Raw genomic sequence first — 72,089 nt, 5'->3', positions numbered from 1 at the left:
TTGTAGAGAAGAATTAGAAGCTATGAGAGAAACCATGAGAAAGAAATAACAAAAAAAAAAGAGAGAGAGAGAAAATAATATGATTCGATCTGCATTCAGACTCCATAATTCTTTCTCTGGGTGTGGATAACACTTTCCATCATGAGTCTTTTGGAGTTGTCTTATGTCCTTGCATTGCTAAGAAGAGCTAAGTCTATCAAAGCTAGTCATAGCACTTTTGGGCTGTTACTGTGTACAGTGTTCTCCTGGTTCTGCTCACTTCAGTTAGCATCAGTTTATATGTGAAAGAAAACTCTTAACAGGACATAATCAAGCTAGATCCCAAAGACATTCTACCAGACACCTTCTTTCTAGTTAGCACTGAGCTGTTAATGACCTTTGGGCCTTACCATTCAACCAGTTCTCAATATACACACTTATACAAATGGCTAGCCCACATCTCTGCATTGTTTTCACATGAGCACCATAAGAGATTTGTGTCAAAATTTTGATAAATATAACTGCAGAATTTCCCTTGTTTATTATTTTAGTAACCGTATCAGAAAAGGAAATGAGGCTATTCTAGCTAGTCTATTCTTGAAGAAGTCATGCTGTTTTTTTGTGATCACAATTTCACCATTCATTTATTATAATGCATTTTAGCTTTTTGTTAGGAATCAAAGTCAAGCTCACTGGCTTCTAATTCTCTTCCCTACCCCTCTTTCTCTAATTCTTCAGTAACTTTCTGTTATACACAGTCTTTTTAGGATTATTGACTGTCACCTAGTGGTCTCAACAGCCCATTCTTTCAGAATGTATTTATCTGGGTCAGATGACTTGAACACATCAAGGACCATGAAGTCCTCTCTTTTACAACTTCCTTATTTATCTTTAATATGAGCTATTACCTGTTTTTGTCCTGTTCTTTTCCAGTCTAAAGATCATTCTGGGCAAAGGAAGAGTCAGATTTCTGGGCTCATTGAGGCCTCCATCTCACCCACCATGGCATTAATTGTATACCAAGCCTATTCATTTACTAGTGGAGGAAAAAGTTATATGATACGGTCAATAGAACCTGATGGCCCTTCCAGGAAGATGGCTATGTTGTGTCACTTCTTCTCTGGCAGAAGTGAAATGGTTAATTTGGTAGAGTTATTGTCATGGAAAAAATAAAGGAAGGCCAAAAAGTGGAAGAAATTGGTGGAGCTCTTTATTATCTTATGGTGGTAATGGTATTATATCAACACAAAGAGGAAACATGTAAGGAGGAAAAGACAATCGTTGCAGCCCTCTTTTCCATTCTGTAAGATTCTTGTAACTTCAAGCCAAATAAGAGATAGAAAATTGATTGACAGTGGGCACTTTAATATTCTAAGGGACTACCTATGGGCCCAAGTCAAACAAACAACTGTTTATTTCATTTTTTTTTAGTCACAAGTACTCAATGAACAGAAATGGAATAACAAACTGAAATATGCCCGGGGCAAAAAAAAAAAACAGTTTTCGATTTCCTTTTTTTTTTCCTCATTCTAATTCTCTTGTGTCTGCCCATGATGGATGATGTGTCAAAAGAAATATTATTTTCCACTAGTTAATAGTTAAGAAATTAAGCATAGGAGAAACATCACAGACTCACAGCGCTGCAGTTCTGAAAGGGACCTCTCCAAAGCAAAATGTAAGGTAGAGAAAGAAGGAAATTAGGATAGTTTTCTTTCCCATTTTACAAATCCTCTCTTCCTCTCTCCCCTCAGTACTCTCCATTCCAGGAATGGAAATTAGAAAACAGGACATGGAAATTAAAAAAAAAAAAGAAAAGATAAGAAAATGGGAAAGTGGCACAAAAAAGGAAAAAAGATAATTAAAGGGGATAAAGTAGAAAGAACACTGATGTCAAAGAAAGTAAGAAAAGGCCTATATATGCCAAATTATTTGGTGTGTCATTTTCTGTGGTAGTGAAGAGTCAAGCACTCAATGCCAGGCACTATACTAAGTGTTAGAGATAAAAAAAGAAAAAGCATAAACAATCCTTGACTTCTGGCAACTTGCATTCTAATGGGAGATACAACAAGATATCAAGATATCCATATCTATTTATAGATATAGAAGATAGATCGATAGATAGATACACACACAAGATACAAGAAGACAAAATGGAAGGCAAAAAAAGTCTTGTGAAAAGAATTCTTATGAGGTCAGTCTTAAAGGAAACTAGAGAATCTCATTGGCAGAAATCAGGAGGGAAAGCATTCCAAGCATATTAGTGCAAAGGCATCAGGATGGAGGGAGAAGTAGCTAAGTGTTACCATGGATAGAGTGCTGAGCCTGGAGTCAAGAAGTCTCATCTTTATGAGTTCAAATCTGGTCTTATGCTTCATAGCTGTTTGACCCTGGGCAAGTCACTTAACCCTGTTTGCCTCAGTTTCCTCATCTGTAAAATGAACTGGAAAAGGAAATGGCAAACCATTCCAGTAATATTGCCAAGAAAACCTCAAATGGGGTCACAAAGAGTCAGACATGACTGAAATGACTGAACTACATCAGGATAGAAGAATGGAAATGTCTTGTGTAAGGAATGTGTAGACCAGTATGGCTGGAATATTGAATGTGTGGAGGATAGTAATGTTTAGTAAGACTGGAAAAGATCAGAAGGGACCAAGTTGTGAACAGCATCAGATGCTACACTAAGATTTTATGCATAATCCTACAGGTAATAAGGAACCCATGGAAAATATTGATTATGAGGGTGACATGCACCTACCTTTGCTTTAGGAAAATCACATTTACAACTGATGAAGAGGGAGGGAGAGATTTTGAGACAATGAGTCCAATTAGAAGGCCATGGAAATAATCTGGGTGAGAGAACTTAAGGCCTGAACTAGGATGGTAGCTATAGGAGTAGAGAGAAAGGGGCCTATACAAGCGATGTTGTAAGTATAGAAATGATAAGATATAGCAACTAATTGGATATATGCGGTGAGTGAGAGTGAGTAATCAAAGACAACACTTCCAGGACTGGCAATTTGTAGTCTTGGGAGGATGATGGTTCCATCAACAGTAATAGAGAAATTCGGTATAGGAATGGGCAGGATGGGTAGAAATGCAGCATTCTGTTTTGGCTATTTTTATTTCAGATGCCTTTGGGATATCCATTTTAAAATGCCCTAACTGGTGATGCCAAATTGAAGCTTTGGAAGAGACTGAGGATAGATATATTTGTATGGGAATGATCAATATAGATATTATGATTGAACTCATGGGAGCTGATGAAACCACCAAATGAGTCAGTATAGAGGTAAAAGAGCCTTGTGGGACATCCTGGATGGGACATAGATAAGGATCCAGTAAAGGAGATTGAGAAGATGTCAGAATGATAAGAGAAACAAGAAATAGCAGTGTCATGAAAGCTCATTGGAAAGAGTGAACAACAATGGCAATGGTGAACAACAATGTCAAATGCTACAGAGAACTCAAGAAAGACAAAGATTGAGAATAGGTCATTAGATCTGGCAGTTAAAAGATCATGGGTAACTTTGGAGGAAGCTGTTTCAGTTGAAGATAAAGTCAGAAACCAGGTGGCACAGGGTTTAGAAGACAGTGAGAGGAGAGGAAATGGATGTACCTATTGTAATTGAAAAGGAAAGGAGAGATATAGGATGATAGCTGCCAGAAGTGGTAGGATCCAGTGAAGATTTTTTTTAATTTTTGTTTAATTTTTAGTTTTTAATAATGAGAGAAGAAAGTTTTTTGTAGGCAGCAGGAAAGCAACAAGAAGGGATAACATGAATTTTATGGTGTGGGGTCATAAATCCTATCTAGGTAATGCAGAATTTTAATTCTGGGCTAGCAGTTATGACATTAATTGATATATTCTCACCACTGTATCCAGGCTATGCTGAATACATCCCTTTGGTACATTGGTACCTTTTATGATAGCAAATAACACAACCTCATCTTCTGCTATCACAGATGGCAAATATCACATTCTGGTTTGACCAAGAAGCAATAGCACATGAAGAATGAGGAAACAGTGATGGGGAAGAAGTCATGGTGCACAATTTCACAAGGACTACCAAAACCCTCATTGAATCTGCTACTTTATGTGTATCTCCTTCTAGAGAAGATGCTTTCCCAGGAACCCATTACAAAAATACTGCCTACCTGCTTCATCCTGGCATGGGTTAGAATTTTCTGACTCCAATTTGGTACTCTAGATTTGTTAAGTGGCAGATGACATCCAAAAAAGCCCAAAGGATAGTCAGAAAGCCCTGATCAAAACTGGTCCTACTAGCACCATGTGCCTCTGCCTGCCAAAGCAAACCACTGTTCCATACTTTGAGGTGAGCAGACTGACCAAACATGGATTCCAAAGAGCCACCTTCATTTCAAAAGTGACCATCTTCTTCATCAAGTATTCAGGTCAGGTGGTCTCTCTGGCCTACAAGGGCTAGCCCTTCATATGACTGCAACAAAGGTAAAATTGCTAATTCTCCCTAATTCCCCTTTTCCGTGTTTTCTTTTTATAGTATAAAAGGACTCCATTTAGTGGTATCCTTGCTTCAGATCCCCTACTCCACAAACCTGACTTCTCCAGGAATATTCAGTGCTACATAAATCTATTTTCCTCCCCTTAAATTTTCAATTTACCATTGCCAATTCCAGCAGCGTCTGTCTTGTTCTCTGCTCTGCAAAAAAAAAAAAATGAACTTATCCATCTAAATATTATTTAATGTGCTAATGAATGCTAGGGACTTAATACATCTCCCATTCCTGCTAACATATTTATATTTTAAGCTGTGTCTTCTGATGACACTCTGCCATCAATAAAACTAAGTTTCTTGAGATCAGACACTGCTGATTTTGGTCTTTGTACCCCTCCTCACTGGTACATGCATTGTCTCTCACATGATAGGCATATTTTGAACATTGATTAAATGGAACAGAATTGAGTTGACTTGAGCTAAATTGAATGACAGAAATGAATATTGTGATGAGAATTTGACAGGCCAATAGAGGAAAATACTCTTGAGCAGGCAGGCTTCTCACAGCAAAGATGGCCCCCTACTGTGCCTAGATAGAATCTGATATTAAATTGATTGGCAAAAGGTCCTAAGTGCTGTTTTCCTGTCCTGGAATTGACTGATAACATAGCTGTAGGGGTGTTACTTTTGTTTAGTAGTTGCCTAGCACTCAGCACTTGTAAATTACGACTAATTGTGTGTATATTTGGAAGCATCCCAGGTGTTTGACATGTTTTAGACAGTACGTCTAGATCACTGCCTAGATTTTTCACCCAGATGTTTTGGTGTCAAATGGACACAGTCTGAACCAGTCTGTGCTTTGTTATCCTCTAAAAGCCAATACTGACTCACTCACTCTCAGCTGGTGTTTTATATCCTTGTTTTAAATGGTCATAACAACTCACAGTTTTCTTCCTTTACTTCTGGCCTCTTTTCCCAGAACAAATATGAACAGCATTGTCTCAGTACAAATTACTTGAGTTAAAGTCTCTTGCCTTGATTACCCTTATGAATATATGGCACTGAGTTAAAATATATCAGTAGTTCTAGAGGTATGTTCAAATTTTATATATATCATGAAATGATTGTAGCAGGGTCACGTTTATTTTTTCCCATATTGACCAATATACTTAGGACATGTGAGGGAATGTGGCATAATGTAAAAAGTTATTTTTGGAATCAGGATTACTTGGATTTGAAATTTGCCTCTAACACATCTGACTGTGTTGGATTAGGCCAATCACTTAACATCTTACTGAGCTGTGCAACTTTAAGGCTACATGTTACAGAGTGGTGGCAAATCTGTATTGATACAGGGTTGTACCTACATCAATGAAATGACAGGCTTGGACAAAAAAAAAAATAAAACCACAAAACCATAAAAAAAAAACAAAAAGCCAAAGCATACCTAAAGAAGTTTCATTGCCCTTTCTATAATATGACATATGTGGTATATTATCCCTAGACCAGTTAGGTGGCACAATGGATGGAATGCTAGACCTGGAGTCAAGTAGAATCATTTTTCTAAGTTCAAATTGCCTTTGATGCTTCATAGCTGTGTGACCCAGGACAAGTCACTTAATCTTGTTTGCCTCAGTTTCCTCATCTGTAAAATGAGCTAGAGAAGGAAATGGTAAACTGCTTGAGTAATTTTGCCAAGAAAATCCCAGATGAGGTCACGAAGAGTTGGATACTACTGAAATGATTGAACCACAAAAGTATTATAGATCACTCTCAAGGCAAATCAACCACTCACAAGTACTTTCTAGACCTGAAGATCCAGAAAATATTGTATCCTAATAACTAAATGGGTGATTCTTTGAACTATCAAAAACTTCTACAACTTTATGTACTATTTTGTTCCCTTCAACATTTTTCAAATATGTGAGTGACTGTCATTATAATAGTCTAATAGCCTGATGAAGTGGAGCTCACTAGAAAACCTTAATGACATACAGCTGTGTTGCATCAAATCAAAAGATAATTGGAATTATAATATTCACATTCACCTCTTCAATCAATCACAGTCTTTGTGCAGTTTCCTGAATTTGACATTGTCATTGAGAAGATCACTGAGACGTGATATGAATGAAAATGCTGTGATAAGCCAGAAGTTTGTGGAGGCTAGAGGCTAAAAAAAGCTCAGAACCAGTAATCAGTCACCAAATCCTGAGCCCAGGCATCATATTGTGGGCACCAGCAATCTAACCACAGTAGCTAGCAGCTAAGAGAGCATTAATTATGGCACCACAGGTCTGCCAAGGGAAGACAGGCTCTAACATAGTTAGGAGCCAAGACAACATCAATGATTCAATCACTGGATTCAAAAATAATGTCTCCACAATACTCGCTAACAGAGACAACATGTCTCTGCTGTATATTCAACTCCAAAGCACAGATGTATAAAGGCTATAAAATGGACCTAAGAATTCTCTGTCATTATTTCACAGCCATTTGGAGCCCTAGAAACAAAAATCTGGAGTTCCTGAAAATTCACTCCTTGTTTTTACTTATGTTGGTGCCTTTCTGAGCATGTGCATGAGGGATAAGCTTGATTTTCTCTATTTGCATTTGTGATGTAAATAGAATAATGCTTCAGAGATATAAAGCACCCACTATTTCAGAGTTTTCTTAATTGACTCTGAACAAACATTGATGAAACACATGGTCCTGGGGTCAGTGGAGTTGAAAACCAAGGAAAATGTTCCTATTAATGATACTTCATGACAAGACTTGATCAAACTAAGCAATAAAGCAAGATTCAACACTGCGATATTTATCTTTGGAATCTCCCAGGGCCCACAAGATGGGCTTGCAAAGTGTGAGGCTTTAGAATCTGGTGACAAATTCAATCATCAGGAAATCCTGGCATTCACTGAACTCTGTCAACATAAAGATTCCAAATATACAGAATAGATAAATTTATGCAGGACAAGATGGTACAAGTCAAGTGTGTGGAATTGGGAAGCCATGAATTTTGACATGATTGCTTAGCACAACTAAGCTTTACTTTGTTCAAACAAGTCAATGTATGTCTTAGTGTTTGTGAAAGCAAGAGACTGAGGAAAGCTAAACAGAATGAATTCATCTCAAATTCTTACCATTTGGAAACTTTTTTAGATGAGTTATTAATTAATCAAATGACCAATATGGCTATTCCAATGAAAGATTTATTCTTTTATCTGACAAGTTGGTTAAGTCTGAGTCTAATTCTAACAAAACAAAGAAAAAAAAAAACAAGATGTTTGTGTTCCAAAGAGAAGAGGCATTAGCCATCTATGGATTATAAGTCTTTTCCTTTTATTGTGGTGGATAATATTAGGTTGGCAGGCATAGTGGAGAGAGGGCTAGATTTCTCCTTCAAATCCTGATACTGATACATGCACCCATCTTATCCATATAATTAAGGGAAAACTACTTAACATTTCAGTATTCCAGGCAAGTATGTTAGAATGCATATTTCAAGGAAATTGCTTATCTATAAAATGGACAATGTTTCTGAATCTGGAATTCCCTATGCCAATGAAATTACATCTCCAGACTCTATCCTAACATGCACATGCACACACACCCACACCCACACACACACACGCACATGTTCACATCTTAAGTAAAACACTGTCCCTTTATTACATTTGTCCATATTAGAAATTGTTTCTGTGATTTTTTTTTACTAAATCCAAATTTCTTTTGCAAAAACCAAAATATGAAAAAATGGAAAATATAGAGATACAGGAATATTTTAATTAATTGACAATTATTAATTAAAATATCATATGTCTAGGTAGCATTAATAGGAACTCAATAGAAACATTTGGCAAATGATATCTTCTCAGGATATAAGCATAAAGTTTTTTTTTTTTTTGCTTTTAATACAACATCTGTCAAAACAGTCATTTCCTAATTATGTTCATACAGATTATACTTCTGAGCTTGTGTTTTACATTGTGGATTGATTATATATCCACTAGAATATAAGCTCCTTGAGGATAGGAAATATTTTTTTTCTATTTGTATCGCTATCTCCTAGCACATAGCCTTGCACTTTCACATAGCAAACACATAATAAATATTGATTGAATTGAAGTGAAAGGAATACATAGATGCTCTATGGTGCTCGGAAATCAGAACCTTTGCAGCCCATAGAGGCATGGAAGCAAAAATTAACTTTTAAAGGTTTCTCTCTCTCTCTTTTTTTTTAATGCCAAATGGCCTTTTCCGAAAAACTGAAGGCATATGATTTGAATTGAGGAAATGATCTGCTAGGATTTTTATTTGAGAATAACCAGCAAGACCTCATCAAGATAAAAGTCACTTCTGTCTGAGAAGATGGGACACATTAGAACAAAGCCCTTTGATTTTATTTTATCACTACCATCATGTGTCTTAATTTGATTGTTCTGAATATTTATACACACAATATTTTCTAATATTTAGGACAGGAAATACTTGTGTTTTTGACAATTACAGGTTTATTGACCTGCCATCAATAATTGTTGAGAGAGAATGGGGAAAACCATATACCTAGAAAAGGACCAAGAAGTTTTGAGGCTAGGTAGTCAACATAAACACATATAGTCATTCATTCATTCATTCATTCATTCATTCATTCATTCATTCATATATTCATTCATCCATAAATATCAGAGCTGGAGGAAAAAAAGGTGCTTGCTTAACTTTGTGTTTTTCTTCAGTCATGTCCTACTCTTCATGACCTTGTATGTAAAAATAGTCAAAGAATTTGTTCTGTAAAATTTGGACTCAGTCAAAAGGCTGCACCCAAGGACCTAGAAGGCCACATGTGGCCTCGAGGCCGCAGGTTCTCCATCCCTGCCTTAGTTGCTTAGGTGTCTCCAATACCCTGAATTTAGGAATTGCACAATTCTGTCTTCCAGATCTTTGTCATATCTTTCTCTCTGCCCCTTTGGTGATATCATGTAACATAACTTCAATTATTCTGGCCTGTCTATGTAGAAAACTGCCAAATGTATATCTCTAAATTCTACCTGTTTTCTTACATCCAGTCCTCCACCATCAGTTATGTAGTGGCCATTTTCATTCTCTTATTTTATCAGTACCTCAAAGATAACCTGACCATAACTGAATTCAGTACCTCCTTCCACTGCTATTTTTTCCCTATTTTCCCCCATTTTTGTCAGTAACAAAACCATTTTTCCATTCATACTGGTTCAAGACCTGAGAATATTCTTTTACTTTAATCTCTCCTTTACCTCCTAATTAGCTTTAGTGTCCTATTGATTCTCCTTTCACAATATCTAACACATTCATCCTTTCTGTTATATTCCTGCTACTACCACCTTAGTTCAGGCCATGGGTAGGGAACATGTGACCTCAAGGCCACACAAATCATTTTCTTAAGGGGATTTGTTCTGTGAAGTTTAGACACAGTCAAAGGGCCACACTTGAGGACCTAGAGAGGCCACATGTGACCTTGAGGCCTCAGGTTCTCCTTCGCTGTTTAGGCTTTCATTAACTCTCAACTCAACTCCAGCAATAAACTTTTAATAAATAATAAACTGGTTTCCTTACCTCAAACTTCTTCTCTAGCTCCAATATAATTTAAAAGTCAAAGCCAGAATAATCTTCCCAACAAACATGTTCAGAACATTTCAGTACTCAACAGTTCTCTTTTTTAAGGTAGTTTAAGGTTTAATTTAACTTAAATAAAAGATGTGCATTTTACTAATTTTATTTCCTCCTCTGTCGAGCATTTGGATGGGTGATCTTGATGGGTAGCTAAGCTGTTCTCCTAACAATGACTTTCTAATTCATAGAAGAAACATGAAAAATGTTTGCTAAGTAAGATTTTTTTTTTGTTTGCTTGTTTGTTTTTTGTTTGTTTTTCTGCACATAAAGAGCATTTCTAGCGCTTCTTTGACACTGTGCACCCAAAACTTCTTGAATTTACTCAGTAATGTTTTGACTTATTATTTCCATAACCACTATTGGGCTTCAAGATCTGGACCTTGAATTGTCTTTATGTTCTGTTGTCAATACCTCTTGCTTCACTCCACTTCCACTTGATATTGGTTTGACTGATATCTGATAAACTTTTTTGGTTCTCTTCTTGATTGTTTTAGGTATCATGATGGGTCTGAGGGCCAGCATATTGCCAACAAAGAGATAATCACCTCTCCTGTGTGTAGCACTGAAGGAGAGAGAGAGAGAGAGAGAGAGAGAGAGAGAGAGAGAGAGAGAGAGAGAGAGAAGGAAAGGCCGAAAAAACAATTTTATGAGATAGTTAGTGTAGATACTACTATTATCATTTTGTAGATAGAGGAACTGAGGGATAGAAGCTTAAAGTAGTCTACCAAACCCAAGTCGTATGACCACAAATCCAGTATCATGACTCCAGTTCAGTATCGGATCATTCTGGTGTTTAATGGGCCCCACAATTTGAATTCAACACACCTTTGAAACATTATTTTATACCACGTGTTTTGTGCATTTCTCTCAAAAAATATAGTCCCATTGAACTTTTCATGAAAACATCTTGTATTTTCTCGCCAAGTCTTGCCAAAGATTTACTACTCTATTGTACTTCTTTCCTTCATATTCCTTCACACTTAAAGTATATTTTCTTCCTTTAAACTGTAAGTACCATCCATGCTTCTGGGTGCAGTAAGCAGTAAATTACCATAACTTTCCCATATTCACCTCCAAACAACTATAAAATAGCACCCCAAACTAAATACTCGCATAGAACCAGCACAAAGACAGGGTAAAACAATCTTTTAGCCCAAGAAACTTGGAAATCAGCAGGAAAGTTCTGTACCCCATGTGTAAAAGGGGAATATAATTCAGGACAAGAAGCATCCCAGTAAGCCAGTAGCAAGCTGCACCTCAGCAAACCAGCTGGAAATCTTGAACCCCAATGCAATGGAGCAGGCAAATGCCAACGCCAGGACTCCCCAGAAGTCCCCAAGACTCAGCAAAGCCAGGGGAACAGGCAAACTTCAGCTCTGAGAACCACCTCATGCTTCAGCATAGCCCTGGGCAAGCAGATAGCCTCCAGTGGTCAGACCACCATGTGCTTCAGTGTAGCCCCAGGAAACACAGGAACACCCTATTGGGCCTCAGCACAGAAAAGAGACCAGTACTAGGACCCCAGCTCAACACCAGGTAATCTGCCAGACCCCTATGGCCTCCAGCAGCACCAGCCATGCCCCCAAATAACACACTCAAGACAGCACCAGACACAGGGCCCCTGTGGGCCTCAGGGAAATGTCAGTGCAGCACCAAGTAAACAGCCAGTGCCTGTAGCCACTGGCACAAGAAGCCTCAGACATGCTCCTTGCACGCCAGGGAAGCAGAACTCAAAATTAAAAGAAAGGAAAAGGGCCAAAAAAGATGAGCAAAAAAACAACAAAAAAGGAATCTGACCATAGAAAATTCTTGTAGTGACAGGTAAAAATCAAGACACCAAGTCAGAAGAGAACAACAACGTCAAAATACTTACGGGAAAACTCCAAAGAAAAATGGGAAGTGATCTCAAGCCCAGAAAAAACTCATGGAAGAGCTCAAAAAGGAGCTTAAAAATCACATAAGAGATGTAGAAGAAAAATTGGAAAAATAAATTAGAATGAGGCAAGAGAATTATGAAAAAAAAAGAGTCATTACCTTGAAAAAAAAAAGAAAACTTTTTAAAAGTAGAAATGGCCAAATGGAAAAGGGCATACAAAAATGCACTGAAGAAAATAACTCCTTAAAAAGTACAACTGGCCAAATAGAAGAGGAGGTACAAAAACTAATTGAGGAAAAAAATTCCTTAAAAAATAGAATTCGGCAAATAGAAGCTAAGGATTTTATGAGATATCAAGAATCCATCAAATAAATTCAAAAGAATGAGTAAATAGAAGAAAATGTAAAATAACTAATTGGAAAAACAACTGACCTGGAATGTAGATCTAAGAGATACAATGCCAAAATCATTGGATTACCTGGAAGGCAATAATCAAAAGAAAAACCTGGAGGGGGGCAGAGTGAAGATGGCAGGGCAAAAGCAGTGACTTGCTTGAGCTCTCCCCCAAACCCCTCCAAATACCTGTAAAAAATGACTCTAAACAAATTCTAAAGCAACAGAACCCACAAAAAGACAGAGTGAAACAAATTTCCAGCCGAAGACAACCTGGCCGGTTGATCAGAAAGGTATATCATGCCAGGCAGGGAGAGGAGCATAGTTTGGCATGGGCGCGCAGGGCATAGCGAACCTGGGGCAGGCCAGAGAGGACTGAATTATGGGCAGCTGTGGCAATTTCCAGGCTTCTCAACCCATGAACGCCAAAGACAACTTAGAAGGTCAGTAGGGAAAGTCTGTGTCTGTGGTGAAAGAGAAGCATGGGGTCCTAGCCCCATTCCCAAGCTTGGCCTGAGGCAGCATGTGCCTCCCAAGCTTCAGGCCCACAGACTGAGGGAAAATCAAGTGGCTGATCAGAGGTGGATTGCAGGGATCTCTTAGCTGGTGCAGGATTCTTTTGCTTTGCCCTGCTTGGATCTGGGTCACAGTTCTGGGTGGCGGTCCTGGAGTGAGAAGGAGGGCTGGCGTGGTGGAGCTTGTAGTGGCAGTGAAGAGGGAATCCTTCTCACAGTTCCAAGGTAGAAAAGAGTGCTTGTGGTCACTCACAGACCTGAGCACAGGCCAGGAAAGGAGTAAACACCTCGCCTTGATCATAGCACCTTAGAAGAACTGAAAATTTTCAGGTCCCTGGAAGTATTTCTGAAAACAGCTACACAAAACCCTCGAAGCTTGGGACAGTACATTCTCCACACTGGAAGCATACGCCTACCTTAACAAAGAGTTTGTAACTCAAGTAATTGACTGGGATCATGAGCAAGCAGCACAAAAAGAGTCAGACCATATAATCTTTCTTTGGTGACAAACAAGATCAAAACATATAACCAGAAGAAGACAACACAGTCAAAGCTCCTACATCCAAAGGCTCCAAGAAAAATATGAATTGGTCCCAGGCCATGGAAGAGCTCAAAAAAGCATTTTGAGAAGTAAGAGAAGTACAGGAAAAACTGACAGTGATGAAAGAAAATCATGAAAAACAAGTCAACAGCTTGCTAAGGGAGACCCAAAAAATACTGAAAAAAATAGCACCTTAAAAAATAGCCTAAAGAATGGCAAAAGAAGTCCAAAAAGCCAATGAAGAGAAGAATGCCTTCAAAAGCAAAATTGGCCAAATGAAAAAGGAAGTCCAAAAGCTTACTGAAGAAAATACTTCCTTAAAAATTAGAATAGAGCAATTGAAAGCTAGTGACTTTATGAGAAATCAAGACACTATAAAACAAAACCAAAAGAATGAAAAAATAGAAAACAATGTGAAATATCTCATTGGAAAAAATAACTGAACTGGAAAATAAATCCAGGAGAGAGAATTTAAAAATTATTGGACTATCTGCTCAAAAAAAGAGCCTAGACATCATCTTTCGATAAATTATCGAGGAAAACTGCCCTGATATTTTAGAACCAGAGAGCAAAATAGAAATTGAAAGAATCCACTGATCTCCTCCTCAAAGAGATCCCCAAAGGTAGAGTTCCCAGGTCAAGGAGAAAATATTGCAAGCAGCCAGAAAGAAACAATTCAAGTATTGTGGAAACACAATCAGGATAACACAAGATTTAGCAGCTTCTACATTACAGGACCGCAGGGCTTGAAATGTAATATTCCAGAGGGCAAAGGAGATATGATTACAACCAAGAATCACCTACCCAGCAAAACTGAGTATAATCCTTCAGGGGAAAAAATGGTCATTCAGTGAAATAGAGGACTTTCAAGCATTCTTGATGAAAAGACCAGAGCTGAATAGAAAATTTGACTTTCAGATACAAGACTCAAGAGAAATATGAAGAGGTAAACAGGAAAGAGAAATCATAAGAGACTTATTAAGGTTGAACTGTTTACATTCTGCATGGAAAGATGATATTTGTAACTCATGAGTCATTTGTCAGTATTAGAGTAGTTGGAGGGAAAATTATATGTATGTATGGATAGATAGATAGATAGATAGATAGATAGATAGATAGATAGATAGATAGATAGATAGATAGATGGCAGAGGATGAGTTGAAGATGAAGGGGTAATACCTGGAGAATAAAATTAAGGAGTGAGAGAGGATTATACTGGGAGAAGAAAAAAGGGAGAGGTACAATGGGATAAATTATCTCATATAAAACAGACAAGAAAAGGCTTTTACAATGTAGAGGAAACAAGGGGGAAGTGAGAGGGAATGATTGAATCTTATTCTCATTGGATTTGGCTTAAGGAGTGAATAGCATACACACTCAATTGGGTATGGAAATCTATTTTACCCTACAGAAAATAGGAGGGGAAGAGGAAAGAGAGCAGGAAGATGATAGAGGGGAGTTCAGATTGGGGGAGGGGGTAATTAGAAGCAAATACTTCTAAGGAGGGACAGGGTCAAAAGAGAGACTAGAATAAATGGGGGGCAGGATAGGATGGAGGGAAATATACTTAGTTTTTCACAACATGACTACTATTAAAGTGTTTTGCATGACTACACATGTATAACCTGTATCAAGTTGCTTGCCTTCTCAATGAGGGTGGGTGGGGAGGGAGGAAGGAAGAAAATTCAGAACCCAAAATTTTAAAAAACAAAAGTTAAAAAAAATGTTTTCACATACAACTGGGAAATAAGATATACAGGAAATGGGGTATAGAAATCTATCCTGCCCTACAGGAAAATTGAAGGGAAAGGGGATAAAAAAGATGGGGGGAGAGATAGAAGGGAGGGCAGATTAGGGGTATTCAGAATGCATGCCATCTTGGGATGGGGAGAGGGACAAGATGGGGAGAAAATTTGGAACTCAAAATCTTATGGAAGTGAATGTTGAAATGTAAAAATAAATAAATTAATTCAAAAATGAGGGAAAAAAGAAAAACCTGGAAGGCATCTTTCAAGAAATTATCAAGGAAAACTACTCTAATATCCTGGAACCAGAAGGCAATATAGGCATTGAAAGAATCCACTGATCACCTCAGGAAAGGGGTCCCAAAATAAAAATCCCAAGGAACATTATAATGAAATTTCAGGATTATAAGGTCAATGAAAAAAATACTGCAAGTGGCCAGAAAGAAACAATTCAGATACTGGGAGTCACAATCAGGGTTACCAGGACTTAACAGCTGCAACTTAAAGGATCAGAGGTCATTGAACATAATATTCCATAAGGCAAAGGAGCTAGGACTACAAACAAGAATCACCTACCTGGTGAAATTAAACATAATACTTCAAGGGAAAAAGTGGTCATTCAATGAAATAGAAAGATTTCAATCTTTCATAAGGAGAACACCAGAATTGAAAAAAAATGATCTCCAATATCAAGACCTAAGAGAAGCATAAAAAAGTAAAAATAGGGAAAGAAAACATAAGGGATTCAATAGAGATAAATTGTTTACATCCCTACATAGTATTTCAATCTTTCATAAGGAGAAGACCAGAGAGTAAAGGTAAGGGGCTGGAACAAAATCTATTATGCTTCAGCTGAAGTGAAAAAAGCAGGAGTAGCAATCCTGGTCTCGGACAAAGCAAAAGCAAAAATAGACCTAATTAAAAGTAATAAACAAGGAAACTACACCTTGCTAAAGGTTACCATAGACAATTAAGTCATACCAATACTAAACATATATGCACCAAGTTGTATAGCATCCAAATTCTTAAAGGAAAAGTTAAGTGATTTACAAGTTCATGATCAAAAAGAGATAGAAAGCATTAAGAAAGATAAAATAGATAATTTTGATTATATTAAATTAAAAAGCTTTTGCACAAACAAACCAAATGCCACCAAGATTAGAAAGAAAGCAGAAAGCTAGGAAACAATTATTTATAGTAACTATCTCTGATAAAGGCCTCATTTCTCAAATGTAGAGAGAACTGAGTCAAATTTATAAGAATGCAAGCCATTCCCCAATTGATAAATAGTCAAAGGATATGAACAAGCAGTTTTCAGATGAAGAAATCGAAGCTCTCTATTGGCACATGAAGAAATGCTCAAAATCACTTTGATTAGAGAAATGCAGATTAAACAACTCTGAAGTACCACCTAATTCCCATTAGATTGGCTAATATGACAAAAATGAAAAATGATAAATGTTAGAGAGAATGTGGGAAAATTGGAACACTAATGTACTGTTGGTGGAGTTGTGAATTGATCCAACCATTATGGAGAGCAATTTGGAATTATGCCCAAAGGGCAACCAGACTGCATACCCTATGATCCAGCAATACCACTACTAGGTCTGTATCCCAAAGAGATCATTACAAAAAGAAAAAAAGAAAAGATGGGAGAAAACATTTATAGCATTCCTTTTTGTGGTGGCAAAATATTGGAAATTGAGGGGATGACCATCAGTTGGGGAATGACTGAACAAGGTGCGGTATATGAATATAATGGAACAGTATTTGAATTAAAAAAAAATTATGAACAGGCAGATTTCAGAAAAAACCTGGACAGACTTGCAAAAACTGATGGAAAGTGAAATGAGCAGAACCAGGAAAACATTGCAAACAGTATCAGCAACATCATGTGATGATCAATTATGAATGACTCAGCTCTTCTCAGTGACACAAAGATCTAAGACATGTACAAAGGACTTGCAAAGGAAAATACTATCCACATCCAGATAAAGAACTTATAGTCTCTCGATGCAGATCGAAGTATATCTTTTTCACTTACTTTATTATTTTATGTGTTTTTCCACTTGATCTCATACATCTTTCATAACTGTGACTAATATGGAAATGTGTCTTACATGATAGCACATGTATAACCTATATAAAATTGTCTACCATTTTAGGAAGAAGGGATGCTAAACAAATGCTAAAAATTGTCTTTACCTGTAATTGGAGAAAAAAAATACTATCAAAAATAAAATAAATTACAACTACCTCAAGGGTTGGGGCTGTCTTTCTTTTTATGTGGATTTGTATTCCTAGCTCATAGCACCTTAGCCTGCTACATAGTAAGTGTGTAATAAATGTTTGATGACTGACTGACTTGTAGTCCTATGGTCCTACTTGGGGTCACTGAGAAGTTAAGTAATTTGTCCAGTATCGAAGTCAGTATGTGTCAGAAGTCAAATGAACCCAGTTCTTCCTTTTTTTTATTCAAATTCAACTCTCTACCCATTTTACCATGTTACTTGCCATGCCTATAGATTAAAAAAAAAGGAGTCAATCAGCTAGGAAAATTTTGATTCCCTCATACAATAGGCAAAAAAAGGAGAGGAAGGCAATACAAGAAGCCAATCAGGATAGGGGATTAGAAGATTCTGAGATTAATTTTTAAAGATAAGGTGGAAAAGACCAGGTAAAAGAGATTAAGGAATAGGTAGAGACTAGAGCCAACTCCAAAGTTATACACATGACAGAGAAAGATGAGAAAAGATGAGAGTGGAAATATTTCAATATTCCCAAACACATTCCTCATCCCCTTCCCTTACCACACACAAATTCAGCTTCCTGATTTGCCACTTTTTTATGTTTGAATGTAAGACAGAAAATGAATTCCTCTTCCAATGACTCATGTAGCTGAAAAAAAAAAAAAGAAAGAGAATAAAAGGAACTAAAGGCTAGATGATGACATAGTGTTTCTTGAGAGTAAGTGAGAGAAATGATGATGGGAAAGCCAAGAGTAATTTGCTTCATGCTACTCAGTTAACACACCTTTACCTTAGCAGGAGTTTCCTCACTTTGTCCCATTACCTAATAAGCTCCCCTTATCGATTTTTACAGAAAACACATTATCTGCAGGAAAACTTTTTGAAAGTCACAAACAAGCACCAAGGGCCCAGAGGCAAAAGGTTTGTAGAATCTTTAAAACATAGCTAGAGGCTAAAGTTACAGCTTTGGGAGCAGATCACCAAGAAACTCTATCTGCCTAATAAATGCTGCACAGAACACAATCCATTCAATGAAAGAAAATCCGGAAAATGGAATTAGCTCCCCACACTACTGCAGTCACTCAGCAACTCCGACCTTGCTAGAGAATCAAGCCCCAGGTCTGTCATTTAATCAGAAAGTATTCACCAACAAGCTGCCTACCTGAAGGAAGATAGCATAACACTTTTATAATCAAATCCAGGACAATGTAAGTATTTCACCGTGTCAACCTCAGGGTATTGTCTGACTTGTCTTAGAGAACAATTCTGTATAATGGGAAACATATGGTTCTAATGACTTAGGTTTGGGTTTTCTACTCCCTCCCCCCAAGTGTCTTGCTACTAGCATTGAAAAAAGAGTTCCTCAGGGCTCACACGTCACTTGAACCCTAAAGGCACCTACTAGAGTAATGATATACCACCCAGATTCAGTCATAACTTGCAGCATAAGGTAACGTTCAAAGCCATGTCTTTGTATACTGATCTTTTGAAAGTCTCTGTCTATCTGTCTGTCTGTCTCTGTCTCTCTCTGTTTCTGTCTCTATCTCTGTGTCTCTCTCTCTCACGCACGCACGCGCACACACACACACACCAAATCAAGAGATACCGAAAATCTCAACTATCATTATAAAGACAATTTTTTGTAATTCCTCCTTTTAAATTTTTGCCCAGCTTAATAGTATATCATTTACAGTCAGGGTAATGTGATGAAAGAAAGGAAGGAGGAAAAGAGAGAGAGAGAGAGAGAGAGAGAGAGGAAAATTGCCTTCCTTTCTTTCCAGGTTATCTGCAGAATCCAGAACCAATTTTAGGGAAAATTAAGCTTAAAGCAAAATTTCAATTATGACATTTTCTTTTCTTGAAGGTCAATCTAACTATCTTGTCCATAATAAGGATACTAATGTTTATCAATACACTTGATTTTTCCTCCCTGTCCTTGTACTATCATCTTATTTTCCATTATAAATTAATTCTCCAAACAGCACATGTTCTAAACCTATTCAAAGCATTCCCTCAGTCCTATACCATCAAAACTTAACTATCTTATATTTTGTTCCCTTTCAATCAGCTGTCAGGATAAAAAAATTCTGATTAACTAATTTCTGATAAAGCATTAATGAAAAAGTTTAGCTTCTTTTTCTGACTTTACTATTTCAATAGCACCATTATTCATTCAGTTGTCTATATTTGAAACCTCGATGCTATCTTTGACTCTGCCCTTACTTTTTTCCTGGTGTATCCAATAATTTGCAAAGTCTTGTTAATTCTACAACCATATCTCTTACATCCATGCCCCTATTCACTGTTCCCATTTTCTTGTTCATCTAGCTATAATATGATAACTTCTTCATTTAATTCCTTCCACCAATATTTTACTTGGTTTCTAGACACCTCTTTTTTTAATACAAAGATTTGATCATGTCACTACTTTCCTCAAAACTTTTTAATATTCTCCCTCATCCCAAGTAAAGCTGGCTTATGGAGTAGAGTCAACTAAGTTCACCCATCTCTGTACTGTCATACTACCACATATTACACTACTCTTCCCCACATGCTTAATATACATAGAAACACAAACACATATTTAGTTTTGTTTCTATGAAACAAGGAAGCCTGCATCTCCTCCAAGATCTTTGTATTAAAAAGAACACATGCTGTATTTCTCTTTATTATTTAAAGATAATATGGTAGAAGTGTTTGACTTACTCTAATATTCACTTGTTGTTTGGTCATTTTTCAGTTATGTCCAACTTCATAACCCCATTTGAGTTTCTCTTGGCAAAGATACTGTAATGGCTTGACATTTCCTTCTCTAGCTCATTTTACAGATAAGGAAACTGAGATAAACAGGGTTAAATGACTTGTCCAGAGTCAAAGCTAGCAAGCGTCTAATTCAATACTATTTACCATTTTAGTAAAGTCTGTCAAGGTTGTTTAAAGCTAAAGGTCACACTTCCCTGGCCATCTTCTCTTACAGTGTTTCCTTCTGTGTACTATGATTATCAGCCAAACAGATCTTCTCTCTATCTGACTACCTTGCTTTTCTATTCCCGTGCCTTTGCTCCCTATTTTATGGAACGTAAGTTACCTGAGGACAGTGAATGCTTTTTGTTTGTTTGTTTTGGTATTATACTTCTGGCCCCTAGAACAAGTGACTTGTACAGTAATAGGTACTTAATAAATGTTTATTGAATTTAATTGACTATTTCAGTTTGACAAATTTAATTCACAGGATCATCAATTCTGATCAAGAAGGAACCTTAGATACTTCTCAGTCCGGTCCACTTTTCGTTTTTCTCCCCCCTTTATTTAAATTCCTCGAGAAAGCAAAGCCATGTACACTATGTACCCCCACTTTTTCTTCTCTCACTAGCTTCCAAATCTTCTGCAGTCTGGCTTCCTATATTACCATTGGACTGAAGCTTGTTGTATGTGAGAAGTTGTATATGATATCCTAATTGTCAAAGGCAATGACCTTTTCTTGGTCATCCTCCTTACCTCTCTACAGACTCTGATAATGTTAATTGCCTTAGCTTCTGAATGCTTTCTCTTCTCTAGGTTTTCACGATATGCCCTCTCTTGATGCTCCTACTGATCCTCGGCCTGTTTTGCTTGATCATCATCAAGATTTCATCGCTAAGAATAGATGGCCCACAATGATCTCTCTTGAGATCTCATTTGGTCATCTCATTAGTCCCTATGGGTTCAGTTGACATCTCTATGTAAACGACCTGCCCAACTCTAACCTTTCACCTAACTTCCAGGCTTACATCTCTGATATCTTCAAAATTTAAATCTCTCCAACCAGATGTCTTCTAGGAATCTCGAAGCTAACATGTGCAAAATAAAACTACTTACATTTTCCTGCAAATTCTCCCCTCTTCACAGCTTGAATCTTACTGTCAAAGGCAACACTTTTCCTAGTCACCTAGAATTGTAACCTTTTGGCCATCTTCAACTCCCCATTATTACTCACCCCAACATCCAATATGCTAGCAAGCCTTGGCATATCTGCTTCCATAGTGACTTTTGTATACGTCCCTTTTTCTCCACTCACAAAGCTGCCACTGTAAATCAAGCCCTCATCACCTCTTGTCTGAAATACTGCAATAAAGATTGGTTTTTCTGCCTCAAGTCTCTCCCATTCCAGTTCATTCTTTACTCAGCTGCCAAAGTAATTTCATTAAAGTCAGGTTTGACTGTGTCATTCTGCTACTCAATAAACTCTAGTGGCTGTATATTACCTCCAGATACAGAGATGAACTATTTTACATGGAATTTAAAGCCTGTCACAGTCTACATTTTTTCCCCCGGACTATTTGCTGGCCTTTATACATGACACTCCATTTCCAATTCATCTTTTCACTGGTATCCCCTATGCTTGGCATGCTCTCTTCTCACTTCTATCTTCTAGGTTCCCCACCTCTTTCAGGCCTCAACACTAGTCTCACATTGTGCAAGAGATCTTCCTTGGTCTTCCACGTATAAAGCCAATCACTAGTGCTTTTCCTTTGAGATTTTCTTCTGCAGTGCAAATATCACATACATAGTTATTATACAAATAAAATTATATTCATCAATTTGCATGTGGTTTCCCCCATTAGAATACATTCTTCGATAGGAATTCCTAAATGACAGCCACTGTGGGGTATTTTTTGTTTGTTTCTTTTTGCTTTTCTTTGTATCCCCAGGTCTTAGCACAGTGCGTGATCCATCAATAAATGATTATTGACTGATTTACTGATCCTGTCATTGTATAGATAAAAAAATGAAACTCAGAAAGATTATGTGTATTATTTTAAGGTCACACAGCTACAGCACTGGTATCAAACCCAAATAGAAATGGGGGTTCCCCTTTGGACATCATATTGACTTCGAAAGCCACAAATTAATATTATCTAGGTTGTATTTTATTTTTACTTTTTTGTTAAGCATTTCAGAGTTAAAGTTTAATCTGGTTCAGGAGAACTCTGGAATTTTGAGGATGCCCTCTAGCTGATGGATACTTTGACATTTCTGCTATATGGTATTGGGAATACATCAAGCATGAGGACAGACAATAGTCTATTTTAGGGGAATTTCTTAATTCTCTGCCTCTTGCCAAAGTCAAAATGTTCCCTCATGCTGTTGTTGTTGTTGTTTTGTAGACTATCACATTGGTGATTCTGGAGTTTTGTGTTCAAAAGACAATATACTTGCTTTTAGGACTGAATCCTAATTCTGAGATGTGTGTTTTATCTGAGACTTAGTAAAAATGGTAAATATTTTTTGGAAATATCTAATGTTAGCCAAATACAAAGCCTCTGATGCATATCACATCTTTGAGTAATAAAGATTAAAAGAATCATCATTTTACACATTAGTCCAAGACTCTCTGAGGTTCCTAATGATTGTGATTTATTTTAACCATTTCTTATTGGGTTGGCAAACTGAGGGGATGCAAGTTCCCTTTACTGTAACATAAGCTACCAGCTCTGAATTTCTTCTCCTCCTTTCTGTGTGTGGCTTGGCCTCTACTGTCTTGTTTTCAACTGAGAGGTTTCAAGAACTTAGGCTTAAAACTTCTCTCTCCTTTCTCAGATGGAATGTCTCTTCCTTGTTTTTCTCCCTAAAAGTCAATGTGAATTTCAGTGATTTTGACAGACTGGGTTTCTGTAAAATGTATTCCAACCCAACAACATGTTAGATCACTTTTACAAAATAAACACACAATGTGAGTGACATTTGGTGTCAACACTATGTAAACAATGGCTGCACTGTAATTACAAATCTATTTCCTTCATTACTGCTGATGCCTCAAAACTGAAGGAACACCAGAGAAGGCAGAAAACAATCCATTTCCTGCAACCTTTCCTGCTGAATAATTACTTCCTGTGTTTATCTGATATCAGCTTCCTGTGGCCTATTTCCATACGTCTTGACCTTGTGAGTGACCAAGTAAGACCCCAGAATAGCAAATCTTTTGCACTAATTGTTGGCAAACTCTTCAGTGTATTTCATTCAAGGAATGGAATTAGGATGTGAGGACAATGATGGTATTGTTGTTAGTTTTTCTTGTGTTATTTTTCATTTCACTTGATTTTTTGTAAGAGGTTAGAGATGGAAAACTGAAATATTTGTCCAATTGAAATTAGCCAGAATTGATTGGACATACTTTTCCTTTTGCAAGTAGAGATAGTTTTCTTTATCTGATTGGGCTTCCTGCCTAAGTCTGTGCATAGTGGTGTCTTTATCCATTCATCCTGTAAAAGTGTACTGACCTCTTTCTTTTCCTTCCTTTCCTTACATGAACTGATGGAAAAGATTTACAACTATGTCTTTAGAAACAAAACTGTACGGAGCTGTATTTTTAAATATGCCTATTGTTTGGTAGATTGAATGATTATGAAAATAATCTAGAGATTTCATACATCCTTTGAGGTTTTATTTAAAAAAACACTATATTCAGAGGGGCAGAATCAGGATGATGAGAATGATAACTATTATTTACATAGCACTTTAAAATTTGCAAAGCAGTTTACAAATATTATTTGATTTGATCCTCACAACAACGAGGTAGGTGCAATTATTATCATCCCCATTTTACACATGAGGAAACTGAAACAGAATCAAGTTAAGTGACTCATGTCTGAGGCTGATTTGGGGCTCAGTTCTTTTTGGCTCTAGGTATAGCACTCCATCCACTGTACCAACTAGCTGTTATGAAAGCATTCACTCTGAAGTAGGTTTTTTTTGCTTGTTTTTAGGCAATTGGGGTTAAGTGACTTGCCCAGGGTCACACAGCTAGTAAGTGTCAAGTGTTTGGTCTGAGGCTGGATTTGAACTCAGGTCCTCCTGACTTCAGAGCTGGTGCTCTATCCACTGCACCACCTAGCTGCCCCCACTCCAAAGTACTTTTATTTCTTTAGAGGCATGTGAGTGTGTGTGTGTGTATGTGTGTGTGTGTGTGTGAATGTACACACACATATGAAAGTTTGCATCTCAGAGAGTGACTTAACTTTGTCAACTATGGGGATCACTCACCTTGAACACAGTAGCTCTTCTCTTTAATAATTTTCCAAATCTATATTGAAGCTCCTGGCTCATCCCTAATTGAACTGAATTTGGATAAAGGCCATAACAAGATTTAGCCCTTCCCTAGCTGAGTAATATCTAGTCACATAGTGAATGAAACTCTTGAAAATACCAAGTCAGGCCTAATTGGAAAGAGTGAGTCAGAAGGATAGAGGAATAGTAGGTTTGGTTATTATAATTATCATTATTATTGGTTTTATTATTGCTATGCTGTTCCTTTTATATGTTCCTTTTATTTTTTTTAATTTTGCAAAATGCATTATGTAGATTAATGTTTCCCCTTTACAATAACTCAATGAGATTGATATTACAAATGTACTCATACCCTCTAGAAACTGAGGTTCAGTGAAGTTAAATGATTTTTCTATGGTCACACAGCTAGTAGGAGAGATAAGATTTGATTTTTCCCCACGTTCCAAAATAATTTTCAATACAACCAGTGCATCAGATTCACATATGTACATCCATAGATACACACAACTCCCTTGGCATTTCTGTCAAAGGACCCCCAACTCTTTAAGCAGGATCAAAGTAAGGCCACAGATGGAAAAATGGGGGAAAATACCAACATGGATTCTTTTCACCTTTTTAACACTTGCAGATTTTTACAACCAGAAACCACCTTAGTGAACATATATGCATTGTCTTCCTGTGTTGATAAAGTGTACACTGTCATTGCAGGTTTTCATAGTGTTTGTGTTTATAACACTAGAGGCTCACAAATGCCTACTCAGCAGCATGAAGCAGGACCCACCTGCAGTGGTAGGAGAGAGTGATAGGATTTGAACCCAGGTCTTCCAGAAAGAAAAGTCTCTGGCTGCTCCCCCATTTGAAATGAATAGAAGAATTGTCAATCAATTTTTTTAGGTATAGTGTATGCTAAAATAAAATGCTTAAGAAGTCTACATAAGAGAAAACATGGTCTAATCAGTTCAGATATCTTAACAGCTAAGCAATTATCCATCAGTTTATCCATCAGCTAGCCACCCACTCATTCAATAAACATTTGTTAGGCAAGTATTATATGAATGGCACTGTATTAAGCATTAAGATTCAAAGATGGGTAAAGTGTAGGCCCTGCCATTGAGGTCATAAAGAAACTTAAAGTCTAAAGAAGCTAAAGATTTACTGAATCTAGTGAGAGTGAGTCTAATGAGACCAGTTTTATTTGATCAAAAAACAACTTAATGCTCATGGAAAATAAATATTTTCTTCCTACTTTGCATGTGCATGTTTGCTTCTCCAAAGACCTATCCATAGATGGCTAACACCACTCCATGATCAATAATGTCAATACTTGCTGGTGAGTTGAGACTTTTTCTCCATTCTAACTTAAAGGGGGTTAACAAACATCACTAAGGAGTATTCTGTTCACAGACCAATAGTATCATAGATTCATAGTATCATAGTATCAATAGTATCATAGATATCTAATTGTCAATATTTTTGATAACTTCTCAAAGTTATTATAGAGAAAAAGGATAGTATAGTGAACAGAACACTAGATTTTTAATCAGAACACCTGGCTCTGAGTCTCAACTCTGTAACTTACTACCTGTGTACCTTTGAAAAAGTCACTTTCTATCTTGGCCTAAAGATGAAATTTTTGGAGTAGAGTACATTTATGTCCCTTCATTCTATGATCTTAAAATTTGAGACAACCATGAACAAAGCTGTAATCAGCAAAGGGAAGGTTTATTTAGTTTAATGATCCATTGTCCATAAATGACAAACTAATCCTCTTCATCATAAAGAATCTATAACCTCCCAGATGCAAGTTGAAGACATCTCCCTTTAGTCTTAAAATTCAGGGAACAACACAAGTTTTTTGGTCATTAAATCTAGTTTGGTCATTAAAACTGCTTAGTTTCTTCATGTGGTTTACTAAAGTACTCTCTTATTGGGCAGAATTTTAACTGCTTTGAAAAGAATTAAAACTTTTCCTTTGAATCCTTCCCTTTGGTTTCAAAGCCAAATAATGGTGGTAGCGAGGGGGCATGAAGAAAACCACAATTTCCTATGGCACCAGAGATGTAATTCTGAAGAAATGATGCTTTCCTTACAGACTGATTAAAAGCAGAGTATTAGCAATGCTACTAAATAGCAATAAATATCTATTAGATTAAATTCAGGTATAGTATATTTCATATTTTAACACTAAGTTAAAACAAGATTCATGCATTCACTTTCTTCTGATCAGCTATTTTACATAGTACCTGGGATTTGCTGTTTATATTGAGAAGTTATTACAACAACATGAATGTATTACTCTTTAATCAATCAAATTCACCTTTTAAGGATTGCACAGAACCAAACTGGTAAAGCTGTACAACCCAACCTATCCAGTGTTTTGTATTCTATGAAGACTAATTTAAAGATAGCATTATTTAAAGTAACATGGTATTAAACATGGGTCAAATTTACAGTGAACTATTACAGATTTTGCATCTGTTCCTGGAACAGTAAGGATAAAATACGTTCACTTGTCTTTTTAAGAAAGGATATTCTTTTTTTCTTAACAGCTTTAAATTTCAGGTGACATATGCTATGAAAAGTGATTACTTTATCCAATGTTAGATGTTCCTAAGTTTTGTATTTTTTTTCCTATTTCAACATATTTCCCAAAGGATCAGGGGATAAAAAAAGGTCTTAAGGATAGAACACGCTAACCAAAGCTGATTTAGCTTCTCCTCCACTGCCTTTTTTCAGATAAGGATGGTGGCTTGATTTCATCATTGAGATAAAAAAAAAGTCCATTAAAATTCACATGAATTCTATCCACATTTTCAGAAAACACATCCAAATGATGAGACTTAAACTAGTTTCCTAATTATATATAATAGTAGAAAGATTGGTGAGTTTTCAAACAGTTGTAACAAAACTGACTTTCATTTGCTTGATGTTGTCATGAATTTCTGTTGACTGAAACCTTGAGCTCAACAGTCTATAATAAATATGAGCCCTGAGAAACAGAAGGAATTGGAATATGTCATTATAGCTCATTTGGTAACATAATTACCGTACTAAGCATACAGAATTTTATGATTCCTTAAATGTAAGCATTCAATTGCAAGAAAACTTGAGATGTAAAAATTTTTAAAAAATTGCAAGACTCTAGTTATTCCCATTATAGATGCTTCCTTTTTATTTTTAACAAAAAAGCCTTTTAAACAGAAAATGGCTTCATAAGATTGCATTAACAATCAGCCAAACTACTTCATAGAATATCAGTAGAAAATTTACAAGTAAATTTTAGCGACTCATAGCCAATGGAAGAATAATCAGGAATGAAAATTATGAGTCAGAATTTAAGATGAAATTCAAAAAAGAGACATAATCAAGTTTACAACAAATGAATTTATATGCTAAGTCTTAGGAAAATTCTTTATTGTAAAATGCCATATATGTGTAGAAAACAATGGTCAATTCCTTCAGCAATCCCCATCACTGAGTTCCCTTCTCATTCACAAATTTATATTAATTACACCACTTTAAAAATAAATCATGCCATTTAATTTTAGAATGAAAAGATGAACAAAAGAGTTCATTTAATCAAGTTATAGGTGATAAATGTTTCCAATAAGATGTCTTATGGGGAGTGACATGAGTGATTCATATTCGTGATTGCCCTGATTTAGAGAACTCTCACTGTGGAAATCCTCCCATTAATGCAGATCAGCCAAATTGCCTTTAATTCACAAATTTAGAATTTCCTGGAAATACTGAGAGGTTAAGTGACTTGCCCATTATCCCATCATATGTGTCAGAGGCAGGTCACTACATATTCCAAGCAGCTGATAGCCAGATTTAATTCTATTGGCATAAGAAACCCTAAAAATGAGGGAAGAAGACTGCTGATGGTCAGGTAAAAATCTTTACATTGTATTTGTACTGATTTTTTTTAAGTTCTTTAGTGCAAACGAATCATGGAATAGGATAAGAAGGAAATTATTCTTTTTTTTTGGGGGGGGGGCTAGGCAGTGGGGTTAAATGACTTGCCCAGAATCAGTGGGGTTAAGTGACTTGCCCAGAATCACACAGCTAGTAAGTGTTATGTGCCTGAGGCCAGATTTGAACTCAGGTCCTCCTGAATCCAGGGCCAGTGCTCTATCCACTGTGCCACCTAGCTGCCCCGGCAATTATTCTTAAGATATAAAAATTAACAGTTGAATATACATATCTATGTAAACTTTTTTTCTTTACAATTATGGAGTGCTTTATGATTTTGCATGTCATTCTTTCACAGGGACCATGCTAATCTTCTCTGTATCATACCAAGTGTAGTATATGTGCTACTAAAATGAGTGTTATATTTAAATTTTAAATGAAGAGAAGGATTTAGGGGAAAGATATTGTGAAGGCAGAAACAGAAAGATCTGGCCACTGATTAGATATGTTGGGGTAAGGGATTGTGAGGAGTCTAGTATAATGCCAAGAATATAAACTTAGAATAGTAGAAAGATGGTGGTGCCTTCATCAGAAATTGGACACTTTAGAAGAGGGGAGGGTTTTTGGAGAAAGATACCAAGTTCAGTTTTAGAAACATTTTGTTTGAGATATCTCTGGGATACCCAGTTGGAAATAGTTTAACTTCTGTGAGCCTCGGTGTCCCCAACTGTTAAATAGGGACAATAATCATTGTATAATCATATTCTCTGGGTTGTTTTGAAAAAAAAAAACAACAAAACACTATTTAGGTCATGAGCTTCTTCCATATATATTATAAGTTCTAAATGCACTCCACTTCATATCTACTGTCCTACCTGGTTTCAACTCTGTGGATCATAATGTACCTCCCAAGATAAGCTCATCACTTCTAAACTGATCACCATGCTGCCTTGATTGATTCCACTTTCCACAGTCTCCTCACCCTCTGTTTAGAGGGCTAGAGGGTGTGCTATCAAACTCTTTCCAGTACTTTTGTTTATAGAGGGCAGAAACTAGACCCTCAGATCACTTCACTTTATATCTGCCAGCCTTCCTGGTTTCAATATCACAGAACAAGATACCTCTGTAATGGGTACCCCATGATGTCCCATCCCTCTTCCCTCCCTATTTTCCTGTGTTTTTATGTATTGTCTCTCCCTTGCTGAGGGCAGGGACTGTTTTTTTTTTTCCCGTCTTGTTAATTGTATTTCCAGCACTCAGTGCAGTGCCTGGCACATTGTAGGTGCTTAATAAATGTTTATTGGTTTGGATTATGAATTGGATATCTATCCCATGGTCTAGGATCCCCTAGGTTCTCAGCAGAAATAGATCAAATACAATATTGGGAATTGGCTAAAAATCTACTATATGTTTGGCTCATCATACCCCCAATCCAGACTTTTATCTTGGAAAATAGAGCTTTCCACTGATGCAGATAAAATGGTCCCCAGAATATTAAAAAAAAAAGCAAACAATGCAATAGATTTGGTAAAAGACAGCCCTTATTTTACACCAAAGAATATGAAAACACTTGGAAAGAACACATAGGAGTTCATCAACACATAATAAAAATGCACAAAACATTCAAATTACTTACCCTTAGATGGGCCTGAATTTGGGATTGTCACAGGGAAATACTGGCAGTCTGGTGAATCCCTAAATTTCTGATAATCACTCCCAATTTCATAGTTTTTGTGGATGAAACCTGCTTGTTTCCCTCTGGCCACACATAAACACATACACACCACCATTCCCCCCAACCCAACTACACACACACCTTGCCCCAGGAGGCAAACTCTTTGGGACTGCTGGATTTGCAAATTCCTACTGGAGCAAAATTGTTGAAGTAATTTACTGTAGTAGCAAGTTTTTATAAGGTTTAGAAACAGTTATCCTTCATCTGGTGCCTTTATTCTTTACCTCTCTTACATTCATTGATAAGAGATATGCTACTCAGACACTACCCTCTTCTCTAGAAGGTGGGGCCCCTATGAACTGGAATTTGTAGTAACCCATGAGACAAGGTCTAAGGCTATTAATTGCTATTCAGTAAAGTGACTTTTTATGGATAAAAGAAAGTTTCTAGAATGACAAATAAATCTAAATCTATCCTCTACATGTTATGTTGGACATTGGGAATTTTTTTGCCCACATGATTCTATGTGGGCAAACACATGCCCCTTTTTGGGAGTAGGTCTTTCAATTTATCTTTATAGGATTCTACATAAGGTTGATTTCTTACCAAAAAGTTCATATCCCAAAAGAGCTATTCAATATCATCATCTTGTGAGCGATCACTGAAAACCAATCAGGACGTGTCTTTGTTCTCTTAACGGGGTTTTGATCAGAATATTCATATTATACAGTAGGAAAGATATACTCATCAAATTGGAGAACTCTTTTGATCTGCTCCTTTATAGGTATAAATGTAAATGTAAGCTGTGATTCCTTTTCTCCACTGAAGACCTTTCCTGATTTGTCATTGTGGGCTAAAGGAGACTTTGGGTTTTTGAAGGCCAGACTAGCACAGTGCAAGTTATGGACAGATCCAACCAAGACAGAATGGCTTCAAGAATTGATGAAGTGATGATCTGCATGACTTTCATCTGAGGACTAGGTTAGATAATTTCATGGATCGAAGGGAGTCTGTTTGAAAACAATCTTCTCTTCAGCAAAATATTTGTCTGAAGCAACCATGCAACTCTGTAGAGGCCTCTCTTCAGACAGCAGGTGACACTACGTATTGAGCACCATGCCTGGATTCAGGAAGACTTGAGTTTAAATCTTACCTCAAACACTTATTCCCTATGTGACCTTGGGCAACCACACCTCAGTTTACTCAACTATAAAATGATGATCACAGCACATGCCTCACATAAGGTGAAATGAAAAAAAAAATTGTAAAAAGTGCCTAAACCTTACACATAGTAGACATTATATAAATGCTTATTCCCTTTCCTTCCATTCCTTCACATCTTCCTATTAGTTCCTTTCTATAATTCGTAGCTAACCTGGTTTCAGGCTATAAGGTGATGTCATGGGCTTTGTTTATCAAGTACCTGAGTGACATGAAAATTAATTAGCCTCCTTTAACACCCAACTTATACTTATGGTTATGAGTCTGCTGGATTGGATCCCAACATATTATAGGAAACCTAGTATGTTTTTATTCACTTCCACTTGACAAGCATTTATTGATCCAGCTTCTTAATAGCTCAACAAATGTTAAAAATATGTATAATGGTCCTAATTGTGTCTTATGTCTGTGTCATTCTTTTTGGTTTTCAAAGAAGGAGTTGTAAAAGATGACTCTCTAAGGTACCTTCGACTTCTAAATCCTATGATTCTGGATTCCAGTTCTTATCCTTAAACATCTTGTAACTAAGTTGGGGAGATGTTCCTTTCTCCTTGGCCATATCCCCTATAGCCTTCTCACCAAGAACCTCATTGCCCATAGCAGAGACCATGTCCTGGGAGATCTACTTACCTCGGTGGTCACTTTCCTGATTAGTTACTGCCCCTTATGGAACACTTTCAGAAAAGCTCCAGCCATGCCTGACTTTGTTCCCTCCACTCTGACTATATCTTCCAAAGCCTCTTTACCACAGGGCCAGATACCTCCCCAGTCTCAGTTCTGGAAATATCAACCATGATCAAATTAACTCCACCATTCCTTTTTGATAAGGAATGTTAAAACAACCCTTTTGAAACCACTTCTCATTGCTATATAATGGGGTCTGTGCATGTGCAGAGTACTTCTAATGGAAGGTTCCCTTGTGGAGATGTTGGCAAGCTTATTGTGTTCTTCTTCAATATTTGTGATGACAAGGAGTACAAGTGCCTGTGAGAGACTACAGAGCATTCTATAACTTGTTCTGGTCAGCTAACCATTGTGGTAAAGAGGCACTTTGGTTGGCTTCAGAGGCACTGAGAAGTGCTTGTCAATTTAAGCCCCTTACTTTTTGCCTCAGCAATCTTAGGGGTACTTCACTATTAAGGATGAGTGGAAGGATTACAACCTTCGACTGATGAGTCAAAAAGGTTCAGGAAGCCCTTAGGCATTTTGAAAGCTCCACTCAGTAGCTTCAGTGCCCTGAACATCAAAGAATTATCTCTGAGAAATACCTGTAGGACTCCAACCTAATGATAGCTGAGAGAAGGACCTCATTGGCAATGATGCCACCTTTGAATGGGAGCTTGGTGGAATGGATGCTATGTGTAAATTGAGATAAGGTGAGTCTTCCCTCCTCATAGACCAAGATGATACAGGAGAGAATATGCCTCCAAGGTATTGAGGGAAATATTTATACATTTTTTCCCTTGCTATAACTTTAAAATAAATATTCAGTTGTAAAATCTAGTTGAAGTTAACTTTAAATCAAACTGAGGTGCTGGTCACTAATACTTAACTATGGGGGGAACTTAACCATGGTGGGGTCTTAAGCTGATAGTAGTAGAGAAGAGAAACAATTCCTTAGGATACTGCAGAACCCTAAGGGGGAGACGTAGCAGCCTGGTCCTGAAAGAATGGTGTCAGAGCACATTCTCCAGCTGTAACTCTCCAGACTAAAATGACCCTCTCTGGCCAACGCTGGGATGGGGGTGTTGTTTCCCCAATTAGAAAGCAAACTTCTCGAGGGCAAGGACTATCTTTGCTAGTATCTTTACCTTCAGTACTTAGTACTGTATAAATTGTTTTCATTTATTCATTCACAAAGCAAAAGTGTGTAAATACACATGGACAGACATACATAGATGTAGACATAGCTATTGCATATATGGAGAAAAATACCCACAATGCTCTTATAATCACATATTTGTATTGATTTATTGGTAGAATGAAAATAGTGGAGTAAATTGTTCTTTAAAATGTTTTTTTTAACTTTGGCTAGAGATGTTTACATAGAAAATTAGTCTAAAGATATTAAACATCTCTAGAAAGGGAAAACTGGCTTAGCATCATAAATATTTGATCAGATTATTCTTATAAATGATAGAAGATACATTAAAATATGCTTCATAATCCAGAAAGACTCTATGATATAGAAGATAAATTTCTGGGATAGGATTCGGGAGAAAACTGAGTCCAAATCCCATCTTTGGCCCTAGTTGTGTGACATTGGTTAAGTCACTTAAATACTCAGTCTGTTTCTTCTGTAGTAAAATGGAAAACTAATACTAATAATAATGGCTAATAATTCTTTCATGTATACTATCTCATTTTTACATCTCCCACTCAATAAAAATCGGTAGTATGTCATAAAGTTCTCATAAGGCTTTGATAAGATGTTGTATGTAAAGTATTTTGCAAGCTTTAAAGTGCTGTTGGGTATGATGATCTGTCTCATGATTCAATTTCTGGCAATAGTTCATAGGAACTTATTGGGAAAAAGTGCTAGAGTTATACTCTGTGAGATTAAATTTAAAAGATTAGGAATCAGTATATTTATTTCTAATCTAACCGTATTTAAATAAGGATAACTAGCTTACTATTAATAATGGAATGGATGCTTTAACTTGGTGAATCATTTTTATAGCTTTGATAACATTAATATGCTATTTTCTTGTTTCTTTTTCACTTCTTATGATTTTAGAAAGAGAGAAAAAAATTGTTGGATTTTAAAAGCTTCAGCTACATTAATAATCCACACTCTGTAGCTAACTCACACAATAAGACTTCATGCTTTATTGTATGGCTCATTGACATGGTCCAATGCACCATCTCATGTGGCGCCATTGTGGTCCCTCTTGTCAAAGGCAATTTCCTTATTTAAAAAATAATGCCTGGTATGTGGTAGCTGGTCCACAGCATGTCAAAGAAAGATAGAGAGCCATGGATCAATTCCAACTTTTTTATTCCATTATAATCATTAGAAACTTCTTAATCTGCTTATTTTATTAGGATTCTGTAGCCCATAGTTGATGTAGGTTGGAAATGATTGTTTTAAAAAGTTGACGGTAACAAAAGAAACATACTTGTATGGTTAATAATATACTAGGTAAACTGTGAACTGATATTTTTTGGCATTGAAAAATTTATATGGAAAGTTATTAAAATTTAAAAATTGCATTTTTATATATTTTCATATTTGAACATAGCTAACATTTCTCTAAAAGTGCAGTGGCACAGTAGATAGAGAGTCATCCTTGGAGGCAGGAAGAGCTGAGTTCAAATCATACTTCTAACACATATTAGCTGTGTGACTCTGTCCAAGTCAACTGCTCAGTATCCTAGGCAATTTTCTAATAGTTGAAGTTGCATATCAGTCCATGGTGGAGGAAGCTTCCTCACTTTGAATATCCAATAACAACGAAATAATAAGTCTGTTCTTCAACAGAACAAATTTCAAATAGGGCATGTTTGTGTAGTGCTCTAAGGATTGTAAAAACCATTACATACATTCTTCCCATTTGAGATTTTTACCAACCCTGCAAGGCAGGAACTATTCTTGTCCTTATTTTGCAGATGAAGAAACTGAGACTCCTAAGAGGATAAAGTTATGAACTCAGAGCCTTCTGACTTCAAGCTTAGCAGTCAACTCATTCAGATCCTTAAACCTGTGATTAGAAAATACTAGTTGGAATATTATCCCCTTTAGAAACTTAAAAGTCATCTTTTCCCATTTTTTTTTTTGCTATTTATTCAATCATATGTCCTCAGTATGCTAGGAGCCATACAAAGCATCCCCTTCATGAGCTGACAGCCCTGCCACCCCCCACCCAAAAGCTTACAAAGCTTGTAGACAATGAAGAGCATATAGAATTAGAATACATTAAAGTAAGTGTGACCAAAAATCAGTCTTGGGGGTGAACAGATGGGCTAGTCCCATTGCAAGGGAAAGGGATAGTCGTTGGGTGGATTGCCTCTTCATTTTACATAAAATATATGCTGAGAGAATGAGAGGAAGGATGCCATCTCTTCAGGTAGATCTCCTGTGGAGGATTTGTGGAAGAGCATACGCAAAAGTTGCTCAGGATGGGCAAGCATTTTTGGAAGGAGCACCCTAATCACAGAAGTTACAGATCCATTTTAGTATTGGGTCTAGAAGATTTTTGAAGATGAGAGTGAAATGGTGAGACCTGTGGACTTACAAAGATTTTTATGGCAACAGATGATAGGAGAGGAGAAAGAGTGGAAGCAGAGGGGCCAAATAGGAGACTTGACTGTCCCAGTGGTCCACAAAAGAGATGAGGAAATCCTAAATGAGGATAGCGGCTGTATGGGGGCAGAGAAGAGGAAGGATGTGAAAGACATTGTGTATACTGAACTGACATATGTATTATGATGGCTTTATATGTTTTTACATTTAAAAAACAAGAGAACTTAAGGAAGAGAACAGTAGTAAAATCCTATGCACCCTCAAAGACCCAATGGGGAAGATATCGTCCAATAGGCTGACCCTTTAATTGCACAAGATAAGTGGCTGTGTACTTCACTTGCACCAGTCTAAAGAATCTGTGAACCATGACCGGTCCATGAATGAAGTATTACTAATAAGGCTGATAATAGGAGTCCTGAATATTCTCCTAATTAAAGATTTTTTTCTTTCAATCTCAGTTCAGTATTATTCTTGGACAAGCTAAACAGAATTAAACAGTTAACTTTAAGGAGAGCCTTTTGGAGGGAATAGGAAAAAAAATAGAACATGCCACCATCACCACAGCCCTCTAGTCTCTCAAAATATCATCTTAGGAATTGCCAGAATTATAGTTTGTGGCTACCTGCTGCATTCCTGGGTACTCAGCTCATGGTCATTGTGGTGTCACTGTTGAATATACCACCTCCAATCTGTTTTTGTAACTGGCACTGTACTGAAGCCTCTCTGTATGCTGTCAAACCTAATAAAAACACATCTTTTAGTAGAGTGAGATAAACTGGATCTATGCCATGAGGGAGACATGGAGATGTGGTTGAAACCCCGGCTCTTGGATGCCATTAAAAAAAAAGTGGCAGCCCTTCCCAGTGACTCCTAGCAATTTTCAGAAGCAACACTGTATAGTTTTGATTTGCAGAGAGATGAAAAAGAAATTCTCAATGATGATCAGCATTACATATATAAACCAGTGTTGAGTGATACCATGCCCTATCAGAAAATCTCAGCTTCACTAAGAAATATATTCTGGATGAGGTCTAGCATCTTGTACCATATCTATCTGAATGCAGTATTTCCAGTTGCTGCTGAATGTAGCATTGGAGATCCAATGGCATTCAGCAGATTTTCCCACAGTACAAAGAGGCCAACTATTTCAGTCAATAAGACAATAAAGTTCTTTTGGCTTTTCAGCAAAAGACCGACTCACAACGCCTGATCAGAAATTCAATGTTAATGTGGCGATTCCCTGGGAAAGTCTGGCAGAGTAGTCAAAAGGCCAGTTGTGACTTTATGTGGGTATAGGAAAAGAGGATACTTTGAATTCTGTCTGGTGGAGGTGTAAGGAATCCCTTTGTCCTTGTACTCTTACAAAAAGTGGCTACATGGAACATCGAAGACAGACAAGTTGACTTCTTTTGGCATATCCTTCTAATGCTATTTAGAATCCCACGGAAAACAATACTTCTTGCTGTTCCCCAAACATGATCCATGTTTTTTTTTCCTGCCCCTGTATCTTTATTCACATTTATTCCTCTTTCTGGAATATAATTTTCTTCCATCTCTACCTAGGATCCTCCCATTTTCCAGAGTCCAGATTAAATGCCATCTCCTCCAGGAAGTCTTCCCTAATTGCTTAAATTCTAATTGTTATCTATTTCCTCTCCACCACCACTCTCCTTCTCTCCCTTCCTCTTACCTTCCTTTTCTTCCTTCTTCTCCCCATCTCTTTCCCCCATCCTTCTCTTTTTCCTCTCCCTTCCTCCCTCTCCTCTTTTTCCTTTCCATTATTCCTTGTGTCAGGGTTATTTGTATATACCTCATCCTTGAAAAAAAAATAATAAGTTCTATAACCAATCATGCCGGGTTATAACCTTGGGTAGCACATATGGCCTCATCAGGAGTTGGAATAAATAATTTCTAATATCCCTTTCCAGCTTTAGATTCTATTATCTTCCTGTCACTCAACTCTACCATGGATCAGGATCTAGTACTTCATTGTTCTTTGTGTCTCCTATAGTATCTTGCATAATTCTTTCTACACGACACCTCAGTCTTTAGGTTTCAGTTTCATAATTTCTGAAATGGTAGTGGGTGGGTAAATTAGGCAATCATTAAGGTCCATTCCAATTTGAACATTCTATGACAAATGAAATGTTTGTTGAATAGATGAATACTCACATCATTTTTCTTAGGCTATATTTCTAAGGCAAAGTGATATTATGGGTAGTGGATCAGTGTAAATATTCTGTCAGTACTGTAGCCTCAAATATGTTTTTCCTTGTGGAGCTCTTTCTAACAGCTCATAGAAACAATCTCAGTATCAAAATTTGGAACCAGAATCATCTGAGTAATTGCCTTAACTTTCCTCTTCATACTATTAATGTTCGTATGCTATGGGAGATGCTATATTTCTTTCCTATAACTTGAAAACTGAAACTTGAAGGCTGCTTGCATTCTAATGATTTGCTTGGCTTAAAAATACTTTGTGGTTTTAAAAATACCATCATCATCATCATCATCAAAATCATACGAAAGCATTATTAAGTGCTTCCATGCACACAGTTCTATGCTAAATGCTGGAAAAATTCCAAGCATTATAATATGGCTTCTATGTACAATTCACTCAGGGTCATGATCCAAGGAGAACTAAATAATTTAATTAATTTCAGACTCAAGTGTGGTCTGCAAATATCGTAAAACCAGGAAGCAGGATACTGGGAATGCTTTGAATTCTTCTTGACCATTTCTGAGACAATTCAAAAGCTGCAAAAGGCAAAGTATTATAAGCCAAAGAGTGTTTGAAAGGTCTGAGTCACAATAGAAGCAAATATATTTTTTCCAAGTATATTTCAGACCCAAAGATCTCTCATGGCTGAAACTGATGCTATTTCCTTGCCATACCAACTGTTCCATTACACAGATGAAAAATAAGTTTCACTTGAAGTCCCTGCATTTCAACTGTGGAAATTTCCACCAAACACATAGAGCCAACAGGCCAATATAAGCATATTTGTCAAAGACAGAGAATGGAATGGCTCTGTTCTGTCTTCGGACTCCCAGAATACAAATGGGAATGGGCCAGGGCATATCTTCTTGCCAGTGTTGATCCTGCCACTGTGGCTCACAGATGCAAATACCAAGAACAGTCAGGGAGACAGGTCTCTCTTTACCTTTATTTCCAACCCTGAATTTCCCATAAACAAAGCTTTTGGAAGAACCACTATTCACCAAGCCACAGAGGTTTGTGCTGCCTCTAAACAATAGACTTGGGAAAACACAGATGTGTCTTCATTTCCACCAAGGCTAAGAAAGTTTAGACTGTGTTTGTTGTTATTGTTCAGAAAAAAAAAACACATGCATTTTGCCAATTACATGTTCTCTTCATTTTTAACTCATGTAAATGTTAAAGGAAATGTACCACATGTGTTTCTAATTCACTTCAATTTAACTACTTAAAACTTGTTTTGGCAGGGCCTAATTGACTTTCAAGAAGCTTAACAAAATCAGCTTTTCAGGCTTCTAAGTACAAAGAAATCACATTTTCCCAGATACAAATTGGATAGCCCCCAATTCATAGCCCCTTTCTGTAAAACTTGTTGAAATAGACTACCAACCTAAAAAGACATCCTGTCTTACCTTGGAAATCTGGCTCTAGGCTAATTACAGACTGTTCCCTCTCATATATACTAAGTTGCAGCAAAACTGGAATATCTGGCATTCTTATAAAGGGTATTCAATTTCCTGCCTTCATGATTTTGCAATAGCAGTCCCTTATGCCTAGAATGCAATGCTTTTCTTCCTCACTTCCATTTCTTGCAACATCTTAGTTCTTCTTAAATCTCAGATCAAAACCCATCTTCTTCGAAAGGCCTTTTTTATTGCTAGTGTCTAACTTCTATCACTTTTAATTTATATATGTATATATATTATGCAAAAATTATATATTGTGTATTATATGTATACAAATTATATTTATATAATGTATTTACTTATCTGGGCACATGTCATATACTCCAAGTACAATGGAAGCTCCTTGAGGGCAGAGATTCATAATAGATTCTTAATAAATATTGATTTATTAATAATACAATAAATAAATATAGTTAATCAATAACTTATAATATTAACAATATAACCATCAATTATATTAATATAATATAATTATACTAACTTAATAAATAGATGCTTAACTAAAATTTCCTTTTAAATTTTCTCTCTATTGTAAGTTTTATAAAGCAGAATGGGCAGGCGGAAAAGAAGGATTAATCCAGAGTATATGGGAATTTCAGAGTAATAATGTTATCGTGGAAATGAACTGAGATACTAAATATGCATATTTTTTTTCTGATAGTTACTTCATCAGAAAAGGCATGAAAGTTTTGGGACTTTCTTGGATGCTTAGCAAGTCTGGATTTTGGTTACCATTACTCTCTGGATGGGAAGAAGGAGGGAGAAGGCAGTTGTTTTTAAAAATAACTCCATAAATGTAGTTTCAAAGAGACTAGAAATAAAGATGATGATGACAGTAATATGTAGCATTTTTATAGTACCTAGTATGTGCCAGGTACTGTGCTAAGCACTGGTCAGATATAATCTCATTTAATCCTCACAACCACCCTGGGAGATAGGTGCTGTTATTATTCCTATTTTTGTAGTTGAGAAAACTGAGGCAGTGGTTAAATGACTTGGTCAAGGTCATACATATTTGAAGACAGGTCTTCTTGATTCTAGACTCAGTGTTCCATCCATTTTGCCACCTAGTTGTTATCATCAACATGATATTATTTGAACTGCTGAAATGTGATCCATCTATGAGTATCAAAATATGTGTTTTATTGCGCAAAGCAACTATATAATTCTTAAAGGGAACTGTGTATGATAATGTCTATGAGGATAGATTAAACCTTTCCATAAAATGATAGATTTAGAGCTGGAAGAAACTTCTGAAGCTGTCTAATCCAAACTTTTAATTTTGCAAATGAGCAAAATGAGAGCCTGAAAGAGGATGTCTACTATCCTAAAGGCCTAACAGCAAACTAACATTCAAACTCAGATTATCTAATGTCAAAGCAGGTGTTTTTGCCACTGCAGTCTATTTACTCTCTAAACATATACAGTGTTTATACTGGAGAAAAGCCTCTGTCAAAAGTCATTGGGGCATAATGGATAGAGGCCTAGCTTTGTAATTCAGTAGATACCACTTCAAGTCCTGCCTTTTACACATACTTGCTTTGTGACCATGGATAAATGACTTTACTTGTTAGTGCCCTAGGCAACACTCTAAGATTCTAATTTAAAGATGAGCTACTCCAGTCTATGAGATGTTATTTCATTAGCTACTTCAATGTAAAAATTTAGTTGCCCTCAGTAACAGTATATCCTCCTCCTTCTTCTTATTCTTTTCCTGCTTCCCTTCCTTCCTTTCTTTCTTCTCCTTCTCTTCTCTCTCCTTTTTTTCTCCTTTCTCCTTCTCAATATTCTCTCTTCTCATCTTCCTTCTCTTCCTCTTTCTACTCCTTCTATTGAATCTAGACTCTGGAGGAAAGAGAAGATTCTGGAACAGGAATACTGTTCGATGATTTCTTGCATTTGATCTCTAGACATATTAAGTAATCACATCATAGGAGACAGATGAGGCCTAGAATAGGTATAAAGAAGGAAAAGAGGTTAAAGGTCCAAAATTCAAAGCTTTATTTAAGTGGGAAGAGTCAGAAAGTGGTATGGGATCCTCTGAGCAGCGAAATACCCTATAAATAGTTATTCTAATTAAATTGTACTGAGTTTGTCAATAGACAGACTACCTTCTAAGAAGATATTCGTTCAAAACTTATTTTTTTTTAAACTCTGGTGTTTTTCACACTCTCGTATAGGATGATAGCCAAGTGTTGGGAAATAGTGGATCAAATGCTGGATTTAAATTAAAAAAACACACATAACAACTTGATTTTCACTTTTTATTTGTGACATTTATTAGCTACCACTCTGAGAAAATGACAACTTTTCAGTGTCTCAGGCAACTCAAAGTCCACATACTAATGCAAAAATGGGTTGGGTTGGCATAGATTTCCCATAGCAGGAGCTCCTGGCTCTGGGTGAATTCTCAAATTGTTTGTATATCTACTACATCAACAAGATTGGAGAAAATGCCCATGATGAATACCAAAGATCATTGTAATCTCCTATCTCATGGAGTTATCTTAAAGTAGGTACTAGCACATCATTAGCTTTTTAGGCATTCCCTCCACTTGTCATAGACTAACACATATCACCAAAACCTCACACCGAAAGAGGGACAAAGTCAATCTCACACACAGAGGTGGCAGTGCTAATGCACCCTTTCTACACAATGTATTTCATCCAAACATCAGAAGAGAACATTAGAACTGTTTTCTATCACTCCACTATATTGGCCTCATCTTGATATCATCCCATGGTTAGTTAGGGAGAAAAATGTTTAAAAGCTCCTAAATGATATGGAGATTCTCTGAAATCAAAAATTAAGACATAAACTATCAATTTGTCATTCAGGAATGCTCTCCCTCTATTTAATATAATTAAATGGTATTAATGATATGAATAGATATTGTGGTATGGTGAAAAATGTATTAGGGCTGGAGTTAAACGACCTGGGTTCCAATTCCCATTAGTGTGAAATTCAGCATATTACTTAATTTCTCAGGGCCTCTTCTCATCTGCAAAATAAAGGAATTAAACTTTAATATTCCTTCCAATTCCAAAACTATAGTATTATAACCCTAAGAGCATCCACACTTCATTAATAACCAAGCATTTTTTTTACTTGGCATTAATAAAACTTAGAGAATCGACACCAACACAAGCAACTTTGATGGTCTAGGGCTAGGACATTCATTGAAACTTAATAGACAACAATCAATCAATCAGTAAGCATTTTTGAAGAATTTGTAATGTGTCAGACACAGTGCCAAAAATTTCAGATACTATGAAGGCAGAAAAAGAGTTCCTGCTGTCAAGATTACATATTATAGTACTTAGGAAATCTCTGTCCACTCTCACTACAAAGAATATTTTTTAAATGTAATAAATCCTACTAGAGTAAGGGGGGAAAAACCCAAACCTTTTTCTCAATTACATGTTAAATTTTTATTTTTATTTTTTTAAATTTTGAGTACCAAATTCTCTTCCTCCATCCCTTTCCTACTCCTTCCTTGAGAAGGCAAGCAAGTTGATAAAGTTATACATGTGAAGTCAGGCAAAACGTTTCCAATGAGCCATGTTGCAAAAGAAAAGAGACAAAAGTAAGAAAATCTAGAAAAATTTTAAAAGTATGCTTCCCTGTACCGTCAAGCTCCATCAGTTCTCTCTCTGGAGGTGGCTGAGATTTTTTCATCATAAGTCCTTTGGATTTGTCTTGAATCATCGTATTGCTCATAATAGCTAAGTCATTCACAGCTAATCATTAAACAATATTGCTGTTGCTGTGTATATGGTTCTCCTTTTTCTGCCTACTTCACTTTGCCTAAGTTCATGTAAGTCCAGGTTTTTCTGTGCTCATCATCTCTTATAGCATAATAGTATTCCATCACAATCATATACCACCAACTTGCTCAGCAATTCTCCAATTAATAGGCATCCCCTTAATTTCTAATTTTTACCACCACAAAAAGAGCTGCTTTGAAGGTCATTTTCCTTATCTCTTTGAGATAGAGACTCAGGAGTGTTATTGCTTGGTTATAGTATATGTACAGTTTTACCCTTTGGGCATAGTTCCAAATTCTCTCCGGAATGGTTAGATCAGTTCACAATTCTACCAATTAGTATCTCAATTTTCCCACATCTCATCCAAATGCTTGTCTTTTTGCTTTTCTGTCATATTAGCCAATTTGATAGGTGTGAGGTGGTACCTCAGAGTTGTTTTAATTTGCATTTCTCTAATCAATAGTGAGTTAGAGCATTTTTGTATGACTACACATAGCTTTAATATCTTCATCTGAAAACTGCCTGTTCATATCCTTTGATCATTTATCAATTAAGGAATAACTCATGTTCTTATAAATTTGACTCAATTCTCTATATATTTGAGAAGTGAGGCCTTTATCAGAGAAACTTGCTATAATTTTTTTTCCCTGTTTCCTGCTTACCTTCTAATTTTGGCTGCATTGTTTTTATTTGTGCCAAACCTTTTTAATTTAATCAAAATTATCTATCTTACATCTTTTAGTGCTCTCTGTCTTTTGTTTGATTATATATATTCTTCCTTAATCTGTAGATTTGGTGGGTAAATTTTTCCATGCTCCCCTGATTTGCTTATGATATCACCCTTTATTTCTCAATCATATATGCATTTTGACCTTATCTTGGTGTAGGTTATAAAATGTTGGCCTATACCTGGTTTCCACCAAATTGCTTTCCATTTTTCCCAGTAATTTTTGTCAAATCATGAGTTCTTGTCCCCAAAACTTGAATCTTTGGTTTATCAAACACTAGATTACTATCATCATTTACTATTGTGTATTGTGTGCCTAATTTATTCCACTGATCCGCCACTCTATTTCTTAACCAATACCAGATTGTTTTGATGATTGTTCCTTTATAATATAATTTGAAATCTAACAGTTTAATTGGTATGGCACTGAATAAGTAAATTAACTTAGATAGAATTATCAATTTAATTGTATTTACTCATCTGAGCCATGAGCAATTAGTATTTCCCCAGTTGTTTAGATCTGACTTCATTTCTTTGAAGTATTTCATAACTGTGTTCTTATAGCCCCTGTGTTTGTCTTGTCAGGTAGACTCACAAGTATTTTATATTGTCTGTAGTTAGTTTAAGTGGAATTATTCTTTATATCTTTTCCTACAGAAATTTGTTAGTAATATATTGAAATGCAGATGATCTATGGGGGTTTATTTTATATCTTTCAACTGCTGAAATTATTATTTCAACTAGTTTTTTTAGTTAATTCTCTAAGTATATCATCATATTTGCAAAGAGTGATAATTTTGTTTCCTCATTGTCTATTCTCATTACTTTGATTTCTTTTTCTCTATTATTGTTGTATTTCTTGTAAAATATTGAATAGTACTGGTGATAATGGACATCCTTGTTTTAGCCTTGATCTTATTGGGAAGACTTCTACTTATCTTCATTGTAAATAATCCTTGCTAATGATTTTAGAAAGATAGTACCTACCATTGTAATGAGAGCTTTATTTATTCCCATGCTTTCTGGTATTTTTTAGTAGGAATGAGTACTTTATTTTGTCCAAAGCTTTTATTGTATCTATTGAGATAATCATATGATTTTGTTGCTATTATTTTTATTGCTATCATCAATTCTGCTGATAGTTTTCTTAAAATTGAACCATTCCTGTTTTCCTGGTATAAATCCCAATGTATCATAGTGTATTATCTTTTTGACATGTTGCTGTGATCTCCTTGCTAATATTTTATTTTGCATCAATAGTCACTAGGGAAATAGGTCTACAGTATTCTTTCTCTGTTTTTGATCTTCCTGCTTTAGGTATCAGAATTATATTTGTGTCATAAAAAGAATTTGGCAAAATTTCCTTTCCTATTTTTTCTTAAAATTTTACACAGTATAGGAATTAATCATTCTTTAAAAGTTTAGTAGAATTCACTTGTGAATTCATCTGGTCTTTTTTGTTTGTTTGTTTGTTTTGTTTTGTTTTCTTTGTGAGTTTATTGATCCCTGTGATTTGTTCTTTGACTCACTAATTCTTTAGAATTAGGTCCTTTAATTTCCAATTAATCTATGTTTTATTGCCCTTTATTAAATGTAATTTTTATTGCATTATGACCTGAAAGAGATGCATTTAATATTTTTGCTTTTTTTTGCATTTGATTGTGAAGTTTTTATGCCCTAATACATGGACAATTTTTGTGATGGTGTCATGTAAAGCTTGTATATGTATACATGCTTTCTATTCCCATTGCATTTTCTCCAGAGGTCTACTATATCTAATTTATCTAAAATTCTAATCATTCCCCCTTACTTCCTTCTTGTTTATTTTGTTGTTTGGTTTATCTAGTTCTGAAATGGGAAAGTTGAAGTCTTCTCTCCCATATTTCATTTAACTTTTCCTTTAAAAATTCAGATCATATGCTATTTAGAATTCTTCTCTTTCTAAGGAGTTCTTCTCTTCAGTGGATTTTTGTGCCTCTTTTACCAAGCTATTGACTCTCTTTTCATAATTTTCTTGCATCATCCTCATTTCTTTCTCCAATTTTTCTTCTACCTCTATTATATGATTTTTTTTAAAAAAATGGGCTTATCCAGCAATTCTTATTGAGCTTGTGTCCAATTCACATTTTTTTTCTTTGATGCTTTGCTTGTAGATATTTTGACAGAGTTGTCTTCTACTGAGTTTGTGTCTTGATCTTTCTTGTCACCATAATACATTTTTGTGTTCAGATTTTTTGTTTGTTTATTTGTTTTTTGTTTGCTTTTATTTTTGTTTGCTCATTTCTCTAGACTATTTGTTGACTTTTAAATTTATGTTAAAGTTGGGCTCTGTTCCTAGGATGGAGGTAGCTTGATCCAAAGCTTCAGGATTTTTGTGCTTCTATTTCCAGAGCTAGCTCTAGAGGTCTCTAAGTTTTCAGTGCTTCCAAAGTACTATGATCCAAAGAGAGGTATAGTCACTGCTATCTTAGCCTGTGCTCTGGTCTTTACCCAGGAGGTACCTTGTTCCCCTGTAGCTGAAAGTGCTAGAATTCCTCTTGGCCCTGTGTTTATGGCCAAGTCTCCTGTTCTCCTGTATCCATAAGCATTAGTGCTCCTTTCTATCTTAGAACTGACACCAGGGATCCTGCTCCCTTGTGAGTGACCACAAGCACTCTACTCTGCTGTAACTGTGATCAGGGCTTTTGGTTCCCTTTGGCCAATTGTGCTAATATTCCTTTCAGCCCTGGAAATATGACTTAGATCCCTGCCTTCCTGCAGTCCCAAGCACTGGTGCTCTTCTTGTCCTGGAACTATAACCAACACTCCTCCTCACCTGAAGCTGCAAGAACTTGTTCTCCTCTTTGAGCTAGACCTGTGACCCAGAACTGCATATGGGAAATGCAACAAGGTCCTTCCCCTAGTCCCCCTCACATCTCCCTCAAACAATCCTTAAGACCAATACCACTTTACTTTTTACTTATATTAATTTTTTCCCACATATTCAAAGCACTAATGTTTTTGGTTCTTTGAATTCCTAACAGCTGGTTCTTCCAGAAATGAGGTGACTCCCAGATCAGCTTGAGTTCATTCATAGTAGAAGGTCATTATAAATCTAATTGAGTAGTGAGTTTTACTTCAAATGTAATGCATGGTAATCATCATTCATATTCCTTCTAAGTTTGTTTCCTTCTAACTAGAAAGAGTCAGGTTTTTTTTCCCCCTACAGGTGTAGAGGAAACACAAAATTCCCCCAGAAGAATTTCATATTCCCAATTTAGGAACTGGTTTGTCATTAACTATGTATCCAGGCCTCCCAGTAAATCTACAAGGGTTTGGGCCTAACCTAGGAGGTCCAAGATTTCCTTTTTTTCAGACACACTGTTCTTTTCCTTATTGCCTAAAATATTTGCCCTTCAGTGTGACCACACATAAGAGCCAAAGCAATGAGCTCTGTGACCAGTAATTATTGAGTGGTTCCAAAGCCTGCACTAGCTGAAGGCAGCTTGGCCCATCCAAGGAGATGGAAGTCTGTGAGATGCCTTTAATTGAAGGTGATTGCTTCTGCCTAAGTTTCCATTTCCCCTCATCATGATGAATCACTCTAGCTCTTGTCACAGTGGGATACAGTCTTGACTCTCTACCTATTTCCTGGCCAGAGAATTAGATGAGCCAGAAGGCTCCAGGCTTGGCTGTAACTAGAGTCCTGTGGCACTTCTAAAGGCAAGGGGGAGTTTTCAAGGTAACTGCACTTCCACTCAGTGATTCATTCTGGTTACACAGTTAGATCATTTGTTTCTGAGGCCCCCATAAACCAATGCATAATAACGCCTAGCCAAACAAGACTGAGAACTGGAAACAGAAACCAGATGCTCAGACCCTGGAATACCTATCTTATACTTCCTCCAGGAAAGAGAGTGGGAAGGGAGAGAGGACCATTTATGAATGTAATCCTTTAATAGGGAAATCAAGCAACATGTTTGAGTGCCTAATGGTGACAGTAGTTTTTCTTTTTTTAAAAATTTTCCCTTTTCTCTCAAGCAGCAAATTGATTTGACACCATGGAGAAGGTTTCTATAGTATGTGTCTAAAGAGCTGAAAGGAATATCTGTGTTTCATTAGCCTCTGAAAACTTAGATGTCTGCTTCATGTGTCCATATCTGTAACCTTCTAGAAGGAAGGGATTCAGCTTTGACCTAACATCTGTCTAAGCCATTAGCTACTTTATAAATTATGTGTTGTTCTGAACAGCAGAGGAGATTAGGTTTTCCATAAAGAAGAAACAACATTTCCTCTGGAAATTCAGATTGCTAGAAGAGGGATAGAATGGACTTAGTGTTCACATTCACAGATGTGTTCCTTAGTGATCTGAACGGAAGTTTGTAGTGGAAGACAGAAAGCAGGAGTGAAATGGATGTTGGCAGAGAAAGTATTGGGGTCCTTGCAGATTTCCCCCATATCTATTTCCCTACTCCACAAGGGATGGTCTGATCTATTAATATTTCCCCTGACTCCCCCCCCCCCAAGAAAGAAAGATGCAAGTTAAATATTCTCAAATACACTCAAAGGCTCCTAGATTTAGAGCCAGAAGGAATATTAGAGGCCATCTATCCCAACTATCTCACTTAACAGATGTGGAAAGTGAGGGCTAAAAAGGTTAAGTGATTGTCCATGGTCATGCAAGTAACAAATGAAAATAACAGGATTTGAATTCAAATCTTCTGACTGAATCCAAAACACTCTCCACTCTAACACACTACCTCCAATTTCTTCAAAATGTATTTTCTCAATTACGCACCCCTCTCAGTGCAAGACCAAGATGATATACTCTACCAATCTTCCAACATTGGAGATGATTGGCAGGCCTTGCTTGGAGGGACCTTGGAAAGATACTTAGACATGTGGTAGAAGGTTATCAGAAGGGGAGAAGAATCAACAAAAGAGGATAAGGAAGAAAGAAATTTCATCTTCTGTTATAGTGAAAGGGGAAATGAATTTGAAATCAAAGGACCTAGATTCAAATGCTACCTGTGCCCCTTATTGTGTCTTCTTGGCAAGTACTTTACCTGAGTCTTGTTCTCCTCCTCATTTGCAAAAAATAAAGATGATCTGTATCTATGATCCTAGAATCTACTTTGTTAGCCTAAATTTTGATACAAGGAAGGGATAAGAAAATGTTTTCTACAATCTAATTCCTCATTCCTTTAAATACTCATATCATGTAGAAATATCCTCTGTTTCCAGTCTTAGTTTAGTTGTTTAAAGATATACCTAGTTTGTTTCTCTACTCTTTCGGCTTAAAAATAAGCTTTCTTTTGCCTTAACCCAGGGGCTTCTTTCTCCTCTGGATTTTGTCCCCCAATTCCATCTCAGAAGAGGGTGCTGAAATTTCAACATAGCATTCCAGGAGTAGCCTCATCAGAAGATCATTGGGAAAAATGTAATAATACAGCAGTTATTTGTGCATAATCAAAATAGTTTTTGTTTGTTTGTTTTTTTTTTACCAGAATCAAGGCAGGGACTAGAATTTTTGTTTTGTTTTGCTTTTAATATACACCCCAAATATCCAAGTACACTGGATATTTAACTGACTTGCTGCAGGGCAGAATTGCAAATGGTCTTCAGAAACACTTCTAAATAAAGCTGCTATCAGATTACTAGACAATGAAATAAAAGGGCTGGAAGAAAGAACCCTCCAAAGCATAGCTTTAGCAATTAAATGCATCCCACCTCAGCCAATCCTACTGATCCTCTCCCTGGGTAAGTAAATGAATAGAAAGTTATCTATTCAACAAATTCCTTCATCAAATATTTATTAAGACCCTACCACGTGTAAAGCATTGTTATTCACAAAGTTTGGAAATGAGGCAGTGCCTGGGGTGAACATTGACAAAGTGGGGGAAAAAACATACCATAGATTAATTTAACTTAAATCCACAGCCCATTTCCCAACCACCAGGCAACCACAAGGCCTTTAGATACTTGAGTGTGGTTTTGTAAAGGACAAATGGGAGGAGGAAGTAATTCTTGCAAATAGGAAAAAAGTAAAAGGTTTGTTTGTACTAGATTGGGTTCTTTTTTCCTTTTTTTATTTTTTAAGTTTGTATTTGTCCTACTTACTATACTTATTAAGAACCTTGAAGAATAAGTTTGTATTTCTGACTTCACAGAACCCTTACATCTCAGAGTTGTAATGGAACTAACCTAGTTCAATCTACCCGTGAACAGGGAACCCCTTGGCTCAGCTACTCCTTACTTAGAAAATCTCTGTCAAGTCTTTTTACATTCCAGGGTCCAAGTTTCTTTGTGTGTAAAAGTATCTCATTGAAATAGCAGATCTTCATGTTTCTTTCCTCATCTAGTGTTATGATTCTATTTCAGTCAATATTAACAAGCATTTAGTAACTACCTACTGCAAGGTATTAGACACATCTGGTTTGAAAGCAAAATTAAGTACTCATAGTTCAACACTCTGCAGCCAAGCAAAAAAGAAGTCTAATTCCACTTGCATGTGTGAATCCTTCAAATATTTAGGCCCAGCTATCATATGTCCTCCTAAATCTTCTCTTCTTTATGTCTACAATCCCTGATTCCTTTAATCAGTCCCGCTATGGTATAGTTTTCTGCCTTAACTGTCACAATTGCTTTCCTCTGAATGTACTTTATCTTATTAGAGACATTTCTAAAATGAACTATCCATATTTGACATTATACTTGAGATATGGTCTTACCCTAGAAAAATGCAGTGGAACCAGTGAAATGCTACCTCTTAGCCATTGTGTAAGCAATTGTACCTCAGAAATTGAAAAATGCTACATATTCTCTGATTTGGACTAGAAGATCTCTCAAGTTTCTCCCATCTTTCCAAATTCTGTGATCCTGGGAAGTCTCACAAGATTGTTGTTTTGTTTGCTTGTTTGTTTTTTCAACTTAATCCATTTTTACATACCTTTAACATAGGTGCTAGTGCCTCCCTATATTTATTCTTTGCTTTTATTCATTGTTTTATTGATTGTCTAGACTTAAAAATGTGATTGGGAAAATGTCAATAACACAAATTAAACTTAAAATCATGTCTGGTACATCCCCCCCCAGAGCCTGTTGTTAAACATTAATCAGCATGCCCATGAGCAGAACTATTTCCTCCCTAGTTCAGTACCTTTGTCTCTCATTGTTATCTAAACTTGAGTGATATTTTTAGCTTCTCTGTCATTTAGTTAATCCATATTGATCTTTTAATGCACTCAAAGTGATCTTCCAACTAGAATTCTGTTCTTGTAGGTGGCTATCCTATTGCTGCCAGATGCATCCCTTCTACATCATAGGAATCTGTGATTAAAAGTATTAAGAGTCTTAAAAATCATCTCATTCTATCCCCTCATTTTACAGAAAAAGAAACTGAGAACCAGAGTGAAATAGACAGATCACCTTTCAAATCCAGGATATCGGGCTCCTAGTCTAGTGATCTTTTTTTTGTTTTTTTTTTTAGGCAATTGGGGTTAAGTGACTTGCCCAGGGTCACACAGCTAATAAGTGTCAAGTGTTTGGTCTGAGGTCAGATTTGAACTCAGGTCCTCCTGACTTCAGGGCTGGTGCTCTATCCACCTAGCTGCCCCTAGTCTAGTGATCTTGACAATGAATCATAGCTGCCTCCTGCTGATCGAGGGTTGGTAAGTAGTCTGAAAAGAGTGGTTATCAATTCAATTCAGCTCCATTCAATTTAGTGAACATCTAAAAATCCTAGAGAAGTAGAGACAGAGAAAGGGCCTTCCTTTAATATTGTCAAAAGTGTTTTATAAATCAATAGCTAACTTTGTTTGCAACAGAGAAATACTGAAAGTTTTCCTAGTACAAACCAATCAATAAAACACCTCTCATTATTATTTATTTGACATAGTTAAATGAATGAATGAATAAAGACAACTGTTGACCATGCCACATAAAACTCATTTGACAGAGCTGAAAATGCTAGCCTGAAGAAAAGAAGCCAGGAGGGACAGGAGAATTTACTTCAAATACAGGCTGTTATATAGAAGACAACTTAGTCTTGGCCCCAGAGAGCAAAACAGACATTAATGAATAGAAGTAAAAGAGACATATATTTAGGCTAATAATAATAATTCCTAAAATTAGGCTTATCTAGACATGGAATGAGTTGCCATGAAAAGCAATAGTTTCCCATCACCTGAAATCTTGAAGTGAAATCTTCTGTGGGTTTGTAGAAAGGATACTTAATTAGCTACCAGTTAGACTAGAAGACCTCTCAGATGCCTCTCCTTTTTCCAAAATCTATGATTCTGGGAAGTCCCATGAGACATTTTGTTTCAAATGAATCTGTTTCTATACATACCTTTAGTATTGATGATAAAGCCTCACTGTATTGCTATAAATCAAAATTCATTGACATGTCCCCTGACTCAGTAAAGATTTAATCACTGGAAAAGAGAGATGGGTTTCTTGTGAAGTTATCTCTATAATAAGGTGACCCATGACAGGGTCCTTGAAGACAGTGGCTTTTGTGTGTGGTTACATTAATTTAAAACATTATTAATATAATGTTGTTGGTTATCTTTTCAAAATGTGATAAAAGTAAGAGAAGATCAAATAGTCACAAATTAAGCAAAGAGATCTCAATGCAACTAATTAATATTTACCATTTCATTGACATTTACCAAATCCATGCTACAGGTACAAAAATGAAATTTACCATTTAAAAAAAGACATAAATAAAGGCCTAATAATGTATGAAAAGGGACAAGAAACATCATTTCTTCTCAGTGTTTTATTTACAAATCATATACCACTCTGTTTTATCATTCTTTGAATCCCTTTTTTTGAATACATTCAATCCAAAATATTTTTTCAGGCATTATCTCATTCCTGAGCAAATAAGTCAATGGTGTTTCTATCTAAAAGGTTAAGTCTTCACTTGTTTAGTAGAGAGGTCTTAATGTCTCTACAGAATTTCTAAAAGGTTGAGTTTTGTTTTTGTTTTTTTTGGGGGGGGGAGGGGGTGATGTATTGACAGCCTAATGCATTCAAAGGTTCCATAGATTTTCCTGCCTACACACTTTCCTTTTTTGTCCATATTGTTATGGATTTAGATTTCCTTGTGGTATTTTTTTCCATTTCTGAAAGTGGAAAAAAAACTGTATACTTTACAGGGAAAAATCTCACTGATAAACATATCCATATTTAAAAGCTCCTTGTGAGAGCAGACTGATTTTGTCTTACATTACTATTGCCTAGGGAAGTACCTGGAAAATAGTAAGCATTTTATTGTTGTTTTTTGGCCTTCATTTTTGAAGAGGACCAGTGGCATCATGGGGTGATGTCTTAACTTGTGAATGAATTGGATTTAAGTAAGGCAGAGCTGCACAAAGTCATCAGTTTCATTCTCTCTTTTTGAGTCATTGAAGTCCAGTGCCAAGACAAAAGTCATGATGACTGACAATAGCCTGGGATGCAGTGGATGACCTTGGTGTCTTCAATGTCTGACCCGACTCTAAATGCTCCACATATTCTGTTTCAACAGTTTTCATGGCTGTTGACCAAAGTATTCTCATCTACCCATTCCACTGAAGGAAGACTTCACATGCTGGCAATAAATATCCTCTTAACTCACTGACAGGGTTGGTTACCCTTGATTTGGTTTAGCCCATGTGCCAAGATGATTTCCCTGGAGTGTGGTTGCTAAGCATACTATTCCTTCCTGGAGCCACAGGTAAGAGTTGTGTGAAAGGTGGATACCATTGACTGAGCAGCACTGAAAAGAGATCAGCAAGCCTAGTTTTCCTGAATATCCCACACACCATTTAATAAGTGCTCATCTAATGAATGAAAACCTACCTCCAATTTATCATTTTTCTTCATTTTTCTTTAGTGTGCACCAAAATGAAAAGGTGTCCTTAGAAGACATTGAGGGAAGTATGCACCTTGATATTCCTTGCCTTCTAACACTTTCTGTTGAGAATTCTTTCCTTAAATTCAGATTATATCTCTTGTGGTCAGTCACCATATGATCATTTCTTCATTTATGCTGTTAGTATTCTGAATGCTGAATCTTGCAAGTTCCTGAATAACATTGTTAGCTTCCACATAGCCTTCTTAGATACCAGCCCCCCACCTTAGGTCCTATTCTCTCACGTGAGAACTGAGTCATGGAGCACAATTGATCACAATAATAAGTCTGAGGTATCTGAACTCACCGAATACAGTAGGGGAGAAAAGTAAAAATTATTTTGTTTCTTGTATCTTCTGACACTTCTCTGTGTTTTGTTTGTGTTTCTAATAGCTGCTTTAAATTATTGACTCATGCTTGGTTCTCTGCTCTGCTCCAAATTGGCCTTATCCAATATAATCCTACAAAAGTTGTGTTTACCCATCCTCTACATGAGCAATTCATTACTGCTCCCTTATCACTAGCCTATCCTTTGTTTGTTTTAAGGACCAACCTTTCATTTCTTTCCTGTAGAGAAATAATAGGTAAGAAAATCCCCTCTACTAATGCAAATGACCAACACCTCTACAAATTATTATCTAAAAGAGATGCCGAGGGAACTGGGTGGTTGAGTGACTAGACTATATCTTTCCTCTCTCCTCTATGCTTTCTTGTCTCCCTCTCCCTCCCCCTCTTTTTCCTCCTTTTTCTTTCCCTCTCTGCTGAATGGGCAGCTAGGTGATGTAATGAATAGAGTATTGTACTTGGAGTTAGGAAACTCATCTTCCTGAGTTCAAATTTGGCCTCAAACACTTACCAGCTGTGTGACCCTGGGAAAGTCTCTTAACTATTTCCTTCAATTTCATCATCTGTAAAAATGAGCTGGAGAAGGAAATCACAAACCACTCCAGTATCTTTGTGAAGAAAATGCCAAATGGGATCATGAAGAGTCAGACACAACTGAAAATGACTGAACAACAACAACGACCTTTAATGGAGCAAAATTTATCTTTTTGCTTTGCTGTGCTTTCATTTTTATTTAGTTCATTTTCTTTTTTGACAAGGTAAGGAGAACATCTGAGCCCTATGATTCCAACAGTGTTGGAGAATCTCAGTGTTGAGAATCCCACCACTATAACATCTTTGAAACTCCTGAGTTATAAAATTTAGAATCCTGCCCACATGTACAAAAATATTTATAGCAGCTTTTTTTTGTGGTGGCCAAGAACTGGAAATTAAGAGGATGCCCATTAATTAGGGAATGGCTGGACAAGTTGTGGTATAAGAATGTAATGGAATACTATTGTGCTATAAGAAATGATGAACAGGCTGACTTCAGAAAAACCTGGAAAGACTTGTATGAACTGATGCTGAGTGAAGAGAGCAGAACCAGGAGAACATTGTACATGCTAACAGTCACATTGTGTGATGACTGACTTTGCTAGACTTAGCTCTTCTCAGCAATGCAAGGACCTAAAACATCTCCAAAGGTCTCATGATGGAAAATGCTATCCACATCCAGAGAAAGAACTATGGAGACTGAATGCAGATGAAAGCATACTATTTGCCATTTTTTTTCTTCTGTTTTGTTTTGTTTCCTCTTTCTGGTGGTTCCTCCTATTGGTTCTAATTCTTCCTTACAACATCACTAATGTGAAAATATGTTTAATAGGAATGTATATGTAAAGCCTATATCAAATTGCAAGCCATCTTGGGGAGGAAGCAGGGAGGGAGAGGGAAAAATAATTTAAACTCAAAAGCTTATGGAAGTGATTGTTGATAAATCAAAATAAATTAATAAAAAAGTTTTTTAAAAAATTAGAGTCCTAGGGTTTGTCCGGGGCACTGAGTAATCCTTGTCAGAATCCTTGTTAGTATATGAAAAATCAACATTTGAACCCAGGTTTTCCTGACTCCAGAGCTCACCCTTGAACTCATTCTATTTTTTTTTTTTTTGGCTTTTATTACTTTGGTTATTAAGCGCCCTTGTCAAAGTTCATTGGTTCAAGGGTCTCATATTGTGAATAAAAATGTTCATTTGATTGACACAGTGGCTTTCATTGTGTCTACTTTCTTCTGGACTGTGCCATTGGGTCTAAATTAGACTAACCTAATATTTTAAATGTTTAGTTGTTCCAAGGAGCTTTATGCCCTCTGCTGCCCAGTGGAAACTTCACTTACCACGTTATAAGTCCTTTGTAGGAAGTATTACCTCAGAAACTTTCTAATTTGTATTTTTAAACTGTAGGAAACAAACTTGATTTTTATTGCTCTCTTTCAAATATAGTTTGGTACTACTTGGTCAGAGAACACTAGGATGCTTACATATGTAATATTCATTTCCTGAACTCATTTGCACCTCACTTGGATACTTTTAATTTTCCATTTTCTCTTAATGGATAAGTCAAAGGTGCTCAGACACTAACAAACAGAAGGCGCAGAAGACATCCCTTTGGGGAGACATTGGAAATGTGTAAAGAGTGTGTTACCAAGCTGTTTATGGTGACAAGTCCCTGCTTCCCTCTGCAGTACTTGAATTTCTTTCTGAAAATGACAATGAGCGCAACAGTAATTATCATCAGCATGATCAACGAATGCTTTCTGATATCCTGAATGATACAAGCTACTCGTCGTCTCTGGGCATAGTAGAGACTCTAATGAATATTGAAAAACTCTAAGTTGTACACCTATTCTTACATTGTCTATAAAGCCCCCAGGAAAGCAGAATGGTTAGTACCTTGGTTTCTAAACTGGGAACACCTGGCTTCCATTCCCACCACGGACACATACTGGTTGTATATCCTTTGTCAAAACACTTAACCTTTCAGTGCTTTGAGTAGCTCTCTAGAACTACCAGTTTCAGAGAAGATGCTGCTGGTCTCCATTGGTAGAGACAATGTCTTCACCTGGAAATTCCATATACCAATGAAATCAGAATCAAAGCCTCTACCTGTCTCCCATATGGGCAGCACGTTATACTAGATAGAAGGCCAGACTTCAAATTAAGAAGATCTAGGTTCAAATACTGCCTTTGGAATGTACTAGCTATAAGACTATGAACAATGAAGGAAAGAGTCCAGGTTCTGGAATTAGGTAACCTGGGTTCAAATCCTAAGTCTGACATTTCCTGATACTTTCTGAACCTCAATTTTCTCACCTATAGAATAAAAATTTTGGACTAAATGACCTCTATTATCCATTGTATCTCTAAATCTATGTTGCTAAGTGTGCTTAACATCTTAGCGCCACCAGACAACTGTGTCAACAGTTTTAAACTGGGATCGGTTAACTTTAATAGATAGATAGATAGAAAGTAGTATTTCAGTGTAATTAGCTTCATTTCTAATCCTATATATATTATATATATATATATATGTATACATGTGTGCATATATATTATATACATGTATGCATACATATGCATGTATATGTACATATATACATATACGGGGATATATGTATAAGTATATACATGTATAATGTACATATATAACATATACATACATACATACATACATATATATCTGTGAGGGATTGTCTGATGTTGACTACTGCCAAGTGAGAGTTGTGGCAAGATGGGGTAGGAACAAGAAATTAGGAAATAACCAGAGCTCACGCTCCAGAGGCAGGGGCTGTGCTAGGTGGAGTTGTGGTGAACTGGGATGGGAACTGAATACAGAGAAGTAACCGGAGCTCATGCTCCCGAGGCAGTGGGCAGTGCTATGTGGAGCTGTGATAAGCTGGAGAAGGAACAGGATACGAGGAAGTAGCCGGAGCACGTGCTCCTGAGGCAGGGGGCTGTGCCACGTGGGAGTGGGACGGCAGAGAATGAGTTCCCTTTGTCTAGTCCCCTCCCTAGGTACAACGTCAACCCCAGACGTCTCCTTCCTGACTTCCTGGGTCACGTACTTTCCCTTTGTGTAGCACTGACCCCAGACGCCTCCTCCCGGTATCTGGGCCTGACTTCCTGTGTCACATACTCTCCCTTTGTCTATGCACTAACCCCAGATGCCTCCTTCCTGTATCCGGTCCTAGCCTCCTGCGTCACATCCTCTCCCTTGGTGCAACGCTAAATCCAGACATCCCCTTCCGGTATATGATCCTACAATCAATGACTAGTAGGAGGACTGAGGAGGAGGGGCTAAGTAGGTACTTAAGGAACGGTAGGGATCGGAGCTTGCTCTCTTTTGCTCCTGCTCTCTTGCTCTGGCCTTCCTGCTTGGCCTTGCTGTGATGGCCTCTGAATAAAGCTCGAGTGTTTGTACCTCCTGATCAGCTCGTCTCTGTGTTTATCTGGGTGGGCACCGAAGACTGGTAAATATGACTCTGGCAGCCTGCTCCTTATAGGAGGAGAGTGCATGGCGCGACTGGCACACATATCTATATCTATCAATATCTATATATCTATGTGAAATTCTGAGGAGTCTATAGGCTTCTCCAGACTGTCAGTTGGATGACAACACAAGAAAAGGCTAAAAACTGGGGACAGCAGTGGATAGAGCACTGGCTCTGGAGTCAGGAGGACCTGAGTTCAAATCTGGCCTCAGACATTTGATACTTGCTAGCTGTGTGACCCTGGGCAAGTCACTTAACCCCGTTGCCTAGCAAAACAAAACAAAAGAAAAAAAGGTTAAAAAACACTCTTCTAAGTCTATAAATTACAAAAAAAAGTTGCCAATCTGCTTTAATTGAAGAGATTTTTCACACTGGGAGTTCCAGGCATTGATGAAATAACAAGTCTAGACCCTCCCAAAAGAAAAGAAAAGAAAAGGGGTGGGGCCAAGATGGCATAGGGGAAGCAGTGACTTGCTTGACCTCTCCCCCCAAACGCCTCCGAATACCTATAAAAATGGCTCTAAACAAATTCTAAAGCAGCAGAACCCACAAAGAGACAGAGTGAAACAAATTTCCAGCCCAACACAGCCTGGATGGTTGATCAGAAAGGTATATCACGCCAGGCAAGGGAGAGGAGAGCAGTTCGGCGTGGGCGCGCAGGCCGCAGTGACCCTGGCCTCAGAGGACTGAATCGCAGGCAGCTCTGGTGGTTTCCAGACTTCTCAACCCAGGACCGCCAAGGAAAACCTAAAAGTTCAGTGGGAAAAGTCTGTGACTGTGGTGAGAGAGGAACTAGGTCAGCCACGGGTCTTGGGTGCGGCCCAAGGCTGCAGCTGTTTCCTGAGTTTCTGGCCCACAGACTAAGGGGGAATCAAGTGGCTGATCAGAAGGGGATTGCAGGGATCTCTTTGCCAGTGCTGAGGCAGAAATCTCTTGCTTTACTGGTGCTTGGATCTGGGTCACAGTTCTGAGGGGCGGTCCTGGGGTGAGGAGGAACACTGGTGTGGTGGAGTTTGTTGTGGCGATGGAGAGAAAACACCTCGCCCCTTCTCATAGCACCTTGGAAGAACTGAAAATTTTCAGATCCCTAGAAGTATCTCTGAAAACATCTGTACAAACCCCCAAAGCTTGGGACAGTACATTCTCCACATTGGAAGCAGACTTTTACCTTAACAAAGAGTTTAAAACTCAAGTAATTGGCCGAGATCATGTCTAAATAGTGCTAAAGGAGTCAGACTATATTATCTTACTTTAGTGACAAAGAAGATCAAAGCATACAACCAGAAGAAGACAATGAAGCCAAAGCTCCTACATCGAAAGCCTCAAAGAAAAATATGAATCAGTCCCAGGCCTTGGAAGAGCTCAAAAGGGATTTTGAGAAGCAAGTAAGAGAAGTAGAGGAAAAACTGAGAATGATGCAAGAAAATCATGAAAAACAAGTCAACAGCTTGCTAAAGGAGACCCAAAAAAATACTGAAGAAAATAACACCTTAAAAAATAGCCTAACCCAAATGGCAAAAGACGTCTAAAAAGCCAATGAGGAGAAGAATGCCCTAAAAAGGAATTGACCAAATGGAAAAGGAAGTCCAAAAGATTACTGAAGAAAATACTTCCTTAAAAATTAGATCAATTGGAAGCTAGTGACTTTATGAGAAATCAAAACACTGTAAAACAAATCCAAAAGAATGAAAAATTAGAAAACAATGTGAAATATCTCATTGAAAAAACAACTGACCTAGAAAATAGATCCAGGAGAGAGAATCTAAAAATTATTGGACTATCTGAAAGCCATGATCAAAAAAAGAGTCTACACATTATCTTTCAAGAAATTATCCAGGAAAACTGTCCTGATGTTTTAGAACCACAGGCCAAATAGAAATTGAAAAAATCCCCCGATCTCCTCCTGAAAGAGATCCTCAAAGGAAAACTCCTAGGAATATTGTGGCCAAATTCCAGAGTTCCCAGGTCAAGGAGAAAATATTACAAGCAGCTAGAAAGAAACAATTCAAGTATTGTGGAAACACAATCAGGATAACACAAGATTTAGCTGCTTCTACATTAAGGGACCACAGGGCATGGAATATAATATTCTGGAGGGCAAAGGAGATAGGATTACAACCAAGAATCACCTACCCAGCAAAACTGAGTATAATCCTTCAGGGGAAAAAATGGTCATTCAGTGAAATAGAGGACTTCCAAGCATTCTTGATGAAAAGACCAGAGCTGAATAGAAAATTTGATTTTCAAATACAAGACTCAAGTGGAACATGAAGAGGTAAACAGGAAAGAGAAAATCATAAAAGACTTATTAAGGTTGAACTGTTTATATTCCTGCATGGAAAGATGATATTTGTAACTCATGAGACCTTTGTCAGTATTAAGGTAGTTGGAGAGGAAAAATTATATGTATGTATATATAGATATAGATGGATAGATAGATAGATAGATAGATAGATAGATAGAGGGTATAGGGTGAGTTGAAAATGAAGAGATCATATCTGGAGAATAAAATTACAGGGTGAGGGAGAATTATACCAGGAGGAGAAAGGGAGAGGTAGAACGGGGTAAATTATCTCACAAAAAAAAAAAAACACACACACACAAAAGAAAAGGCTCTTACAGTGGACGGGAAATGGGGGGAAGGTGAGAGAGAATGAGTGAATCTTATTCTCATAGGATTTGACTTAAGGAAGGAATAACATACACACTCAATTGGGTATGGAAATCTGTCTTACCCTACAGGAAAGTGGAGGGGGAAGGGGACAAGAGAGTAGGGGGATGATAGAGAGGAGGGCAGATTGGGAAAGAGGGTAATCAGAAGCAAATACTTCTGAGGAGGGACAGGGTCAAAAAAAGAATAGAATAAATGTGGGGGGTGGGATAGGATTAAGGGAAATAGAGTTAGTTTTTCACAGCATGTCTACTATGTAAGTGTTTTGCATAACTGCACATATATAACCTATATTTAGTTGCTTGCCTTATCAATGAGGGTGAGTGGGGAGGGAGGAAGGGAGAAAATTTGGAACCCAAAGTTTTAAAAACACATGTTTAAAAAAATGTTTTCACATGCAACTGGGAAATGAGAAATACAGGAAATGGGGTACAGAAACCCATCCTGCCCTACAAGAAAATTGAAGGGGAAGGGGATAAGAGAAGGAGAGGAGAGATAGAAAGGAAGGGAGACTAGGGGAAGGGGTATTCAGAATGCATGCCATTTTGGGGTGGGGGGAGGGGCGAGATGGGATGAAAATTTGGAACTCAAAATCTTGTAGAAGTAAATGTTGAAAACAAAAAAATAAATAAAAATTACCATAAAAAAAAGAAAAGAAAAGAAAAAAGGAAACATACAAAGGTGATGTAGAGACCATAAAGAGGAACGATACTAGAATTCTTTATATTTGACCTTAGATGTGTTGATTATTATTGAAGTATTTAAGCATGATAGAAAGTCACTTATGTGACCCGTAGCAAACTTTTCTGGTAGGGTTTTATATTTGAAGTGATTATTTGAGTGGTCTGTCAGTTTCTGACTTGTTTGACTTTCAATCAATTGAGAATTTATTAAGCATTTATTCAGGATATAAGAACAGCACGTGGGATATTCATTTAATTTTGCAGGGTTTCTTTGTCCTTCACACTAGGGATAACCTATTTCCTAATCAAATCACCCTCATTCCAGTCATTGTGATAAGAAAGATCCAATTCAGTATTAATAAGTGATTACTGAGGAATCCCATATGTTATCTTCTGTGCTTAATGTATTACATGTACATGATGGTCACCTGGTAGATGACAACTCTAATAGTATCCTTTAAGCATATGTAGGAATTTTAGTGGATTACAAGGTCAATCTAAATCAGTGATATGATGTTGCAGTCAGAAAAGGTCCTGTGATAATAGAGCATAACAAAGGCATCATATCTACAATAAGGGAGGCAGTGTTTCTGCTTTATTCTGCCATGTTAGGCAATATCTGGAGGATTATTTAATTCTGGGCATCACATTTTAGGATAGATCCTAACAAGCTGGGATATACTGAAAGCAAAGCAACAGAGATGGTGAAAAGATTATCGACCATGATGTATACAGATTGGTTGAAAGTACTGAGAGCATTTTGATTTGAGAAGACTTGGGATGAACAAGAAGCCATCACTGTACAGTGAAAAACACACTGGAGTCAGAGAAGCTAGGTTCAAATTCCACCTCTTTGTGACCTTAGGCAGATAGCTTTGCCTCCAAGTCCTACCCAATGTTCAGAGAAATCTTCCCTCATTAGTAGAATCTATTGACCTAACCACTCACCCCCAAATCTGAATATTTTATTGCAAGGATGGGTCCTAGAGGAAACTGCCTTGATTTTTATTACCTGTGTGACCTTGGGAAAGTCATTTGATATCTTTTAGCTCACCTTTAAAATGAGGATGTTGGTCTAGGTGACTTCTAAAGGCCCTTCCATATTTATGACCCTTTTAAATATGAGTAGGTGGTCTAAAAATACTTTAATCTTTTCTTTTATATTTTAGCTTCTTTATTTGCATAATTCAAAATTGTTTCCCAGAATGCTTATACTAATTCATAGATCTACTCACAAAGCATTAGTGAGCTTATTTTCCAACAAGTTCTTCAACATTGATTTTTTTTCTGTCATTTTGTCATCTTCGTCAATTTTCTGGGCATGAGGTAAAACCTCAGGGTGGTTTTGTTTTACATTTTTCTTTTTGTTAGTGATTTGGAAACCTAGTTTAAAAAAAATCAGTCTGGGAGGAGAAGACCCTCAGGGTATTTGGCCAAAACAGAAAAAAAAAAATTTCTATTTACATTCACTCAGAGCTTTCTGGGTCCAAACAATGACCACTAAGTGGGGCTTGGGCTGGGACCTATTGCTGGCCAATCAATAAGAGCCAGAGTGAATTGGGTTTTTTCTTTTCTTTTTCTTTTTTTTTAAATTAATTAATTTATTTTTAGTATTCAACATTCACTTCCAGAAGATTTTGAGCTCCAAATTTTCTCCTCATCTTGTCCCTCCCCCCACCCCCAGATAGCATGCATTCTGAATACCCCTAATCTACTTTCCCTTCTATCTCTCCCCGCTTCTCTTATCCCCTTCCCCTTCAATTTTCCTGTAGGGCAGGATAGATTTCTATATTCCATTTCCTGTATATCTTATTTCCCCATTGCATACTTTAATCTTTACCACCTTGAAATTTCACTAACACTTTTGGGACATTATGTATATGAAGGATTAAAGGGGCTCATTGATCTTAAGTGAAGAGGACAGAACTAGGGCCAATCTGTTAAAAATAAAATAAACTACTCTATAGAGGGTCAGCTCACTGCCATGGCAAGCTGTCCAAAATGGACATGGACAGGCCTTAAAGAGAATGGTTTAACCTTAATTGAAAATCTTAATTTGGTAGATGGATGACCACTTCATAGGAATGATGTAATGAAAATTTCTGTTTGGGCTTTGATGACTTCTGTGGTCTCATAATTCTTAAAATTATGTGATTCTGAGATGATATAATCCCTTTTAATTCAAGGTGGTACAGTGACTTAAAAAACCTTTCCTCAAAGAGTTAAAAAGTTTGTCTAACTCAGTAGGACACAGCTTGAATGATGTTTATTGGTAGCTTTTTAAAAAGTTGTATCCATTAGAATTCTCTTACAAAAGTGCCACTGTAGCTTTCTAGAATCTATGTAGGAATCCTACCGCAACAATTTCCATATGGAGCCAACCCATCAACAACGTACTACCAAGATCATCACTCCAATCCTGGGTCGTAGACATAGTCAGTAATCTAGTAATCATAATTTAATGGCCTATAAAACAAGTTTACCCAGGTCTCCTAATCTGTTTTCCACACTAGGCTGTGCTTCTGACCTTGTGTACTTATACCACTCCCCAGCAACCTTGCTTCTTCCTAGCCCTTTCCAGCTTCCTTGGAATTTAAGCTCCTAGAGAAAAGAAAACACCCTTCTTGTGTTTGTATTTGTATTTGGAGCCCTTAACGCTGCCTGCTACATAGTAAGTCCTTACTAAATGTTTGTTGCCTTGCTTGTATAACACCAATTAGGCTACTACTCTCCAATGGCCTTTATTCAGTCCTCAGTCTCCTTGATCTGTCTATAGACTTTATCACTCTCTCCTATTTGATACTCTGTTCTCTCTAGGTTCTCAGCACACCACTCTCTCCTGGTCATCTGATCTATCGGAACACTCCTCTGTCTCCTTTTCTGGATCCTTCTCCAGATCACCCTCTATCCTTAGGTATCCCTCAGGGTTCTGTCCTAGGACCTCTTCTCTTCTCCCCCTATAATATTGCACTTGGTGATCTCATCAGCTCCTATGGCTTTAATTACTATCTCTATGCTAATGATTCTCAAATCTACCTTTCCGTCCCAATCTCTCTGCTGACCTCCAAGCTGTCATCCCCAACTGCCTTTCAGACATTTTAGACCAGATGTCTGGTAGACATCTTAAACTCAGTGTGTCTAGAAGAGAACTCATTAGCCTCCCTAAATCCTCACCCCTCCTACTATCTCACCTATTACTTGGAGGGAAAAATCATCCTCCCTGTCCTTCAGGTACCCAATCTAGGAGTCATCCTGGATTCCTCTCTCTCCTCATTTCCAATTTCTTGCCAAGGCCTGTAGATTTCATCTTTATAATATCTCTCAAATATATCCTCTTCTCTCCTTTGAAAGTGTTGCCACAATAGTTACAGACCCTTATCACCTTATCTTGCAGTATTTCCTTATTATTATAATAAGGTCAAACTACTAGGTTGAATTAAGTCAAGCATCTCCCCATCCTCCATTCAGCAGTGATTTTCCTAAAGCATGGGACTGATCATGTGACTACCTTACTCAAGAAACTTCAGTGGCTCCCTATTGACTCCAGGATCAAAGGCAAATTGTTGGGGTTTGGTATTCAAACCCCTTTACAGCCTACCCTCTCCTACTTTCCCAGTCTTCTTATACCTTACTTCCCAACATATACTCTTTGAACCAATGACACTAGCCACCTGACTGTTCTACAAACAAAATATTCCTTTTTTCAGCTCTGATCATTTTCTCTGGATGTCCCTTATGCCTGGAATGTCCTCTTCTTCTCCCACAACTGATCTCTTCAGCTTCCTTTAAGTCCCAACTAAAATTCCACCTTCTATTGGAAGCTTTCCCCAACCCCTCTTAATTCCAGGGCTGCTCCCCTGTTCATCAATTCCTGTTTGTCCTGTATATAGCTCCTTGAAGGTAGGGACTGTCTTTCACCTCTTTTGGTATCTACAGGACTTAGTGTAGTGACTGACACATAGTAGAGACTTAATAGATGTTTATTGTGTTGATTACTAAAGAAATTGAAATTGAATTTCATTCAATAGTAGGTCCACATTCTATAGTGATAACCTATAACAGGTTAACAGCTTAAAATTTCCCACAGGTCACATATCACCAGTTTCCTAGAAATGAACTTAGATTTAATCCATCAATTTATCCAATGCCAGAATCATTTTTGTGTGCTATAGGATCTTTTTAAAATGCCTTATAGGGTAGGATCTGAGGGACATAGGCTTTGGGGAGGAGGGAGTCAATGATGAAGAGAGGGCTCCAAGATAAATGAAAATTTTGCCTAGGGCTGGCTTTAGATGCAGTCACAATGAAAGGTGGTCTTTGCCACCTGTAGTAAGCAGCTCCTTCCTTTTGTTGGGTCCAAACTCTAGAAGATACATATTCTATGACAAGAACCCCAGCAACTCCTTCATGTTGGACTGTGCTGGCTTCCCCAGCTTATATTATGAGTGTGTACCTTTGAAGGGAAGTGGTCCACTTCCTAATAGCTGACCTCTTTTGCCAGGATACTCTGAAGATAATGTCTTCCATCTCCTATCTCCCAGGACTTTCTCCAGGACAAGCAAAATATATTGGTCTCCTTCCCAGACTGCCACACCTCTGTCTTCTATGAGGCAGGAGTCAGAGACTCTAGGGAAGAACTTGAGCTACCTGATCTCCTGTCTCCTGCCATGGACTTCTCACCAATCTGGACTCCTACTTGAAGGTTATTATACTTCCATCCATTTATACTCATCTCATTCCAGTGATCCTGATTCTGATGATAACCAATATGCAAAACATAATTTCTCATTCCTTACTCAATATTCCATCAGACTTACCTACCTCAACACTACACCACCAATGTCCCACTCCAGATCATACTAGTCTTTCCACTGTGCCCCCAAATTGTTGCTGTATAATTAGCAAATTTCCTTTTAACTTAAACTTCTTCCTTCCTTACTCATGTATCTGGATTTCACTGGAACATGGATCCAACACAATGACACTACTTCCTTCACTGCTCTTCAAATATTGCTCCTCTGACTCACTGGTCATGGTAAGGTAGTCAGAATATTCTTTACTTCCCATTGCTATGTCAAAAACTTTCCTCTAACATCTTCTTTAAGCCATTTCTTTTCCTTTAAAGTTCATCTATCCAAATCTATCCCTATAGTAGGAACAATGTTGTAGTGTCTCACTCTATGCAGTTAGCTAGCTTTTTTTGGGGGGGGGGGCTAGGCAATGGTGTTAAGTGACTTGCCCAAGGTCACACAGCTAGTAAGTAGCTAGTTTTTTTTTTTTTTTTAAGGGCACTGAAACCATCCTCTAGACTTTATTGGTTCAGGGGATTGTTTTAGGTCTTTGATGTCATTTTCTGGTGACCAATATAAAAAAAATAAAACAAAACAAACAAACAAAAATACTTAGCCATTATATATTCCCTATACTTTCCTCTGTGCATAACAAGCTTTTAGCTCACTTATTTTTTGAGGAAGATTAAAAAATATTCAAAATTATCATATCAGAAGTTGGTACCAAGGCATCATATATTCTTTGAAGATTTGGGTAACCTATAATCAGAGGCCAACTACTGCAAAGGCTTTGTGTCTTTTTCAAATGCTGACAGAAAAAAAATACACAGAAATATATTACAAAATAAGAGACAGTTACAATAGATGAAATATAAGTAGTCAGTTATAAGACACAAACATGCACACACACACACACACACATACACACAGAGGGACCCCAGAAATATAACCCTCAGAGGATATTACTAAAAAGATTCATCTATCTTTCTTTTTTTGACATTCCCCAAACCACAAAATTTAGTGAAATTATTGTTGTTGTTTGTCCTTAGTTTTTGAAGAGGACCAATGACATCATGGGTGATGACTTGAGTGTGAATTAGATTTAAGTGAGGCAGAGTGGAACAGTCATCAGCCTCACTTTCCCTTTTTGAGTCATCAAAGTCTAGCAGCAGGACAACAGTCAAGATGACTGGCAATGACTCGAGATACATTGTGTGACCTTGGCATCTTTGATGCCTCACCACACTCCTAGGGCTCACTGTGCCTGCTTCAGCCCCATTCTGCTGAGGAAAGTCTTCACATGCTTAAAGTAGATATCCCCCTAATTCATTGACAAGTTTAGGGCCTGTTTTAGCCAATCTACTGAGACAGTTTACCAGGGTATGGCCACTGTACAAGCTACAGCTTCTTAAAGTGACAGGTGAAAGTTGAGTGAATCAAGTGAACACCAGAGATAAATGAGCAGCCTTGAAAAGGGCTGGGCAAGCCCTCACACCAGAGGTGCTAGTCTTCCTGAACACCCTAAAGTTAAATATGAACAGTTATAAAAATCATACAATAGTCCTGTTTTCCCCACAGGAACTCAACATACTTTTATATTCAATACTTATTTTTATTATCAATAATGGTATTTCATCACTACACAGGCAACAATGTAGGATAATAGATACACAGTTCAAGTATATGGGAGTAACCATAAAATATTTGAAGAACCATAGCTTGTTCAATGTAAGCTCCTTATAACTTGGGACTGTTTTACATTTGACTTTGTATCCCTAGTGCGTAACACAGTGCCTACTACTTTGTAGGCACCTTGTAAATGCTTTCTAAATTAAATTGATCTGAGTCAGTAGAAGAGTCTTAAAGTTTGGACTTGATTTAGGGAATATTTATAGAAAGACATGGTCAAGAATGAGTAATGATTAGATGGAGTGAAAGAATTTCGTTTGAGAGCCTATCATGACTCAGGCTTTAAAATCACACACTGTTTATATTCCTCCTTGTCTTCAGTCATCTCCATCTGGAGCTACTGCCTCCTACTCTGGTTTGGAGGATATGTATTGCTCTAGTATGCTCCTTGCCTCTCCCCACCTTCCTGTGGCTATCTCTAGTTAAGCAATATGGTCTTTCTTTAAATGGACCAAATCAAAGGTCCTATTGTCTGCAAATTTACCTAGCCTAATCTTCTGTTAAGATTTACTTGAAAGTTCCAATGACACATTCACTCATGGCATAATTTCTCTGTCACAAAAAACCCTTCCCTACCCACAGACACAAATCTACCACCAAAAGGCCAGACCATAGTCATCATAGTTAAACATTGGAGTCATGATTTCTTCCCAGTGAGTGCTGTTGGTACATGACTTGTGAAGTCTCTTTGTGGGGCTAATAGAAATATCACATATTTGACAAGAGAGAAAAGTACTATTTAATTGTGTTGTGGTTTTTATTTGCTACTGTGTGTTTTCTAGGCTATAAACTCTGATTATCTTATTTATTTAAGAAAAGGGCCTTACCAGAAATTGTCACATCTCATCTAATGAGTCATTCTTTAACCTAGATAGTTTGGCTATTTGAAAACATTTCCACTCAGAGAACTCTAATGGTAATGGATGAATGCTATTCATTTCAATATTACTTCATGAGATAGATTCTTGCTGAGGGACAAAGGGAGAAGTGAACAGATGTTTGGGGAATTGTTATGGCAAAGCAGAGAGAGAACCATTCGCAGATGGATTTTGAGGCAAAGGGAAAAGGAGAAAATAAGGCAAGAAGAATGGGGTACAGGGAGATTGAAGAGCGAAATGGGGGTAAGCCATCTGTCCCAAAAATGAATGTGGGATCATGACCATTTGTTAAAAAATAAAACTGTATTGTAAACCTTCAACTACACTGCTAATAATCTTTATGAATATTAATTCCAGGTAAAGAAGTAAAGAAATAATCACAGACTGTACCTTGCAGGACACACATCAAAATTCCTGGTTTCCTCCTGTTTGGTCTACCTAGTAATTCATTAGTTATTTTTTTTTTTATTTCAAAAGATACATGATTTCAATTTTGTAGGTACTACTTCCAATGGCACAGATGACAACATTGAGAATTAGAAGAAATCTTTGAGATCACCTAGTTCAAACATCTTATCTTGTAGGAGATAAACCTAAGCTGCCACATTCCCCTTGCTTCCAACCCCAGGATCACTTATTTGCCCAACATTGCTCAGGAAGTAGGACATAGAATCAACATTCAAATCAAAACCTGCTGACCAAAAGACCAGTGCTCTCTTCATCATTTTCCTCATTATAAATTGCTGTGGTCTGCTCCACTCTACCCCCCAAAAAATAAAAACCTTAAGAATGACAAATGCCAATTTTCTGGTAATAAAAAACTTTGTACATGGCTAGACAGATCCTTCCATGACTGATACTCAATCTATCACCTGGTCTTTAATAGAAACATTTCCTGCATGCTTCTAGAAATGAACATGATCAGGCATATCCTTAAAAAAAATTAACTCAGAATCAAAAAGAAACCCAAAAATGATTATGGGGTGCTTGAGGAATATAGAAAAGAAGGAATAAGAAACAATATTTTTCTCCATGGAGTATACAGTCACCTAGAGAAGAGTAAACAAATAGCTAGAATACAAGAAAAGTCAGAGGACAATAGCTATTCAAAATATTGTCTTCTGAAATGGAAGAGATTATTTTTGGCTGAATGAAGGAGACAGGGATAAATCACAATCTTCCTTTATGATGTAGCTTTTAAGTGGAACTCAAAAGATGAAAAAGAACTAGAAAATCAAAGCTGAGCAGGAATTACAGTCAATATGGAATATAGAAAATAGAGACAATGTAGGAAAAAAAACAACAACTCCCAATCATTCTCTTGGTTGCTCTCCCTACTCTCAGGGATGTGTAGGGTTTTAGAATATGGCTTCTACTTGTCCCTTCAGCGTTTAAAGGTAAACTTGAATTATTGGGGGTTGCCTTTTCTATATTGTCTCTATTTTCTATATTCCATATTGACTATAATTCATGAGGGCCTAGCAGTGTCCTCCCCTTAACCATCCTCTTTTATTTTGGTTTAAATAATAATTCACCATACAGAGTTCTTTTTTGGAAAGGGACAATCATTAATGTTGTTGTTCAGTTGTTCATTCATGCCCAAATCTTCATGACCCCATGGACCACTGTCATGGGGTTTTCTTGGCAAAGATATTGGAGTGGTTTGCCATTTCCTTCTCTAGTGGATTAAGGCAAACAGAGGTGAACTGACCTACTTGGAGTCACACAGTTAATAAGTGTCTGAGACTGGATTTGCACACAGGACTTTCTGACTCTAAACTCAGTACTATATCCACTGAGCCATCTAGTTACCTATAATTACAAATAGTTGGTAGAAAACATAACTCACAAAATGTGTGACACAGTCTCCCACCAGAGCATACATAGTCTAGGGGAAACTCAGTTTAGGATTAGAGAGCATATGTGTCTAAGGGAGAAATCATAGCTCCTAGTTGCTGGAAGTTCTTTTCTTCTCTTTGTAGATTATTAATAAAGTTCAACTTAGGTGTAGTGTAACTTTTCTGATGGGCTTAGTGTAAAGCACCTCATTCCTAAATTACTGAAATATTTTCCTGATGGGTCTCACTACCTAAAATTTATTCAACAGTCTCCCTTCCTTTAAGCTGACAAAAGTATCTTCCTAAAGTACGTGATTGTCATTCCAGCCCCACAGACACACCATTTAGTAAGCTTCAGATACACCCTGTAGCTTCTAGGATCAAATATAAAGTCTTTTATTTGGCTTTTAAAACCTTTTACTTCATGGTTCCTTCCTACTCTTCTGGTCTCATACTTTACTCATCTCCACATACTTTGTGATCCAGTGATACTGTCTTTCATTCTGTTCCTAGCATAGGATGCTCCATCTCCTAACTCCATGCCTATTCACTGTGTCAAGAATGCTCTCCCTCCACTAATGCATTGTTGGTGAAGTTGTGAACTTATCCAACCATTTTGGAGAGCAATTTGGAACTGTGCCCAAAGGGCTTTAAAAATGTGCATGCCCTTTGGCCCAGCAATAGTACTTCTAGGGCTGTATCCCAAAGAGATCATAAAAATGGGCAAAGACCCACATGTACAAAAAAAAAATTTATAGCAGCTCTTTCTGTGGAGGCAAAGAATTGGAAATTGAGGGGATGTCAATCAATTGGGGAATGGCTGAACAAGTTGTGGTATATGAATGTAATGGAATACTTTTGTGCTATAAGAAATGATGAGCAGGCAGACTTCAGAAAAACCTGGAAAGACTTGTATGGTTTGATGCTGAGTGAAGTGAGCAGAACCAGGAGAATGTTGTACACAAGAACAGCCATGTTGTGCAATGACTAACTTTGATAGACTTAGCCCTTCTTAGCAAGGCAAGGATCTCCAAAATTCTCATGATGGAAAATGCTATCCACATCCAGAAAAAGAACTATGGAGTTTGAATGCAGATTGAAGCATACTATTTGCCATTTTTTTTCTTCTGTTTTGTTTTGTTTCCTCTTTCTGATGGTTCCTCCTATTGGTTCTAAGTCTTCCTTACAACATGACTAGTGTGAAAAAAAAAAAGAATGTTCTCCCTCCTCTTAGTCTATAGTTCCTGACACATCTGGTTTCCTTCAAGTTTCAATTTGAATCCTTTCTTCTTCAAGAGGTATGTCCCTCCCTTGTCCGTTCCTTAACTTTGAGATTATTTCCCAGTTGCCCAGTCATTGCTTATATGTTCATATTTGTTCTTCTCCATTAAAATATGGAATCCTTGAGGGTGGGGCCTATCATTTATTTTTGCTGCTATATGCAGCAAGGATAGAAAGTTGACCTAAGAACTAGAAAGCTCTGGGTTCAGGTGTGGCCTATGACACACACTGGCTGTGTGAACCTGGGTAAGTCACCTGGTTCTTTAGATGACTCTCTAAGGCTATTAGTTGCAGAGAAGTTTC

The 72,089-nt window shown here is 37.1% G+C and overlaps 1 non-coding gene across 1 annotated transcript; it reads right to left on the bottom strand.

Moving 5' to 3' along the window:
• Positions 1 to 28,697: 28,697 nt before the first annotated feature.
• LOC114027540 lies at positions 28,698 to 28,804 on the bottom strand. The gene has a single exon (XR_003567271.1). It is a non-coding gene; the product is annotated as a U6 spliceosomal RNA (small nuclear RNA).
• Between the last annotated feature and the right edge of the window lie 43,285 nt (positions 28,805 to 72,089).

The sequence above is a fragment of the Vombatus ursinus genome, unplaced genomic scaffold (genome assembly GCF_900497805.2).
Source record: "Vombatus ursinus unplaced genomic scaffold, bare-nosed wombat genome assembly UNPS02014861.1, whole genome shotgun sequence".
NCBI classification, from domain to species: domain Eukaryota; kingdom Metazoa; phylum Chordata; class Mammalia; order Diprotodontia; family Vombatidae; genus Vombatus; species Vombatus ursinus.
Note: the sequence above shows the minus strand (reverse complement) of the source record. Positions and strands in the feature narration are given on the sequence as shown.